Below are 72,089 nucleotides of genomic sequence, written 5' to 3'. Positions count from 1 at the left end.
ACACGTAGACGGAAGTCAACGTTGTGGGGATATTATTAAGGTGGGCAGCGTTGCTACTTTGCTTGCAGCTAGGGTTAGGCTTTGCGAGTAGAGACCTGCATTTCAGCCCCTTCGTGGCGTTGTTCAGGCTTCCAGGGGTTCCATGGAGAGGAGCACTAGTCGAAAGGTCAGTGCACATTAGTGTTGCCCCGTTTACTGGACGAGGAGCTCATTTCTGCAGCGTTCAAGAGCACCTTAACTGGTTGCCAAAGTTCCTAGCTCTGGGTTAGCAGAACAAACAGCAGTTAATTTCCACAGATGCATCTCCCTGAGAACCCCCCACCCCCATCCCAGAAGCTTGAATACACAAAGAAGTAAAGTTAGCAGGCTGCAGAATGATGGCTTATGCCCTCGGCATTCCCAGGCGAGAAGCAGTAGTTACAAGGACAGGCTTCACCATGGAGGGGTGTTCAGAGCTTGAGAACTGCAGAGGTTGGCAACATTTTTCACTAGCAGATAAAAGGCGTTGGCGCAGGTGATTGGTCGTGATGAGGGGTGGAGTTTGCTGGCCCCACTGCATGCAGGAAGGATGCCCTCTGCTGGGTGATATTGATCTATTACGATATGGCAAATAGGCTGGCGCAGGGCATATCTGGGTAGGAGCTGAATGGGATTATATCTGATGTTCAGGAATGTGCGTTATTGTATGACTGGCATTGTAGCTTTTGTTTCCAACTACTGAACCCTTCAGCCCTTTTACTCAAGGTAACACATCGTATTATGGATTGGTCCGAGAATAACTTCACAAACTAAGCAAACAGACCGTCCCAGGAAGTTGAAAAATAACACTGTTTTATTAACAATTATCTAAAACAGGCAGTACAACGGACATCAATGGACGTCGCAAAGCACGATCTCAACAACTTTTATTAAAAAATCACATCTTTAGAACAAAAACGCGTCATCATGACGTCATGCTACGTTGCAAATTAAGAAGACCTACATGGGATCGTGGTTGGTTCAAGGGGAACATCTAAATCTACTTCTATAGAGGCTGGGACTGTGATTGGGTCTCTATAGTCAGGTGGGCCACTCATGCCCTCCCGTCATGCAAGTCATCTTCAACAATATTTAGAAACACAACACCTCATTGGCTCTTAAACTATAAGGCTCTTTGTTATACGGCCCTCTATAAGTGGTTGGCACGCTTGTACCCTTCTGGAACATTCGAGACTCTAGCAGCACGTAAGCCTGTAGGATCTCTTTGATCTAGCTCCATCAAGCAGTAACATCAAACTTTGATGTGGTAGTGTTCGTTTTAATCAGTCTGCTTGGAGCTAATGGCTTAATTACAGCTGTAAATATGCTATGGGTTGAATAAAAGATGTCTTCAAGTGTCTTCAGCAAAATGATTTATAGACTGTCACACTTAAGTTCATATAAAAAAAACCTTGACAAAGCCATATATATATTTTGCTTGTGTAAAGGTAGCAGATTGCTATTTGCCAGGCACTGCCATCATATGCCCAGGTAATCTCATCGTCCAGCTTGTTGCCATAATATGGCAAGAAAATGTTATGGTTGTGCCTGGCAAACGTCCATGCCTGTGCACACAAACCAGTTGTTGGCTTTGACAATTTGCACCTCCTCAGAGGTATTGTTCCTTGTCTAACCCCCCCAGCTCACTGTCTCCAGAGGCCTAATTCTGTAAACTGGACTACTGCAACAGCCTTTATCTCCTCCACTCTGGAACTAATCCGGAACAGGACTGCAAGACTTGTCCTTGGCCTCAAGCCCAAGGATAGTATCCCTCCAGCCTTGAAATATCTCCAGTGGCTGCAAAGATCAAGCGCAAGACCCTCTGCATCATCCACAAGTTCTGGGGCCAGGGCTGCACTACATCAAACTCTCTTCCTAAACACCTTCGCTCAGCCACCTCCAACCTTCTTAGGTTCAGACGCTTCTCCAGGCAGAGAGTGGGTGGTAGATCTCTCCCCAGCAGGTGCCACCCTCTGGAATGGCCTCCCTGACCCTCTCAAACTTGAGCCAGACCACCCAAGGTTCGGGAAGCAGCTCAAGACCTTCCTTTTCACTTCTGCTTTCTCTCACTTCTGCTAACATACCTGTGTGCTGACTAGTTGCCTGGCTATCCCTCAATCTCAATGGGCACCAGGCTCCTCCACAACTTCTAGCCCCTGCACTGCCTGCGGCCCTACCACACACTTGGGGCTGTCTCTGCAACCATACAGTCCCCCCGACTCCTTGAACTTACCCAGAGCCGTGTTGCCCTGGCTGCAGTTAGTTAGAGCAACTTGCACGATCTGATTGACACATGGCCTAGTCAGATCGTTGTTTTGTCCTCCCTCTGTCTTCCCTGTCTTGTCGCGCCTAGAAACAATTGTGTACAGGTGCGTTATGAATGACTCCTCATCATATCATATGACAGTGCATTCAATCTGCTGTCAGTAATTGAGGGTGTGGTGGGGATAAGCATCCAACGATCCACTAAAGGAGAAGGGTGGTAAAACCTAGGAATAATCAGACAACTGCCTATCCATGGAACCACAAGTCAACACAATCACTACAGTGCTTCTAGCTCCTACGACTACTCAGGGGGCTGCTCCCATACATCTCCTTTTCGCACAGAACCCTCACAAACCTATCCCTGATATGAACAAGAATTGATTACGCAAACACCCTCTACATAGGAATGCCGGAAAGACTCGTCAAGCAACTCCAACGTTTCCAAAACCCTGCAGCCAGGATTCTCTTAAGATTAAATGGAAGAGACCACATTACACCAGCTTTGAGAAGCCTTAATTGGCTACCAGTAAAAGGACGCATCAAATTCAAAGCCATCTGCATTGCCCATAAATCCCTACAGACCTTCAAATAGAGACAAATAAACATGAAAAGAGGACATTTGGAGGAACAGCATTCTCACGCTTAATTGCAAAACTATGGCACATCATGCCTGAAGAAATTGTAACCAAAGAAGACTGCATCACCTTCAGGAAACAACTAAAAACCTTGTTATTCAGCAGACCGTGACAAGCGTGAAAGGACAGCGGCAGCAAAAGACAAATCGTGGACAAAATGAAACAAACAGCTACGCACCCATTTAGCAGCCAACCACACAACTGGCCACAACACAACTGCACCGACTAATCCCTGCTGAGTAACTACACACTGGGTACAACCAACCTCTCCCTCAAATCCATAGGGTAAGTCAGCCGCCACACTTGGAGAGGAGGCAGGGTTGGCCGATGAACCGCAACCAAGTATGGCAAACTACCATTGAGCAGCAACCAAAGAAGCACTTCAGAAGCACTGTCCAATCCCCCCTTCTTGCTCCTCATTAACCAACGCCACTAGCCACACCACATACACACCGAGAACTAATCTAATCCTCACACTCAACCAACTCTTGACTTAAAGTAACCTTAGAGGAACATCCTCTTGCACATAGTCCTATAAATACATTGACACTACACAAATGCACATCAATGCAAATATAATACACTTAACAGTCATCTGCGACTCTGGAAACCCCTGTGGATAAAACTAACCAGTGTTCACGACCGCAACCCCACTCTAATCTCAAATGGCCCTCCCACCCAACACAAACACTAGCACACATCCGAGTCGTTGAGTCCTACCTATATGGTTGCAACAAGTGGGGTCTCTCAAACAAGCTCCCACACACCAGACAATGCATGCAGCCAGTTCCTCCTGGTTCGGAACTTATCCTATTCTCACTAACCCACCCCCTCTTCTTTTGCAGAGCCACGTGCGTGCCTGGAGACTGCCCTGTGGTGGTAGTAGTATGCTGTATAAATCAACATAACTCTTGTGCCGAAATGCACCAATGGGCCACTAAAGAAGGGTGCATGCACAGCTTTATAGCCCTTGTTTTTTATAAACTAAAACCAAGAACTCCAACATTGGAAGAAAAGTGTCTATAAGGCACCAGCTAACTTTTGTAACCAGTATGTGACATGCTGTCAGATTTTAACAAGGCATTTAATTACCAGAACTGCCTTCCATTGCATGCAGGAAAGACACCTTTCCTACAAATCCATTCTGCCCGGTTTTGGTTTATTCACTTCGAAGTCTATTCCCAGTATTACTATTCTGTAGTTTGTTTGGTCTGAATTTAATTGCATTCCCAGACACCCAAAAGCCTCACAGGAAATTGATGCACAGAACAAGTTTGGATCTTGTCCCCACCAAGCCTGCACTGCGCTCATTTTGCGGGATGCTTGCCTTTATTTGCCTGAAATGACCAGAACCCCATCACCCGGAGCCTAGTAGCACTTATGTTCTGAAGCTATGGCTGGGCCGGTCCTCTGCACTATGCTCTCAGATCAGATGATGTCTCTAGCACGTTCAGCTCTTGCAAGGGACTTTAAGTTATAACCCACAACCCAAACCATAAACTAGTATGGGTATACCCAACCAGTCACTGTAAACCAATACCAGGACTTCAAAAAAATGGTCCCATCCGCATTAATGCTCTAGAATGAGAAATGGACTGACTTTGTATCATCGTCAAGGTTCTACAGTCAGGTGATGAATCTGGCAAGACTACCTGCTGCAAGTGATGTTGGGCTGTCTCCTGTTATCAGCCCTGTTGGACCCTTCCTTCTCTCTCCCTCTTTCCCTCTGCCCCAGGTCTGGTTTCCAACATATAGGCGGAATAGTGGCAGGATTTCATGTAGAGGCATTTGGATGCTCCTCTACACTCCCCCCTCTGGTCGATTCATCAACCACGCCTTTATCAGCTTCCACATCTCAACATACTTTCTTGAAAAAGTGCTTCTTAGGAGTGAAAATTTGTACTACTCCTTTCAGAGATCCTGCTGATTTTACGTGCTCATCAACACTCCAGGTCAAAAGGCTGGATAGGCCATTTGAGTTACAGTAAATCCATCGTCCCACATACTTCCTGCGGTTTCTTAGATGCCGGAACTTTGTTCCCTCTGGTGCTAAAATACTGGTCTTAATGTAGTCTCTGATTTCTTCATCTGTCAATTCCTTGGATACGAACCCTGATTCAACATCAATGATGATCTTCACTCCTACTGCTTTCTTTGTTGTCTTCTTGCACTGTGCAATTATCATCCTGATTATACAGAATCCAAACCTCACCATCACAAGTATGGCTCCCAAACGCTTGAAGATGTTCGCCATCCATCGTGGAACCCATGAGAAGATGGACATGAACCAGCTATCATCTGCAATATTGTCTGTCTCGTCTTCCATTGTGTTATGTAACTTTGTCAGCAACGTTATGTCCTCCGTCAAGGTCCCATTCTCATCATCATGAGAAGGTATGAACGTGCAACATGATGGCCTGATTTTGGCACAAACACCTCCATCCATTTCTGTGATCATATCAAGGACATATCTGTTCTGGAGAGTCATCAGTCTTATGGCTCTCAATTCCTCCTTGATCGCATGGAATCCCTTGATGGTGGTGTTAATCGTCTGCAAGAGTTCCCATCTAGTAATCTGTAGTCATTTAGCATTTGCCATTGCCTGGATCCCAGGCATAAAGATAGTCGTGAATATCGAGGCAGTCTTGCTGAACAGCCTGTGCTCATATGGAAAAGCATCGAAAGCTTCTATACATTTTGCTGAAAAGTAATTCTCTCTCCTCGTTCGGTTGAGGAACTCGAGTGATCCCCTTCTCCTTAAATGGGTATCTGCCTTTGGAAATTCACCAATATTCAGGTCACTTTTCAGAATCACCAAAGCTGGAGCATGGACAAGCACTAAGGAACAAGTACCTCCCAATCCTTAGGCAACTTAATGTAAGCTCTGGGTCCACATGCCCAAAACCGATCCTTTAGAACCGCTGTTCCTTCTCCCATACCGGAAACATCAACTATGGTTTTACAACCTATGTTATCTCTCATATGTCTTCTCCCTTTTAGCCGAAAACACAATGTCACATTCGTCAGTGGGATTACAAACATTGGTCTTGATTCATCTTCTACCCATGTCAGTATCTTGGCATGTTCGGCCCATGACTTTAAACAGTCGTCATTCACCTTTTGTACTTCTCGTACATATTCTTTCTTTAAAAGATGAGCTGCACAGGACATCAATGCTCCTTCCCATCCTTTTTTGGTCCTTACTTGTCCATAGACTGGCATCTGCATTCTTTCCCAGCTTCCAGGCATCCAGGCATCCAGCCCAATTCATCTTTATCGGGACAGTCCATTCTATTCATTTCTGCTATGACTACTTCATCCTGTCCCGCCCTTTGTTATGTGAGCATCTTGCTCTTCCATGCAGGCTCCTTCTCCATCTGTGTAGTCTTGATATAATCATCCTGGAAAGGAAATTACCATTTCAATCTCCATCCCAAAGTGGCTCAATGTCTTTGAAACTGTTCTCGGGTCATGCATGCCGCAAGGTGAACGAGACATCCGGCAGCATACTCTGATACTTCTCTAGGAATTAAAGTTTGGGCAGCACTCATGGCATAAGTTACAAGAGAGCAGACATAGAAACCCTCCTTAGATGTCCTTTCACCCACCTTTTTCATGTGCTGATACCATATGTTATTACCGAAGTGTGCTGTACTATCTAACTGTGTGTTAATTCCATTATCATCTTCCTCTGCATTTCTCTTGCATCTTCCCAACATAATGGTTGCAGCCCATGGAAACAACTCCAAAGCAGCCCTGCTTTGGGCAGAAAGCACTTGAGACCAAGGCTCGTCTAAAATGGACAAGTCTGGATGAGTTCCTAAAGTTTGGAGAACCAAAGGAGCTGCCACTGTTCCTGAACCAATAAAGTAAAAGGAGTGAACCAGAAGAAACAGAAAAACGAAAATAGACACTGTACATGCATATATTATACACCAGAAGATTAATCCACACAATTTGTGCCATTCCAATATTTCTTGAGTTTGCTGATTCTCTGAAATCGTGCTATTTTCAAGTTTCCTTATCATGCCTGTATACTACCTTTAAGGAAGGAAAAAACCTTTTTAATCAAGCAATTTAGGTAAGTCAGGTAACTGCAGAATCTGTTCAATTATTGCTGTAAGCAGCCCTCCTATCTCAGGGCCATTTTTAGGATCATGCAGAAAAATAGGTATGCTAACGCTACGCCCAACAATAGCAGGATAATGTTAATGTTAAAGGACATTTGTACCGTGCACTATCACCACCGGAGTGGTCCCCTGGCGCTCTGGTGGCTCTGAAAGAGGAGGGGAGGTTGAGTTAGTGGGAGGAAGCAGGAAAAGTGCAAGAGAGCAGTGATGTGCTGTTGGCAGCCTCAGCCCGGTGGGTCTGTTGGCTGGGCCTGGGGTGTTTGCGGTCGGCAGTCGTTGTGTACTGTTGTGCGAGTCTATGTGTGTTTTTGTTTTGTTGTTGCAATGTAGTGAAGTTTGTGCGGTTTGTTGTGCTCTAGGTTTTGGTTGTGTTTGGTTTGGAGTTTGAGAGGTGTATGCAGAAGGAGAAATTGTTAGTGGAGTTGGCATCTCTAACCTGAATTGAGGCGCTAGGCTTGCATAGTCTCCCCCGATGCACCTCTGCCCTAATCTGGGTCCGTCTGGCATACAAGGTTCCTTACTCCTCTGGCCCCCACCTCTATCATGCTCTCTCATAGCCCCCCTGTCCTTCCTTCATACTCCTGTGGCCAGTGCACCTGCCAATGTGAACATCTCAGGTAGTGTGGTTATATGGTCAAAGCATATATACGAAAACAGCAAGTAAGATCCTATGGGCATCGTCGTTTGTCAAAACCATATGTTCAACCAACCAGTTGCGTTGTACGTCAAGAATCGGCGTATTTGTCAGGCTTCCAATTCCTTATTAGGTGCTGCCACTTAATCATATCCACAATATGTCAACAACCTTCTAAAGGTCATTTTCAAAGAACCCTGTGGCTCAAGAAATAGATTTGCATGCCTGCTAAAATATCTATAAGGAGTGTTCAGGGGAACTGCAGTCCAAGTGCACATTTGCACCTCTCAGTCAATCCGTTGGTTTGTTGCCCTTCTTCCTCCCCATCGATCGAGTCTGCACTTGCTGAAATTCTTCTTCTTGTCTTGCTTCTGGATCGATCGTTGGGTGTGTGTCGGCCTTTCTGCTGTAAATTTTAATGTTGTTGAGATAAATCCAGGCTCTTCTGCCTTGAATCTTTACTGCAGAAGGAGTAACATTTTCCACAATGTACGGCCTCACAAACCTAGGTTCGTGCCACTTCCTAGTGCAATTTTGAATCAGCACAATGTCTCCAACAAACAATTTTGGTGCTGGTAATAGTTCACAAATTCCGGCTGCTGAATGGTCTTCATTTGTGTCCTGAGACTGACCCCTCTTGTGCTTGAGATGATCTGAAATGACAGAGATACTAGCGGTCATACATGTCAAATATTCATTTAATTCATTTCCTAACCATTTAGCAGAGCTCTGGGCATCACTTCTGCTCCTTGGTGGAGGAGTCAACGGCATTCTCATTCATCTCCCTGTCACTACTCCGTGGGGTGTGAGGAAATGGTCCGAACCAGGCTGATTCCTTAGGGCATATAAAGCTAAGGGTAAGCAATATAGCCATCTCTTCTTCAGTGTCAATTTTAGCCTAGCGACTCTCTCCTTTAGAAGGCCGTTGAGTTTCTCACACATTCCGTTTGCTTGCGGGTGATAAGCAGAAGAAAACTTGTGTTTAATATTTAATAACAATCCTATTTGTTCAAATACTTCATTAACCTCATGTCGCCCATTATCGTATCTCAGCACTTTGTTGTAATGTGTCTTGCTAGCTGAGGGGATGACATCACTGTATATGGAATGTAGTGAGGTCAGTGTGAGTGGAGTGTTGGTTTGTTGTGATCTGAAGGGGATTCTATGCTTGGCAGTTGGAGGTATGCTGACTTGGATAGGACATGCCAATGTTTTGTTCCTGGCAATTGAACTACAATAAATCTACTTAATAACTTACCTGCTGGTCCGGGTGTTCATCAGCTTCCAAGTTATTACACTGGCGACGAGGATGGGATCCTGTTGTGGAGGGGACAGTCCAGAACCAGGAAACATTGCCCTCCATTGAATCCATGTCCAGGAAGAAGCTGTCAGCAGGTTTATGGCCCAGAGTTGTTTTGACTGGGCGGAGTACTTTTTCAGCAGGCCAGGCGGTGCTGATTTGAGTAGTCCAGGCCCGTTTATTTTCTGCAGCAGGCCGGGCCGTGCTGTCTTGAAGGTCCAGTCGGTACTCAGGTCGGGGTGCAGCGCCTGTTTGGCATAGTGTGCCCTTGCAAACTGCCTTACCCAGTGACCGGGTGGTGCTGGAGGTGTCGGCGGCAGCTATTGAGCACATTGTCCGTGTGCTGTGGTGACTTGACCCAGTGACCGGGTGGTGCTGGAGGTGTCGGCGGCAGCTATTGAGCACATTGTCCGTGTGCTGTGGTGGCCAGACCCAGTAACCGGGTGGTACTGGGTGGTGCAACTCAGCACACAGGTTGGTGTGTAGTGTGAAGGCCCATCAGCCGGGTAGTGCTTGGGCCTGGCGTGAATACCACAACAGTGGAGGCAGTGGAGGTGTGGGCCTGGCGGTACCAGAAGGTTTCGGCAGTTTGGGCTGTGCTGTAGCAGTCTCGTAACACGATTACCTGCCTCGGTTTCTACGGGACAGAGGAGCGCTCAGCAAGGAGGCGGCGCTGAGGGCTCCAGCCGTCTGGGTATCGGTTTTCCTCCTATTGCGGTTGTGGAGCGCTGCGTGATGAGGAGGTGTGTTATTGGTATAAACCCTGCATGTTGGGCTGGATGCCGGGTGGTCCAGCTAGCGGGCATCGAATGAATTTCATTTGTGTGGGGCCCCAGGAGCAGCTGGTGGCACCTGAGGCCTTGGGTGCCAGCGTGCGTCCTAGAAGGATGGGCTCCCGAACCTTTCACCCTATGAATGTGCGCAGGACTTGTGGTCGGTGTGCCGCCTAGGTGAGTTGTGATGACGTAGCGTGTCATCAGGAAGTCTTCCAGAGGGAACGTTTGGAATGCGTTCTTCAGGAGCGGCTGGAACGCGGAAGTAAACACAGCCGCGTTACGTCAAGTGCGTCTGTCCACAGAACGTTGTTGGATGAGAGGACGAGGAGCGAGCGCAACGTTGTGTTTGGTGCCAGGAGTTGTGAAACACTAACTTCAGCAGAGTCTAATGGAATTTCGGGTCTGAGTAAGTTCGAGCGTGTGTCGGGCACCTTATGCAGGACAGCCTGTCCTACGATGGTGCGGACTGTTGGCCTAGGAGAATTCCATGCATGGGTCGGCGGTCCTGGGTGCTCTAGAATAGAGTTTGCATCTGAGCTGAGGTCTTCCGCTATCTTGCAGTCAGTGGCGGTATTTGTGGGAACAGTTTCCATTTTTGAAATGTTTTAATTTGTCATATATCTAGGCCTGTATGTGTGTGTGTAGCATGGGCCCGTGTGAGGGGATGACATCACTGTATATTGAATGTAGTGAGGTCAGTGTGAGTGGAGTGTTGGTGTGTTGTGATCTGAAGGGGATTCTATGCTTGGCAGTTGGAGGTATGCTGACTTGGATAGGACATGCCAATGTTTTGTTCCTGGCAATTGAACTACAATAAATCTACTCAATAACTTACCTGCTGGTCCGGGTGTTCATCAGCTTCCAAGTTATTACACACTTCACACACTGATCTTGGAAAGACTTCATGTACTAAAAACTTTGCTGCGCAAGTTGCGTCAGGGTGTATACAAGGACCTGCTTCGATCCACCTGGAGAAGGGACACACCACCACTATCAGATACCTATATCCACTACATTCTTGCAGCATGTCAACATAATTAATATGTAAATGCTTAAACGGACCATTCGGTCGAGGAATAACTCCTCCAATTGTTTGCAGTGTATTGTCAAATGAGAAATTATATAGTGCCTCCTATCACAATAAATATATGTAAATATATGTATATTGGCCTACGCCAAGCTGCTTACAAGTTGCTTGCGAAGAAATCTGTGTTGCAAGGTCCTGACCTTAAAATCAATGTAAGCCGCCATTTTAGGTCAATCCGCCATTTTAGGTTCGCTTTGTAAAGTCACCCTGTGAGTTAAAATGGTGGACAATGTCATTCCGAAATACAACATGGCTGTCTTGACCTCTGTATGTAGCTAATATGTAACTTGCCTGCAGGCCACTTGTTGAGGTCGTGAACTGAGACCTTGTCCTTCGTTGACTTGTGTGTAAAGGATTACTCGTGCAATGAAACTAATCCGCGAGCATATGTTAAGAACAATGTATTCAAATACTGAACGTAGAACACTTGTTTAACTACATTGTATTAATGTTTGTTTGAGAAGAACTGCATGGGAAATCCCAGAATACACAGATGCCGTATTGGCTTGTTGATATATGTATTAAAAGCAAACCAGTTACATGTGGATGTGCGAAACTCGGCATGAACCCTAGATGGGTGATGTATTAGCAGAATATTAACCCGAAGTAGGGCTGGACATCGTGCTCACAAAGAGTATAAAAGACCAATGCATTTTAATGCACAGCGTCTCTCACTGAACACACTGAACCACGCTGGAGTTCGTTGTGTTGCACTGAGGGCCGATAGCTATCTGATTTTGCTCTGTTCTTCTTAACTGGATTCAGTATAAAATAAAGTACTTGGTATGTTCCTTTGTAACCCGTGTTCGGTGTATTTCCTTTTGGGGTACTCATCCTCGATATTTTGATTTTGTTTTCACAGTTGGACCCCGAATAGGGACCCTCAAGATTGATGCCGGATTGTTGAAGGTTGACGCAGGCTATCGGACCGGGATCAGACGGTGTGACAAAAAGGGGCCCCACTGCACAAGACGTGACACCTCAGTAGCACTGCACGACCCAATCCTGGACGATTAGCTTGTGGTCCGAGATGGCATCTTGACGATGGTCCACTTATCGAGGCGGGCAGACTTGCCGAAATCACCATACACAAGGTAAGATTAGTTAGGTAAGATTCTCTGAAATCCAATTGGACCTCCTTAGGTTTGTTCAGGTGAGTCGTGACCCGACTCTTAATTCAACCCTGATAATTTGAATTTTGGTGCATTGTAGCTGCAGACACAATTATTGACCAGGTAACACCAATAATTTGATATGCCTGGGAAATTGTCTACCCACTTCAGGGTGTTGTTCCGCAGCAATAGACAACCTTTGGAATTTAGCCGTCCCGCACCACAGGAGGGGTCGCCGGCATGTACTATGTACTGTAAGCATGGCATTGGAAGTATAGTATTTAATGACATTTGGCACAGACAAACCAGACATGCCTCCGAACTTCAGTGGCCAATCAATGGTAGTTTTGAAATCCCTCGTATTGAGTATTTAGAGTCAATTCTATTAAAGAAAAAGGCTACACCTGCAGCATTTGATGCTTTGCAGAATTGGAAAAAAGAAGCGTTGCAGCAACTTAAAAGTAGAGAAAAACATGCGCGCCGTCATAGGACGAACGCCGAAAAGGCATTATTGTACGACCAAGATAAACATTCTGAATCGACTAGGAATATGGACAGGGCTTTCTCACTTGGAATTCAGAAAATCTATCCTTCCAAAGACCTCCATGCTTCCAATGAATTCATAGACAAATTGTTAAATGAACGAAGGCCTGGTGCCTCTGTGCCACCTCCGTATGTTCCTCTTCCTGCTGCTTTGCCTCTTCCTCCTGCTATTCCTGCTCTACCTGCTCTACCTGCTGTTGTTCCCGTTGTTCCTGCTCCTCCTAATGTTCCCCTTCCTCCAGCTCCTCTACCTCGTCTTATCGCACCAGTTACAGTACCTCCATTGAATTTGCCTGTTCCTCTCTTCCAAGTGGTCCCTAGCCGCTTGTAGTTGATCGAGGTGCAGGGTCGAAGGTTGTCACTCGCAATACTGTACCACCAGAGAAGAAACGTGATTTGATTGCATGGGCTAAGCATTGTATGGAGAGAGATGATAAAGCTAATGTTTTCGCCACACTTTTTAATATGGATAATTTTCCTGAGTAAAATGTTTTTATTGTAGGTTTAGGGATTCATTTATGTGTAATGTGGGGAAAATTAAATAATACAGATCTCCCGCAAGGGTTAAGGGATCTAAATACTTTAGCGTTTTCTAGAGACACTGTGGAGAAAGTAAATGAGCATGTCGAGAGGTTATTTGGGTATAGAAAGGAGTTGGAAAGGTTATAGAATGAGGATGACGAGGGGGAAAGTATGTATGTGCAGAAACGGTTCCTTCCTTGTCGTAAATCGATATCTGAGGAAACACGAATTTGTACGAAGGACGCGGTTAGATGGATTTAGGATATGTCGATAACTCCAGTTGAAGTATATGACACATATAGTAAGTATACGCCAGAAATGCAGAGGAAAGTGATACAGGTAATGATAGAGTACCTACAGGATGATTGTGTAAAAAGAAAGATTAGTTGTCCCACAGAGTTATTGAGTATTTATAAGAGAGCTTTTTCACTTGACACTTCTTCGACTACTTTAGCGCTCGACTTAGCTCTGTTGCTTAGTAAGCGTTCAGAGTCCCCTACTTCTCAGTTGCCTATGAGAGAGGTTCTCCGATATTTGTCCCGAAGGTTGAGGTTGCGGCCGATGTTGCACAGGGTATAGTTGCTGTGAACATTCCCGCACATTATGTATCACAGTTTGTTCATGTCCCGTTCGCAAGACAGGAAGTGAATACTATTAGGCAATCTATTCCTGATATTAGGAAAAATCTGACAGGATTCTACAAAGAAATAGAGTCCGTCTTGCAGTCCTCAGTGTTCACCTTAGGAGATATTGATCTGTTATTTCCTGTACTCCTGCCCGTAGATTTGTGGAAACAAGTTAGAACTATAGACGATGTGCCAGGGTTGGGAGATACATGGGTGAATATAACTAGACTCGATGGAGAAAGGCCAGCTGGTGAAAGACCAGGTGATAATAACTTTTCCCGATAGAATCATTGCAAAATTGAAAACTATAATTCCAGAGAAAAGAATTATTTGGGACAAACTTACGGCTTGTGACCAAGGGAAGTCTGAGGGTGCTACCAAGTTCTTTAATCGGTTCAAACAGGTATTCTCAGATTTCAGCGGACAAGACCTAGGCACAGAGTCTGGGAAAAGGTTATTTGTGGACAAATTTGTGCGTGGATTGTTGCCTGACATCCAGTCACAAATTATGTCTTCTGAGAGCGCTTGGCAGGCGAAGTCCCAATCAGAAGTAGTGCACATGGCTCAGTACTACGAGAACCGTGTCAATAATGAAAAAGATAGAGTTGAAAAACGAAAAGGTGATTTGAAGACTAAAGTGCTATTACAGCAAATTGTTAGAGGCCCCAGAGGGGGTAGTTTTCAGATTAGAGGTCAGTATGTCCCGCAAGGGAATGTGCCCTTGGGTCCTGTGAACATTAACCAGTGCGCCTATTGTCGTCAAGAGGGTCATTGGCATGCACAATGCCCCATCCTTTCCACAAAGGTCGAATAACACATTTGGGAATATGGGTAGACGATCCAGAGGTCACCCGGGTGTAGGGGGCCCTGGTAGAGGTCAGTTTACACAGGATCCTCAGCAACCTTTTTCACAGGATAATCAGACTTCGAGTGTGGACACCAGGAACATATTTGATCATCCTTCTGCTGCATATTTATTTGAAGAGCTTCCTTTTGATGATATTCTGTTTCGTTAGGATTGCCCGAAGCAGGGTTTGGAACCTACACCTATTCCCATCAATCAGAAATGTCCCTACGTTGAAATGGTGGTGGGAAATAGGAAACATCAGTTTTTGATAGACACTGGAGCACAGAAGTGTTCCATTGATCATTTGCGGGTTCCAAACATTCCACTGTCAGGGCAAACCAATGTTTCTGTAGGGTTTTCTGGCACACCAGTTGTTTGTCCAGTTTCTTCGTCGGTACCCATTTCTTTGGGTCCCTTTACGGACCACTTGTCACGGGTGGCACTCTGTTAAGAGTGGCACAGGACACCCAGGAAGGGTTTGGGTGGTTGTGCCGAAGTAAGGTGGACAGATAAGTACACACACAGCTGAAAGTAAAGAGAACGAAAAGTAGGCAAGTGTAGCAAGGAAATAAGGTACAACAGAATGGATTCCCTTTTGGGGTGTATGCAAATATAGGAAAAGAGTATTCCACGGACCTTAGGAAAAACTCTAGCCTTCTGCACAGTTTGCTATAACAGAGGCCCACGCTGTTTGCTCATGGCTGGGAACAACAGCTGTGGGTGTCTGTAACACAGAAACTAGACAAGGGAAGGGGCAGTCTCATACCAAAAAGGCACATCATGAGGCACCAAAAACTCTTTAAGTTTGCAAGGTGAGAGTCTTGAAGGACGGAGACAGTACCAATGTTCTGAACCATTGAGGTAGAATTTGGAAAAGACAAAGTCTTTGGAGCACAAAACCCAACAGTGTGTTCATGGAGAGAGGAGCTGTGAAAGACTGCTGCAGGCTCCCTGGCAAATCTTGCTTTGAAATGCAACAGTAAGATGTTGAAAGGTGGAGCCAGAGTTACAGCAGAGTTGGTTGCTCTAGGAAGATTTTCCAAGGCATCAGAAGCAGCAATGGCAAAGTCAAGATCAGCCGCAGAATATTCAGGAGTCACAGTGGCGGGTTCTCCATGATTTGTAGGAAGTTCAGAAGCCACCGCAGCAGGGAGATCATGAAAGGCTGTAGATAGTTCCGATGCTATAGCAACTGGGAGTGTGGGTGCCGTAGAAGAACCAGCGAGCAGTGATGAACCTGAGACTGATAGAGTAGAGTCTGGTAGTTTTAGTGCTGCAGAGGCACCAGCAGGAACAACCGGAGCTGTAGTCCTAAAAGAGAAGTTGTTATCTGACTTAGCAACAGGTCTGTCCTTGCAGGCAGAGAGGAAGGGGTGCTTCTACTGCAGAAAGAGTGATGTGAGATGCTGCAACAGTAGCAGATTTAGAAATATTAGCAGGAGGAGCAGCAGAGATTCGGCTAGCAGATACAGTAACAGGTAGTATGACAGATGTGGGATCAGGATAGGGTAGGCGTTCTGAAGGCTGAAATTCAAAGTCTGGTGTGCTCAGATTGCTAGGTGGGTCTGGGGTATTGACTGATGGAAAAGCTGGATTCCAGACAGGTACTGGGTACTGTTCAGAATTTGAATCGTGGTCTGGTGTACATAAACCCTTAGAAGCAGAGTATATTTCTGATTTGATCACTTCAGAAGAGGCTGTAAGTGTGAGTAAAGGACTGTAGTCAGGGGTAAGAGCGGAACAATCCTTTGACTCAGAAGGATCTCTAATCAGAAGATTACACTTGTCTTGTGGTGTAATGGCAGTGTGAGTGATGTGGCCCACCGAAGGAGTTAATTCTTAACTGTCTGTACAACAACCTGAGTTACTGTGGCTGGAAAGTGAAAGAGCTGTGCCAGACTTTAGAAGGGATGCATATGCTAAATTTAGGTCTTCCATCTGCTTGGTATAAGTCTGTATCCTTTTCTGCGTGGCAATTCCAGGCCTTATCATGTCGATCTCTAAGGACAGAATATCGGGTGTAGGACATAGTGTCAGAAGGTCTGGAATATTGTGTCCCTTCATTAAATTTTTACTATGTAAATAAACAAAGTCATCATAGAGATCTTCGGTCTGTCTTTTAATGCGTAGGAGTTGTTCTTGAGACATGTATGTTCCATTAGCCTGATCTAAAGCTTCAGAATCAGGTGTAGCAGAAAATTCAGTTGTAGCAATAGGAAGACTGACCTTAAGGTTATGATGGTTAGTAGATACTGAGGAAGTATTAAGACGACCGATGGTCAGTATTGGTCTTTTGTGCTCAGGACCAGGTGGACTAACCTCAGGATACTTAATGCCTTGTCCTGTCAAATGAGGGTTTCCAGCAGTCCGGGGAGCTTGCCAAGCTGATCTTGAGCATATCACTCTAGCAACAGCGTACTCTGGTTTAGAGTCTCCCACAATTAGTGCAATACCCTTGGCTGTAGCAGTGTTAGATGAATTGCCCAAAGACACAGGAGTGTTTTTCACTGTTTGGGCTAACAAGATCTGTAAGAATTCATTATCTTGCTGTAGCTCTTCAACAGATAAGGACTGCGGATCATAGTCGCACATGTCATAATAGTTATACATGGAAGAAGGGTCAGCAAGCCAGTGAGTGTAGTACCGTGCTTGTAAATCTTTGTTTACTAAGGCGAGACTGTTCTTTAGACTAATGTTTTTGTTTATTGTCTTTAGGGAAACTATAGATTTTTGTAAAGGTTTCTTAACACGAAAGGAAAGCATCTTTGGTCTGTGTGTGCCTTTCCTGCCAATGGAACAAGAAATGTTTGGCTCTTGCATTCTGTCACGGATGGCACTCTGTTAAGAGTGGCACAGGACGCCCAGGAAGGGTGTGGGTGGTTGTGCCGAAGTAAGGTGGACAGATAAGTACACACACAGCTGAAAGTAAAGAGAACGAAGAGTAGGCAAGTGTAGCAAGGAAATAAGGTACAACAGAATGGATTCCCTCTTGGGGTGAATGCAGGTATAGGAAAAGAGTATTCCAGGGACCTTAGGAAAAACTCTAGCCTTCTGTACAGTTTGCTATAACAGAGGCCCACGCTGTTTGCTCATGGCTGGGAACAACAGCTGTGGGTGTCTGCAACACAGAAACTAGACAAGGGAAGGGGCAGAGGTTGCTTGCTGGAAACCAACAGACAAGCCCTGTACAAAGGGTCTACAAACGATACAAGAGAAGACAATAACAGACAAATCCAGGAATAGGGAAGTCGATGAGCAAACTAGCAGAAGAAACTGAAAGGAAAGCAGTATAACTGAATTGGACAGGGATTATGAACTGAGGGTTGAAAACGAGAAAGAGAGCAAGGGAGCAGCAGTCAGGAATCAGGGGGGCTGCAATAACTGAAGGTAATAAATGCAGGTAAACTGTTGTGGATTGCAGAGGACTGTAGGGTGCAAGGTAGAGAGCTCAGAGGAGCAGGACAGCAAGGAGCAAGCCCAAAGGAGCAGGGCTCTAAGGAAGGGAGCCCAAAGGAAAAGGGCTGTAGGCAGCCGAGTGAAACAGGCTGCAAGGCAAGGAGCCCAAAGGACAAGGGCTGAAGGCAGAGGGGTGTAGCAAGCTGCAGGACGGGGGTTCCAGAGGACAAGGGCTGTAAGCAGCGGAGAGATGCAGACTGCAAGGCAGGGAGCCCAAAAGGCTAGGGCTGTAGGCAGCAGGGTGTAGCAGGCTGCAAGGCAGGACGCCCAAAGGAGCAGGGCTGAGGCAGGGAGCTCAAAAGGCTAGGGCTGTAGGCAGCAGGGTGTAGCAGGCTGCAAGGCAGGACACCCAGAGGAGCAGGGCTGAGGCAAGGAGCCCAAAGGGCTAGGGCTGTAAGCAGCAGGGTGTAGCAGGCTGCAAGGCAGGACGCCCAGAGGTGCAGGGCTGAGGCAAGGAGGCCAAAAGGCTAGGGCTGTAGGCAGCAGGGTGTAGCAGGCTGCAAGGCAGGACGCCCAGAGGAGCAGGGCTGAGGCAGGGAGCCCAGAAGGGCCAGGGCGGAAGGTAGAAGGCAGTAGAGCGTGATCGGCTGCAAGGCTGGAGCCCGGAAGGGCCAGGGCGGAAGGTAGAAGGCAGCAGAGCGTGATCGGCTGCAATGCAGAAAGCCCGGCAGGGCACTGGAACAAAAGCAGGTGTAAGCAGGAACAGCATACAAAAATACGTAGCTCGAAGCAGAAAGGTGCTGGAAAGACTCTTAATGCAAGAGACTGAGCTCCTGCAGGCAGCAGCTTTTATACCGCCCTGCTCAGCACAGAAGCAGGATAATTGGTCGCACCTGGATCAGCACACCTGCATATAATCTGCCTCCTCCCTCTCTGTTCCTGAACTGGTGGAAGCAGAGCTGATCCCTAGGGCTTCTGGGGATTGTAGTTCCGATGATGACAAATAGGAATAGCCAGGAATAGATAGTTATAGCCAAGTGCATTGTGGTAAGTGTAGTTTGTTGGGAAAAATAGAAAAGCACCAAAGTCTCGCAAATGGGAAATAAGGTGCACGAAGTGAATAGCGGTTGATCCAAGAGTTTTCTGTAGATAAATGAATAACCATTAGCCAATAGTGATCGCCAATGTATGCACCCATGGCGCAGGCATGACACCACTGTCCATTTCTGTTGACTTCGAATTGTGGAGAGAACTTGCTGGGGTTGAATCTGTTAAAAGAATTGAATGCAGTGATTTATTGTTCTTCTGACGGAGTGCGCTTGACGATTTCACCACAACAATTTTCTGTCTCGCAATTCTTGACTAGACCTTTGCCGCCAGAATTCATTAATGTACCAGAGAGCTTATGGGCTGTTCACGACAATGATGTCGGTGTTTTACAGATTGAACCTGTTAAGATAGTTTTGAAACATGAAATTGAGCTGCCACGCATTCCACAGTACAAGATTTCAGTTGAGGGCGAGCGAGCTTTGAAATGCATTGCTTCCGATTTTGTGCATCAAGGGGTGATAGAAGAAATTTCAGGAAGTTTGTGTAATAGTCCGATTTTGCACGTGTACACGAAAGGCGATAATGTAATTCCATTCTGTTTCATAATTGATTTACGTGCCATTAATAAAGTCGTTGCTCCACAATTTCCAATTGTGCCTGATGTGACGACAATCTTAACCATGATTCGAGCTACAGCTACTTACTTTAGTGTTGTGGATCTAAAGAATGCTTTCTTTAGTATTCCTATACACAAGGATAGTAGATACTTGTTCGCGTTCACCTTAGGGGGACGCTCGTTCCCATTTACTCGTGCACCTCAAGGGTACACAGAGAGTCCAAGCATCTATAGTAGGGCTTTGAAAGAACAGCTTGATACCCTTGAATTGTCCTCTACTTGTACATTGCTTCAGTACGTTGATGACTTGCTTTTAGCTGCTGACTCTGAGAACACCTGTAAGGAGGGCACTGTGTTATTGCTTATCCATCTAGCTAAGCATGGTCACAAAGCTTCGCTTAAAAAGTTTCAATATTGTTGCCAGGAGGTCGCCTATTTAGGCTATCTCCTGTCAAAGGAGGGAAGAAGATTGACACCTGAAAGAATAAAACACATTTCTGGCATTTCTGTCCCAAATACACAGAAGGAAGTTAGAGCCTTGATAGGTATGGCTTCTTACTGTAGGTTGTGGATCCCAAATTTTTCACTAGTGATCAAACCGATGTTGGATTTGACGAAGAAGAGCATTTCTTCGCCATTGCCGTGGAACGTGGAACACCAGAAATCATTTGACTTGCTAAAGACTGCATTATGCTCTGCACCAGTTTTGGGCACACCAAACTATGAAAAGGTTGTTGTGTTGTTTGTGCATGAATGTGATGGATGTGCTTTGGCTGTATTAACGCAGGAACATGGAGGGAAGAATAGGCTGTGCGGTTACTTTTCTTCTGCCCTTGATCCTGTAGCATGCGCTTTGCCAAGATGTTTGCGAGCTGTCGCTGCTGCTGCTGCGTCTGTAAAACAGAGTGAGGGAATGGTCCTAGGCCATGATCTAACCCTTATGGTGCCTCACTCTGTAGATATTCTACTGAACCAAACTCAAACGCAACACCTCACTTCTGCACGGTTGACAAGATATGAATGGATCTTGTTTGCTCCTCACATTCAAATTAAAAGGTGTTGTGTTCTTAATCCGGCTGAACTCCTGCCTTTCCCGCAAGATACTACTTGCGGCGATGAAGAGTCACATGACTGTCTGTATACTACCGAACAAGAAACAAAGGGTAGAATTGATTTGAAAGACACTCCTTTGGATAATTAGCAAGGAGAGCTGTTTTGTGATGGCTCCTGCTTCAAACTTACGGATGGTACATCCACAGCTGCTTATGCAATCACCACATTAAGCACGGTTGTGGAAACCAAGAGAATCACGCATAACTCTGCGCAGGCCGCAGAGATTATAGCATTGACCCGAGCTTGTGAATTTTCCGAAGGGCTTGCAGTAAGCATATATACTGATAGTCAGTATGCCTTTGGGGTGGTTCACAACTTTGGGAGGCTTTGGTCAGAGAGAGGGTTCCTAACGTCACATGGCACTAAAATTCAACATGGCTCCCTAATAGTACAACTACTTTCAGCGCTTGCGCTCCCTACTCAGTTAGCAGTTATGAAATGTGAAGCACATCGAAAGATTACAGATGACATAGGGAAAGGGAATGCTTTCGCTGATCAGATAGCTAGACAAACTGCTACCGATTCCCTTACGGAGACGTATGTTTCAAGGGAGACTGTAAATGTTTATGCAATGAATGAGGGTGTTGGGTCTGTACGGGATATCCAAGCTGATGCCACGTTAGAAGAATCCAAGAGGTGGGCTGAAGGCTTGGGGAAACTTGATGAAGACGGGTGTTGGGTAGACATAGCTGAAAGGAAATGTCTACTCCCTGACACGTATATAATGATGATGGTCATCATGGCCCATGGTCCTACGCATGTATGTGCCCAGAAAATTACAAAGATGTTAGAAAAAGTTTGGGCAAATGACAACATTTCAAAAATTGCCCAGCGCTATGTCCAGGATTGTATGATTTGCCTACAACACAATGTGGGAAAGGGGACAGCAACTCCAAGGGGAAGTTTTGGGCCACCCTCTGTCCCCTTTGAAGATATCCACTTTGACTTTATTGAAATGGAACGATGTAACAACAAAAAATATGTGCTGGTGGTCATCTGTGCTTTTAGTAAATGGGTTGAAGTTTTACCCGTTAAAGATGCTACAGCCATGACTACTGCAAAAACCATGTTAAAGGAGTACTTCCTGCGGTTCGGGCTACCAAGAGTTATCTGGTCGGACAATGGTCCACATTTTGTCGCTGCTGTAATTCTGCAGATATGTGCGGCATTACAGATCGACAAACAGTTCCATTCGGCCAGACATGCTCAGAGCGCCGGACTAGTAGAAAGACACAACGGTATCATCAAGAACAAGCTCACTAAGACGTGTGCCGGCACTAAATTAAAATGGCCGGACGCCTTACCGATTGTCTTATTATCCATGCGTACAACCCCTCAAACTAAGACTGGGCTCTCTCCATTTGAGGTGGTAATGGGAGACCTGCCAATATCTGGAACCTTCCTAAATGTAATTCGTTAAGAAAAGTTGAAAATGGATTACTTTCAGATTATTGCAGCCAGTTGACTAAAAACCTGTATTTGATTCATCACCAGGTACGAGAGGCTTTACCTGTGCGATACGAGGGCCTGGGCCACAGTATACAGCCTGGAAGTTGGGTGCTTATCAAGGCATTTGAGCGCTCTTCCTGCCTTGCACCTCGCTGGCGTGGGCTGTTCCAGGTCCTGTTGGTCACCCAAACAGCGGTGCAGGTCTCTGGAAGAAAGAACTGGATCCACGCATCCCATGTCAAGAAACTTCCTCACCCAGTGCCACACATTACAGAAGAAACAGAACCCCTCGCTAATGCTGCAACCAATGATCCCAAAGCAGTAAATAGCGCCGAGAGTGTGTCGGAGAATCTTTCTGAGCCCGTGAGGCTTGGGGAAGCCGCCATTTTGTCTCCACACTCTCCAAAAGTTTTGCATCCGGAAACTGCTGTTCCAAATTTGGCATTTTCACTTGTCTCTGATACGTTGCTTCCAACGGGAAGTGACGTCACATTGTTTCCGGATCAATCAGTACCAGTAAAAGCAAGGTACAATTTGCGTCCAAGAAAATAGACTTATGGCACGGTTTTCCTGTGTATCTGATAGACTTACGGCATGGTTCGGCTGTGCATTCGAAGAAGGAAAGGATCATCGAGGGCTTGTTTTTGCCCAAATTTGAGAAAGGGGATTCTGTTGGCTGGGGTTGTGGAAGGACTAAGAAGTCGCGTAGCCGGGAAGTCGCCAGCAACGAACATTGGGGGTTTCCTTTTGAAGATTACAATGCCTGCCACCGCTACCGCTCGTATGGGACTTGTAATTGATGGGGTGATCAACCGGGACAATGGACAATATGCCTGGGCCCCGAAACCGTATTGCTGTGTTTTTATAATAATATTTGGGTTTTTAATAGTCACTGTCTTAGGATTGTGGTATCTTGAGGAAATGCATCCTTTAGAATCCTTGTTGCCCACTGAAAATGTACCTACTGTTCCTACTCCCTTTGTACATTTGCATACTCTGTCCCCTAGGGACTCTCAGCATAGACAAAGGTACCACAATAATACTCTGTTACTTATCATGAATGCTACGCATGCCATTTTTAATAAGTCTAACTGTTGGGTCTGCTCACATTTACCGCAACACAGGGATAAGGGGCTAGGTTGGTATATTCATCCTTTACCTTTGACAACTGCTTGTTATGCTTCTCTTAGAGCACTGTTCTTTGGCCGTTGGAATGATAGCATCTCAGGGAACTTTGATGGCACCAATTTAAATAGTTTTGAGAAACGTGCTTTGACTCCCCAGGGATGCTTGCTTTTCGCAAACACGAGTAAACCTAATGTTGCTTCTATTAGGCCTTCTGATAGACTGTCTCGTCCTTTCCAATCTTTGATTTCCTTTAAGATGGCTCCAATAGGCAATAAGGAGGCCATGCCTCCTTCTTACACTGTTAATCATAGCCCCGATTCAGTTTCTTTTTGCATACAGAGGAATGGAACTCGGTCAATGGGAGATTTTCTAGGTTGTGCCAACGTTGCAAATTTGACTGGGGAAAACAGACCTTTGTATGTAGGCGAACCTGTCTACTTCGTCTGCGGTAATGTAGCATTCCCTTGGTTGCCCAGGGATTGGCAGGGAACCTGTTATTTAGGGATCCTGTTACCTGGGGTGTTTATAGCTAGTACAAAAGAAGTTTCAAAGGCTCGTCAACGGCGGGACGAGAATGGTGACACCCCAGCACAAATCTTGGGAGATGTAGCAAAATCAGTTGTGCCATTTTGGGGGCATATAGCGAATTCCGAAGATATCAGAAGACTAGCAAGAGCATTGGAGAGAACCATCAACCGGACCACGGACATACTCTATAATATGACATTAGAACAGAAGGCGATAAGACTAGTAGCACTTCAAAACCGGATGGCATTAGATTTCATTCTGGCTGAACGTGGTGGAGTGTGTAAATTAGTGGGGTCCACTTGCTGTGTTTTTGTACCAGATTCCTCCCCAACCATTTTCAAGGCAATACATAATCTGCACGTCCTTAGTTCAGAAGTGCATGTTCCCGAGGGAAACTGGGATCTTAGCGCTTGGTCCTGGGACTTCTTGCGATCTTGGGATTTGAAGGTACTTTCAGTCTTGCTGATTATTTTGGGAATCCTGTTGTTTCTTTGTTGCTGTATTCAGTGTCTACCTAGTATATGTTCGATGCTAGGGGGATGTTGCGCACAAGCGATAGGTACGATAGGACATAAAGTGTATGCCCCAGATAAAACTTCCAAAGAATATGTGTTGAAAGAAATTTTAGCAAATTACCTAATGGCAATCGATATCTCCGACAGTGATTCAGGGTGCATGGACAATGATGCCTGGAGCTATTTGCAAGAAGATCAGAAGTAGTTTAGCACTTGGCATAGGCCAAAAGGAGGGTTTGTCAAATGAGAAATTATATTGTGCCTCCTATCGCAATAAATATATGTATATCGGCCTACGCCAAGCTGCTTACAAGTCGCTTGTGAAGAAATCTGTGTTGCAAGGTCCTGACCTTAAAATCAATGTAAGCCGCCATTTTAGGTCAATCTGCCATTTCCAGTTCGCTTTGTAAAGTCACCCTGTGAGTTAAAATGGTGGACGATGTCATTCCGAAATACAACATGGCTGTCTTGACCTCTGTATGTAGCTAATATGTAACTTGCCTGCAGGCCACTTGTTGAGGTCGTGAACTGAGACCTTGTCTTTCGTTGACCTGTGTGTAAAGCATTATTCGTGCAATGAAACTAACCCGCGAGCATAAGTTAAGAACAATGTATTCAAATACTGAACGTAGAACACTTGTTTAACTACATTGTATTAATGTTTGAGAAGACCTGCATGGGAAATCCCAGAATACACAGTTGCCGTATAGGCTTGTTGATATATGTATTAAAAGCAAACCATATACATTTGGATGTGCGAAACTCGGCATGAACCCTAGATCGGTGATTTATTAGCGGAATATTAACCCGAAGTAGGGCTGGACATCGTGCTCACGAAGAGTATAAAAGACCAATGCATTTTAATGTACAGCGTTTCTCACTGAACGCACTGAACCACGCTGGAGTTTGTTGTTTTGCACTGAGGGCCGATAGCTATCTGATTTTGCTCTGTTCTTCATAACTGGATTCAGTATAAAATAAAGTACTTTGTATGTTCCTTTTAAACCGTGTTCGGTATATCTCCTTTTGGGGTACTCAGCCTCGATATTTTGATTTTGTTTTCACGGTATGTCCAGCAGTAAGCTTTTGACAAACGATGCAATTTACTACACAAAATGCAACATTCTCTAACAGGTTCAGTACTAACCAGTCTTCTGCAATAGCTGCAGCGATACTCTCCCTAGTTACATGCGGCGGGTAGTGCAGCTGTTCAAGCACTACCTTTAATGATGCTACTGGAATCAACTGCTTTGCGGTACTGTCCTGCTGCCATAATGCTTCTGTGGGGGATAAAGAACACCCCCTTCCCTTCCAAAATGATTGCTCTTACTGTAGCGCACTGCCTTGAATTTCCATGAACTGGGCCCTCAGTAAATGGTTAAACCCTTCGTTCACCACCATCATTTTTACCACCTTTTCTTTAACATTTGGAGCATCAAAACTTGAAATATCTTGTACGTACACAACTTTTTTCACTTCTGCATCTGCGGCTTAGTTTCCGTGAGGGATAAAGTCAGCTTGCTTAGTATGCGCTGCACATTTAACGACCGCTATGGCTACTGGGAGTTGTAGCGCCTTAATAAGCCTATCCAATAAAGATGCGTGTTGCACTGGAGTGACGTCCGCTCAGAGCTAGCCCCTCCTTTTCCAATGCGCTAGCCCTCCATGTACAGTCGACGTCACATAGGCGGAGTGACTGTATATCGTCACTTCCTGTCCTTCGTGTTTTTCAAGCACTGCAATAAGCGCTACCAATTCTGCTGCTTGTGCTGAAAAGTGAGATGGTAGTAGTCTTGCACTTGCCACAATCTCGATTTCACTGTTTGCTCTATGCCTCACTACAGCTGCGCCAGAATGCCTTTCCCCACTTGTCTGATACATTTTTGAAGAACCATCAATAAAGGGAATCTCCCCTCCTGGCAGCGCATTTTACTTATCGCGTGCTACGCTATCGTAGAACTCCTCTTTTTTCACATGCATACATTGTTCATACAAGGCAATTATTGGCATTACTCTGTATACAATTCAAAGTGTATTCTCTCCATAGAATTAACAAATATCACATATGTACTAAAATGACTTTCTTCGTAAATCATACAAATTTACAAGCTGTAATTGATTTAGGTATTGTTAATCCTGATTAACAATCCTGGTTTGTTTGTATGGACATATGTCCCCTATGTGCTTCTACGCTTTCCGGGCTCTCTAGCCCTTCTTCTAGTATAGATATCTGGAGTGGTACTAATCTGTAAATATAAATAAAAGAAATAACTGTTTAGGTATATTACGGTATGGTTCACTTTTATATTGCTTTATTAAAAGGATCACTGGGATTTTCTGCACTAACCTTGAATAACGGGCCAATCGGGTGATGATGCCCTTCATTTTTGTGACTGTACTCAAATGCCAATTCTTTGGGTAAAAGCATTCAAATTACTATGGTATAATTATTTACAATACAATGGTCTCCAGTGTGACAAGTCGCTGATGAAAGTGCTGTGTCCCACTAGGAGGCCAACTAAATTCAGGTAAACTCTACTTGTCTTCATTCTTGAACTTGTATTGACTCACCTAGATTTCACCTAGTGCGTTGTGCGCAATCAATTTTCTGTTCCCTTGTTGCATTGGGAAGATCATTCACATGTGCAATGGTTCAGTTCAGATTACTGAAATAGTATATCTTTCATTAGACACTGTGTGTGATTATTAGATATACCATACTCATATATCACTGATTGTGAACTGAATATACAATATGTCATACATCTGAGTGGTGGGTAGCTCGTAAGTTCTTTAATTGAATAGCCGGGAAGTTTCTCCACAGAATCATAGTTGTCCTTGTAATTGTGCATTACCTTATCACAGATTGCATTCCTGTGTGTATAAGTATGCAGCAGTGTTCACCACTTTGCATCTGACAATTTGAATTGCTGGATTAGATATAATACCTTCATACACTGAAGCCCTCTGGGATGTCAATGTACCCTTACAATGCTTGCAGACTTCTCAATCGCGAACGCGGCGGGCTGCCAATGATTGTTCGCACAGAAAATGCCCTTTAATTACTGGGTGTAACATCCCACTGTAATATGCCAGAAGTTTATACCCTAACATAGTTCTCTGTGTTAGCACTGCTGTCATGAATGTCCCATCAGTAAGGGAAAATAAGAAGAATTTCTCCGTATAGTTGGGAATTCCTAAAACAGGAGATGTACAAATAGCTTTTTTAAACTTTTCAAATCCTTCCTCTTCCTTATCAGCCCATTCTATTTTTTCCTTATTCACCTGTGCTTTCTTTAAAGCCTGCAAAAGGGGTCATGTATATGAGCTGTCGTCAAATACCCATGCTCTTACATAATTGCACAATCCCAAGAATTGTTGCATCTGCTTTGTCGTTTGAAATTTTGCAGTTTTCATGATCCTTTCAGGTGTCACCTTTTTACCCTCATGTGAGATCAACTGACCTATGTAAAACACTTCTTGACAATACTGCAACTTCTTATCTACTTTGTATCCCTTGTCTGCAAGGATAGTCATTAATTGAATCAAGTCTTGTCTACACTCATCTTCTGTCAGGCTACAAATCAGAATATCATCCATGTACTGTATCGCAGTAATTTTCAAATCAATATTGCAAAGGTCCATCTGCAGAACTCTGTTAAAGATCGATGGGGACTCACAGTACCCCAGGGGCAGCCTTGTATGTTTCAGTCCAATTTGGCAAAACAAAAAGGAAGTTAAGTCTTGTGAGTCTTTGTGCAATGGAATTGAGAAAAACGCATTTTCAAGTCAATCAACATAAAATATGATTCCATTGGTATACTACATAGTATCATCGCCGGGTTTGGAACTAAAGGAAACTCGGCCTCTACAATCTGGTTAATCAGTCCCATGTCTCGTATGAATCTCCACATACCACCCTTTAATTTCTTCACAGGGTACACTGCAGTATTACACAATGACTCTGACGGTACCAGAATACCTTGCTTCATCAATGCTGCAATAGTTGCAAAAATGCCCTCATCTGCCTCTCGAGACATTGGACAATGCCTCATTGGAGGTAAAATGCTCCTGGTTTCAGCTTTATTTTGACCTCTCCAACTCCTTGTAAGAGGCCTACATCATATGGGCCTGTAGTCCATAAAACACCTGGCACTTTCTCCAAGTCTTCATCACTGCGAACATCTCACAGTCAAATTTCAAACATCCCCCAAAAGTACAATTACCATACACCTAATATGCAGACCTCCAGGTCCTCCTGGATCATTTGAAGAAGAAATCACCTCACTAGTAGCCAAGAGTTCCAAACCCGCAGCACAAATTATCATCCTTGGGGATTTCAACCATGGGTACAATGACCCTAATGACCGCACAGCTACTTCCCTAGCTAATGCACTAGCCAAGCATGGCTTCTTACAACTCAGTTCTCAACCCACTCACTCGAAAGGTAGGACTCTCAATTGGGTAGCCGCTCTTAATTGCAACATCACCCTCAAGGACTCCTCACCTCTTGTTTGGACGGACCATCATCTCCTATCGCTAGATATCAACATCAATAGCTTAGAGCCCAAAAAAACCTCAATGCACCAGCTTGCCTAACCAGGAATAAGTGTAACATTACAGCTGAAGCTTTAATACCCCTGGTAGTCCCTACTCTCAATGCACTACCGGTCTCAGCTGACCTGAACCTGTTAGTCAACACCTACAACGAGTCCATGACTAAAGCTATCGACACCATTGCCCATTAAAAATGTGCAAAGGGAAATCCTTAGCACATTTGAACTCATGGTACACACCTGAACTCAAACTACTCAGACAAAAAAAAAAGTAAACTTGAAACAATGTGGAAAACCTCACTAATATCACTGTTTTATACAAAAAGGAAATATTACGCACCAAAAAAGAAACCTTCAAATCGAGAATAAACCAGGCAGGCTCTAGCACGAGAGAACTATTCAATATTCTAAAGGAACTAGAAAACCCTAATCCGCCTATTGACACCTGCACGAAGGACAAACCCTGGTGCACTAGCATTCAGAATGCCCTTGCTAACAAAATTACTGGGCTCCAAACTAAAATAGAAAACAAACAACAACAACTTGCTAATGGCACAACTTCCAGCCCCTCCACATCACCGCCTATCGACACCAACTCAGGCTTTACATTCAATAACGTAACTTTACCTGAAGTTCAAAAAATTATAGCCTCCCTTAAACCATCTAACTGTAAAGGGTATAGTTGCCCTGCACAAATTATAAAAGACGCAGCTAGGGATCTATCCCCCTTCATCACTAAACGTATAAACTTATCATTCTCCAGCAACTCAGTCCCTAGCAATCTGAAACAATCATGGGTCCTCCCACTGTTAAAAAAACAAACACTTGACTCGTCTATACCTACTAATTATGGACCTATCACCACTGTCCCGTTCCTACTGAAAATCTTAGATAGAGTTGCCTACCTACAAATTCAAAACTATTTAGAGACAAACTAACTATTAGGAATCCGTCAATCTGGTTTTAGACCTTAACATGGCACAGAAACAGCCATTGTTGACCTCAAAAGCCAGATCGGTGAACTCAAAGATAAGGGTAGTGCTGCCATCCTTCTTCTTTTAGACCTCTCGGCAGCCTACGACTTGGTTGATCATAAAATCCTATGCAACCACCTCTCATCAGCAGCACATTTCTCCCACTCGGCTGTCATGTGGATTCAATCCTTCCTCGCCAACAGAACCATGTGAGTCTTCTCACCTATAGCGGCGGCTGACCCCATCCCCATCACTTGTGGTGTCCCAGAGGGCTCCTTCGTTTTGCCTACTTTGTATAATATATTTACAAAGCCACTATTCAATAAATTGGACCATCTGGGTGTCACCTACACCAACTATGCTGATGACACCCAGATACTCCTAACCCTGTCAAGTAACTACAGCATTGATGTCGGCCGGATCAACAAAGTCTTCTCCATCATTCAGGCATGGATGGCCTCACATGGCCTCTGCCTGAATGATGATAAGACTGAACTGCTCCTTGTCGGCTCCCCCAACAACCTCTCGAAACTTTGCCCCAACTACAACAATATTATCATTGATGGAAATATCATACCTATTGCCAAAAGTGTAAAAACTCTCTGTTTCTACCTAGATGCCAACACCAACCTCTCTAAACAAATCAAAATGACCTCCTGAGCCACTGCCTACACAGATGAGCTGATCAGGGCCTGCAGACCACTGCTGTCCTCTAATAGCTGCCTCATACTAGCTAGAGCACTTATACAGTCCAAACTGGACTACTGCAACTGATTATATCTAGGCACTAACAAATCCATAATCAACAAACTGCAGGCCCTTCAAAACAATGCACTCCGAGCTGCACTAAATATTCCCAGTAGAGACCATATTTGCACCATCTGAAAATCTTGTAAATGGCTCTCTAGACAACAAAAAATCGACCTTAAAACCATTTGTCTCACCTACAAAGCTTTAAATCACCTTGCCCCTCCTTATCTCACCAGTAAATTCACCATGAAATCTCCCACCAGAATCACCAGCTCTACCAACACCCTATGCTTGGTGGTGCCCAGATACACCCTAAAAAGAGCCGGCGGAACCAGCTTCCCGGTTCTAGCCTCCCAACTGTGGAATACACTTCCACTGGATATCAAATCCATCTCACCCTTTCAATCTTTCAGACGCCATGCTATTACCTGGATACTGAACAAAAACTAAACACTACCCATGTCCCTCCGGACATCACTTACACTTTCACCAGTATTCACTCTCTCCTACCTTTGTGCTTGATGGTTCTTTCTGTATTACTCCTGTGCACATATCATATAAAATGTATAATCACTATGATATAATCTGTATAATTATTGTACTATTCTAAATTGCATATCTTTGCACATACTGCCTAAATGTATTAATTGTATCCTGTAACCACTTCCTAAGCGCCCATTTACCCCTGGGTCAGGCGTGCTATATAAATAAAATAAACAAACAAACAAACAAAATGCCCGACCCTGCAGAATTATTGCAATGCACCGTGGAATCTCCCTTTTCTCTATTCTGATCCAATACGTAATGCTCATGAAGAACACCACTTCATCATCTGATGGATCAGCTCTAAACATGTCATCGTCAGTGACGTCAGCCAATCTGCACCCTTCCCCAATGGCAAGTACTGTTCTTCATGGTTTACCCTCGTCATCTGTGCCTTCAAGCATTGCCATTTCCCCTCGTACTATGGCTGCATCTAATTCTAAGGGGATCGTCTGCCCCCCCCCTCTTCGTCCATAGGTACCTGTGGTCTAAACAGGAATTCATTAGGTATCCTTATAGTTTTCCAACTAAACCAGTTAGCCACGTTAACAGACTGCTCACCCCGTAAAGGAAAACTGTTGGTTCTATCGGCACACCTCGCAGAACCATCTGCCCTGTAAATGCCAATATAAATTCACCGACATTCATAGTGTATCCCAGGAGTGGAGCACACTATACCTTCATCAGTAAAGGAAATCATCATGTTAAGTTTTGTTAAAAAGTCTCTTCCCAAAATATTAACTGGTGTCTGCTGTGAATACAATAATGGAGCAGACATATCACATTCTCCTCTGGAGACTGGCAATTCATCAGTAAAAGGAACTCTGCTTGTAGCTCCAGAGAATCCTTAAGCATTCATGGCATTTCCCGACATTGGGTATTTTCCCTCTCATCTACACGAACGAGTAGCCCCAGTGTCAACTAAAAATTAAAAGGAATTGCCTCCTATCATCACATCAACCCTTGGTTCCTCTTGGGGTCTGGTGTCACTGATAGTACTGAACACATCAAGTCGCCCTATGACCTGTCCTATTGGGGATAAATGCATACCCCTGTTCCTGTGAAAGGATTCCCTCCTACCACTGTGACACCCCCTATTCTAGGTGTCAATAACTGTTCTGTGTTTATGTTCTGCTGTATCTGCATGGGGGCGTACTGTGACTGCCCTTGCGGTGGCTTCAATGGTGCTTGCTGTGATCGCTGCGGTTGCTGTATTTGCTGCGCTTGTGGTGCTTGTGCCTGATATACTGTCTGATCCTGGGCTAATCCATCCCTACCCTGTGAGCTATATTTTGGAGGGTGCGCTGTCCCCCCTCTTGAGTATTGACCGTTCTGTATATACCCTTGGCTCCCACATGTGCACACAATCTGTCCTGTCATTCCACACGTCCAACATATAGGAGGGTAACGTCTAATTAGCCCTCCTTGATTAAATCCTCCTTGCACATACTGATTCTCATTCACCCACTCTGAAACCGACTTTGAGTATTCTGAAATCCACCCCTTCCTCTCTAACCCATGCCTCTACCACGGGGTGTAAACCCACTTTCTCCTTGATTCATCGTGTGCTGACTATTCGCCTGTGATGTGTCTACTGCTTGCTGTACTTCTAGCCATTCTCCGCTAGTCAATACCGCTCCCTCTATGGTGTATTTATTTTTTGAACATCAAAATGTATTGGCATTTTAGGTTATAACATTCTGCATTATATATCAACAGTCGTCTCCTTGGAGCAATTATAACAATAGCCCTCTCCCAACCCACCCCCCACCCATGGCCATGGTCGAGTACAGGTATCTAGTTCGTCTAAAGAGCTCATGGAGCACATTTCAAGGTACAATCAGAACCTTATTTCCTTGCACACTGGAGTCTTGGGCTCGACTCTGTTTCCCCTGTGACACATATCTCGTGTAGCACATCATCTATTCACTGTACAATTCCTGGTGATCCTTCATGTTTGGGGTGGTCCCCAAGTGTGATGTTGTCACTTCAGGCCAGGCGACCATACTTTTTGAAAAAGGGGAGCCACAGTTCTTCAATGTTCGATTTGGATTCATCAATAAGGTGTGTTAAGAACTCAATATCATAAATAGCCCGGACTTTAGTGACCCATTTTTATTCTCCTGGCATGCGTGGACTTTTCCACTTCTGGGCCAGACAACACCTAGCCACCACCAGCATGACCTGCAACATATGACCTTGGGTTTCCTCGTGGTCATCCCCCACATCAATTCCGAAGACGAGGAGCCAAGGGCACAGGGTCCTCCCCACTCCATCCACCCCTTTAATCCAGGAGTAGCTAATAATCAACCCCTTTAATCCAGGATAAGACCTCTCCCCAGTATGTCTGCACCACCGGGCACCTCCACCACATATGTATGTAGTCACCTTTTTCCGTTCGACACTTCCAACAGTGTGGGTCATATCCCACCCTCATCATAGCGATCCTCTGGGGAGGGTAGTGCCACCTGTGTAGTACCTTCAGAGCCTGATGTCGGAATTGGAGCGAGGCCGTTGAGCGGTTAGCTCGTCTGCACATTTTGGACCATCTTTTATCATCAATTACCCCCCCTAGGTCCTTCTCCCATTGTATCCGCGCTGGCGGAGGATCCCTTGGAGCCGACAGAAGGAGGAGTTTGTAGAGACGGGATATTATTCCCTTGGAACCCTGGGTTGAGATGAGCAGTCTCTCAAAGTCGGTCAGGTCCCTCCTGAGGGTTTCCCCCCATGAGGGTTTCGGTGAGAACTCCCTTGAGCTGGAGATAACAGAACAGAGAAAGGCTGCCCAACCCCAGGGCCTCCTCCAGTTCTTTCAGGGGTATTAAGGAGCCCCCCACCCACAGCTGGCCTGCCCTACTGAGACCGGCTTTGTACCATTGTTGAAATGTGGCTGGCTCAGCTACCTTATCTATGAACGGGGGGCCCAAATACAACTCAGTGGAGAAGGCCAGGTTGTAAGCCATCTATAGTAAGCCCTTCCCTCCACACTGACCACAAGACCCCCAGCACTGGGTGATGCAGGACACCTCTCGAGATTCGCACTCTAGGGACCCATAGCCACTTGTCTAGTGTAGAGATCCTATGTTTCTTGCCTGCCCAGAGAAATCACAGGAGGACTTGTTTTATTTCCGTTAGGAATGCCTTGGGCACCTGCACCGGGAGCATTTGGATCAAGAATAGGAACTTGGGGAAAATCACCATTTTCACCAAATTGAGACGCGCCATCCATGAGAGTCCTGATCTCGCCCATCTTTCCATATCCCTCTTGACTTCTGACCAGAGCGGGAGAAAATTATTGGGGAAAAGGTCATCAGGGCTGCATGTCACTTGAACACCCAGGTATCGAAACCCGTCCCGCTGGAGCTGGAAGGGGAGCCCTCCCACATAGTCCACTTCTGCATCTGTCAGATTTCCCCCTATGAACGCCACTGACTTCCCAAAGTTCACTTTCAACCCAGAGAGCTCTCCGTAGTGGGCTAGACTTTGTAGTACCAAAAGGACTGTCTGGGATGGTTTTGTGATATAGAGCAGTGTGTCATCGGCAAACAGGCTGACCTTGCAATGTGAGTCTCCTATCCGTACCCCATTGATTGCCTCATCTTTTCGGACCGAAATCGCCCATGGCTCCATGACCAGCGCATATATTATGGGGGATAGAGGACATCCCTGCCTTGTGCCCCTCCCCAGGTAGAATGCCTTTGATTCCATCCCGTTTACAACCACCTTAGCTGAGGGAGTGGAGTATAAAGCCGACATCCAGCCTAGCCACCTCGGTGCCATCCCCAGCGAAGAGAAGACCTCCCCCATAATGGCCCAGCTGACCCTATCGAAGGCCTTCTCGGCATCAAGAGCCAACAACAGGGCCCCCTCTTCAAGGACCACATGAAGGGTCTTACGCCTGTTGTCGGAGCCTTGTCTGTCCAGCACAAATCCCACCTGATCTGGGTGGATCAGGCGGGGGAGGCATCTCTCTAATCGGCTCGCCAGGATTCTGGCAAAGATCTTAGCATCTAGGTTCAGAAGGGAGATATTCCTGTATGAGCCACAATCAGCCTGGTCCTTGCCCGGTTTGGGTATCACAGTAATAAGGGCCTGTAAGAACGTTGGTGGGATTGAATCTTGATTTCTCATTTGGTTGAACAATTTGCCCAGTGGTTTCGCCAGAATGGATTGACACTGTTTATAAAAATCTGCCGTATACCCGTCCACTCACGGGGCTTTTCCTGCTTTTAACCTCTTAATGGCACAGTTCAGCTTTTCTTCTGATATTTCCACCTCAAGACCCTCACGCTCTGGATCGGTCAGTCGGGGTAGAGGATGTTCAGCCAGGTACGCCCGAATCCCTTCCATCGACTCGCCCCCTTGTTTGGTGTACAGTACTCTGTAGAAGTCTGTGAAGCATTCCACTATTTCCTCCCTTTTCTTACACCCCCCCTTGTCCCTAATGAGTCCCACCCTCCTTTCCGTTCTACATCCCCTCGCTCTGCTTGCCAAGAGAGTCCCCACTCTATCCCCCCGTTCATAGTATCTTTGTCGCGTGTACTTCAATTTCTTAATCACTTCCCCTATGAGGACCGTATGTAAGGCCTGCCTCTTCTCTCGCATTTCCCCCAGGAGGGCTTCCCAGTTCTCCCCATCGAGACTGAGTCTGGCCCGCAGAGCTCTCAATTCTACTCGGATCCTGTTTTCAATAAGACCCCTTTCCCGCTTGCGCCTGGAGCCCTCGGCTATCAGGAGACCCCGAAAAGTGGCTTTCGCAGCCTCCCACACCATCACCATGTCGGTATCCCCATTGTCATTTGTTTCAAAGTAGGCTATCATTTCCTTCCTTAGGAAATCCCTGAAGACCGGGTCCCTTAAGAGCATATCATTACAATGCCATCGAGAAGACCTCGGGCCACGGGCAGCGACCAGTTTGCCATCAGGAGCTCGTGATCAGACCACGTTATTGCTTCCATCCTTGGTACCTCAGCCACACCTCCACCTTCCTCCGAGATCAATAGCAGGTCAATTCTTGTGTATGTATGGTGTGGGGGGGGGGGAAATAAGGTATATCCCCGGACCTGGCCATGCTCTGTGCCATACATCCACCCAGCAATGTTCCCTTAAAAGAGTCTGCAGGGCTAAATTGTCCTTGGTGCCCCCCTTTCTCCCCGCACCCTTCGCTGACCACCAGTCCAATTAGGGGTCCATTATGAGGTTAAAATCACTGCCCAGTATCATGGCCCCCTCCGCCCATTCATCCATTACCCTGTAAATCTGGGCCAAAAACCGTATCTGGCCTGTGTTGGGTGCATATAGGGTGGCCAATGTAATCAGTTCACCCTCACAGGTGCCCTTAAACCCCATAAACCGCCCTCCAATAACCCTCTTGGTTTCAACTTCTGTGAGGTGGAGTGCTTTGCTCAGGAGAATGCCTACCCCCTCCTTCTTAGTACTCCTATGGGAGGCCCAAAAATTACACCCAATTTTCTTTCCCTTTATCATCGATTCCTTCCCTTGTTTGTAGTGGGTTTCTTGTAAGAAAAGGACCATTAACTGTTGTTTGTGATACATGTTGCTAGTCAAAGATCTCTTGTTCTGAGAGTTTAAGCCTTTAACCGTGTGCCTATCCTTCCTTCAACCATTGTTGTCCTTGATCTCATCCTCTATGTACGCCTCTGTGTTTTCCCGATACGGAGCCCATTGTGAAGCATAAGGCCATGGCTCGATCCGGCTGTTCCCATTCCACTCCTCCCCAACCGGTGCCTCCCCTTGCCCCCACCCTCCTACCCTTCCCCTTCCCCACCCCCTCCCTTGTTCCCTCCCTCCCTTCCCCCTTTTCAAGGCGTTCATCTCATCCCCCAGCACTTGTTGGGGTTAATCAACGAACCACCAGGGACTCGTCCCTTGCCCCGAGTTATTCTGTGAACGAGGTTCCCATACCAAGCTTCTTGCTGGGACCATTCCAAATCCACATGTGTCAGGGAGCCCAAATCGGGGTCTCTCAATTCTCCCCCTCTCCCTTCGCCCGCATTATTAAGATTCCAACCACGCTGTGAGCCCATTAACACCTTGGTAACCATTAAGAATCAACAACTGGCTCCTCAACCTTAGGAATAAACATGGCGCCAACATGGCATTCGCCCATAGTGCCCAGGCGCTTCGGCCCCCTGTGTCTTCGATGCCCTCGCATAGGGCTACCAAACCAAAAGCAACTTGCCCAATTCTTGGAAAACAATTTCAGAGTCACTTTAAGTGTCCCTCGGAGGCCGAGGAGGGGTGTCTAGTTTTTTTAAACTTACGGGCCCCTTTCAGCTTGGTTTTACCTCTGAACATGTCCGGGCCACTGGGACCCCGGGCGGGGTCCCGGTCATCTCCTTCCCGGACACTGAAGAGCTGGCCCGATCACTTACCAGATCCTCCGTGACCCTCTGAATGTCTTCCTCAGACACAAGATGGTGCTTCTCCCCCTTCCATTTGAATGCCAGGTAGAAGGGATGACCCCAATGGTACCTGACCCCCTTCTCCTGGAGCCATTTGTTGAGATTGCCACACTTTTTTCTCATTAACAGAGTGAGGACCGAGAGGTCCTGAAGGATGGCCACCTTGGAGTCCCCATACTGTATGCTCCTAAAACTCTTGGCCTTTTCCATGATCTTAGCCTTGTCCCTGTAGTAGTCTAGCCATGCCAACACAGAATGAGGGCCCTTGCCTCCCCCTCCGGCACGGTGAACTCTGTCCAATTTGTTCTCCTCTCCAGCATCTGCCCCCAAAACAATCTGTATGATGTCGTGCACCTTGCCTTCCAGGCCAAGAGGGCTCTAACCATCAGATTCCGCCAGGTCAAAGATGCGTAAGTCATTTCTCCTCTCCCTGTTTTCCATGTCGTCAAGCTTGAATCGTAGTTCCTCCTCGTGACTTTGTGCCTCCATGAACCTTGCCTCCATCTGGGTTTCCAGGAGTGCCATGGAGAGCTGGTTGTTTTCGACTCCCTCCATGCGATCCTCTAGCGTGGTTCCTTTCGTCGTGAGGTCTGCCAGCTTGGCTCCCATATCTGTTCTTATCCCCCGGATTTCCTCTAGGATCATCTGGATATTGTTTTGGATAGCACCCAGATCGGGGGCCAGGGTGGAAAGGCCCCCAGAGGCCATCTCGCCATCACCGGCGTGGAACTGGTATTTAGACAGGGCTTCCTTCCAACTCATGGGAGTCGTGCCAAGGTCGGATATAAGAAATTCCCTGTGTCCAGTACGTGATGGCGAGAGCGCCGCTCCCAAGCTTGTGGTTGTCTCCTCGAAGGTGCTCCAGTAGCGCCAGTGGATAGGACGCCATGTCTGTGGGTGTCAGCTCAAAGGGAGGGTTGAATCCGTGGGGAGTTACAGGGTACACCTAGGACGCCTGATTCCAGGTCCCCGCACGGGGTCCCCAATCGCTTTTTGGGTCTGACGTGACGTCCCCCCCTCCGGCAGCTTGGGGTCGGGAGGGTTCTTGAGTGAAGGTATGCAAGCCCAGTCCAAGGCGGGAAGTGGCGTCGTCCGCAGTGCGCCTTGGGGCAGGGCGGTCCCCAGTCCTCAGACCAAATAGCACTCCCTTATGGACCTGCCCGGAGAAGTTGCTTTGTCAAGTGTCGGCCTTCTTTGCCCGTGTTAGCAAGCCCCCTCCTGGTTAGTGTGTATGGAATAGTTCTGGGTTCCGTGCTAGGAGGCCCGACACTGGGGTGGGCATCTCTCAGGTTTAGCTGCTGGGAAGAGGCCTCAGTCACAGGGCCTCATCACGAGTCTGGCGGTAACCCTTAAATGCGGCGGTAGCGCTATTACCACTGCATTTAAGGGTCCACCAGATCATGGCCTTCGCGTATTTTTCCCCAGCTATCAGCTGGGGGAAATCTGCAGCAAATTTGCCGATTTTCGGTGCTATTACCGCCGGCTGGAAATTTGCCAGCAATAATAGCGCAATTTTAGCGGTGGGGGGTTTGGCGGTAGGGCTATTACCACCGGTGTTACCGCCCAACTCGTGATGAGGACCACAGAGTCTCTGAAGTGGTCCTGTTGTTTGTTAACTTTGTTTGGAAGTACCCTTAAGGAGCCCGATATCCCTTCCCCCGAGGGGCCTCTGGACGGTGTGGGTATGTGTCCCCCCTCATTCCGATTCCTCTAGGTGCTCACTGACCCCTTGCTTGGACTGTCTGCTCCACTCCCCCTGCGTGCCAGTAAAAGTCACTTACCACTGGGTTTGGGGGGTGCCCCTTAGGGGCAGGAAGTGGGGGGCTGAGGTGCAGCTCCAGGGTCAGCTGTAGTTCCAATAGGGGCATTGCACACCTCCAGGAGTCGTCTGTGTGCCCTATAGTTCAACACCTATTCCTTCAAGCTGGGCCCACTGCAGGTTGGGGGTGCACCGAGGTGTGTAGTTCCTCCCCCCCAAGTATTAGCCTCCCACAGTCTTTTATTCCGGGGCCCCATGGGTGTTGTAAGGGCCACGGGATCCCCAGTCTCTCCCCTTGCACGGATGGGGGGCCCTTCCCACTGACCTCCTCACCTGTAGTGTGGCTCTAATCGTGTTCTCCCAGCCAGCGTTGGTAAGGGCACGCTCCTGCGACGGCTCAGGCTGGGAGAACCTTGCAGGAAATGCAGGACAGACTGCTAATGTCGCGTGGCCTGTGTAACTGCCCTGCGGCCAGTGAGAAGCAGGAAAAGCGGTCTCCTGAATGGTAGAGAAGCAGCGATTCAGTGCCCCCTGGTTCTCCTCTTACCTCCGGGGGAGTAGCCGGTGCATCCTCTCTCTCCACTGCGTGTAGCACAGCCGGCAGGGAGGAGGTGCTTGCAGTGTTCGGATCGCTCTGCCAGCCTCTAGAGCCTTCTCCTGGAGTATGTAGTACACCGTGGCAGGAGGTCTCCAAATCGCTGACGTGTGGACAACGTGGCCCTCCGCAGTGGCGTTCCCGCAAACTCGGATTGGGTCACCTCGCACTCTCCCGCTGCCGCGTGCAACCTAGGGGGAGGGGTGCCTCCAAGTAGCTGAGCCGTTCCCGGGTCAGGAAGCACTGTTGAACCCTGGGATTTCGCCCCTCTGTGGATCACCGGTTCAGCCAATGATTTGATCACCTCTGGAGCATGATGGGACACTTGCACCTCGTTTTCTCCTCAGGTTTCCCGGGGCTAGAGATGGAGCGTACAGCTCAGGCTGCCATCTTGCCTGCACTCCCTGGTGGCCTCCTATGGTGTATTTTGACATTTTTTTCTAAACTAACTTGGCTACCTCAATTTTTCTAGCATCGTCCTTTTTTTATTCTTCTCTTGTAGTAACAGTTGACAGTGATCCACTATAGTCAACTGTATTTCAGGCTATGGTTTTGCTTTCATTCCCACTAATTTCTTGATCTGCCTTTGTACTGGCTCAGGCAGCCCCCAACACAAAATGTATTGAAATACTGCCAGTTTTACTCCACGGCTCGTGCGTTTCAAGAGACCAGCGTTCTTGAATGTCCTGAATGTAAGCAAGCGGATCTTCATCTTCTTTCATTTTTCATGTCATAATCGCACCCACATCTGACACATCAGGATATTGTACTCTATGGGCTCTCCAAACATCTGCCCTACAGTTATTAAATGGCGCTCCATCATGTGCCGTGTTTTGTGCCATGACACTCGAATAGCCTGCTCCTGTCCAAATGTCATCTGCTCTTTCCCCAAGAATAGCTGCTAAAAGACCCTTAATATCCCCTATTGCTAAGGTGTTTCATCAGGTCCTTTTCTCTAACTCATAAATCAATTTTCCTGCACCCGTCGTTAAGCTTTGAAGTTTACACCTTAAATTATCCTTGTCCATCTGTGGCCATGGAATATACTGTGGGCTGGGCCCCATTTTTCTTACAGGGGGCATTGCGTAAATCCTATTCCGCAATCCGCTCCCATTGTCTGTCTATCCATGGTAGAAACAATAGTTCCTGATCGCTTTCTTCCTGGCAGAGACTTTAACCGATTTTCATAAGGTGGCGATTCTCCCTTTTCGCTATTTGATCGTACGTTAGGGTGCTCTGGGCATGCTATAGGATCTGGTGTCCTATCCTTAGGTAATTCTAAATCAGACCATCTTACTCCCTCGTCTGCCTGTAAGCCTCCTCCGAGGGTGCACATACTCCTTCCCTCCCCACTGAAAGATTCTCTCTCTTCATCGGACATGTCTTGTCCCCAATTAGTATGGCTTTCTTCTCCTTCACCCTTGTCTAAAGTTAGCCCGCTTAAAGACAGGGCTCTATGCTCAAACCCGAGTGAGCTTCCCTCTTCACCTTGTGATTGGGAGATTATAGATCGATCTCCCTTTCCTCACCTCTTTATCTTAAATCCTTATTGGCCTTATCAACAACTTCCTCCTTACACTGAGTAAGAAGCATCCAATCCTCAGATGGCAGATCCTCTCTCTGTTCCTGATACATTTTCCAAATCTCTAAAATAGTTAGCCTCCTTTCTAATTTCTTTCCTGTGTACGCAGAGTGCAAGTATGTGGTCATGTGTTGCAATACCACCTTTGCCAAAGATCCCCCTTCTGGCCACGGCATGAACCTCTTATCTGCTGTGCCTTTCACCCATTACGCACTATGCTGTTTGAGCTTGGGCATGTGTTTTGCACACATGCATTAAATGAGTAACATCTTCCATTGTGACAAGTCTCAATTGACTGTCAATATTTACCAGTGCTTTATAACAAATACAAATCACTGCTCAAAACCTCCGAATTCTCAATGTCCTCAGACTAGCTTATAAGTCGGTACCGACAACATTTCTAGGGCCTCATTACGAGTTTGGGGGTAGCTATGGTGCTATTAGCGCCATGGCTGCCTCCAAAATCGGCCCGGATCCGGGTTCCTTGAATGAGGAATTACCGGGCTATTCCAACCTTGGAGGACCCGGTAATTCCTCATTCAAAAAACCCACTCCCATTCCCATTTGAGCCCCCATAGGGCTCAATGGGAATGGGGAGGGAGCTAATAACGGGCCCGTTAATAACGGGCCCGTTCTTAGCTCCCTAGTCCTTTAGCGGCTCCCGCTAAGGGACCTTGTGTAATGCGGCGGTAAGGGGTTAACAGCACCGGCATCCTTACTGGTGCCGTTAACCCCTTACCGCCGCATTTGTAATGAGGCCCTATATTTCTGACTTTTTCAACCTTTTTTACAAAATCGTCGCTCTTCGACATATCAAATCAGACAAATAAACAGACGGACAGACTAGTGGACTTTTCACATTAATCCTCAGAACTCTTTTCCTTATTCTTGCCCCTAACCATACCCTGATAGGGGTTTAAGTCGTTATCTTACAGGCATCGCCTAGTTTACTTCGACTGAAGGTTATAACAACTTCTTCTGTAATTCTCTTGAACCAGGACTCTTGGGCTTATCTCTTCATCTCTTATCTATATATGCAAAACAAATATCACTCATAACTGTTTCTTTACTATTTTCTAAATCCCCCATTACTTTTAAAACTTTACCACAATGCCATTCCCTCAATATGCCATTCCCCTTAGTCTACTCACCATTTGCTTTTTCAGCTCGAGGCCTTCGGTATAGACTCCCTCTCCAATCGACCACTTTCTCCATCCGTCCGCTCAGCGTCTGTGGAAACCAGGAGGGATTTTGTGAAAGAGGGGCCCACCTATATCGATTTTCTTGCAAGAATTTCTATATCGGCTGCTCTCCACAGGAAACCTTGTGATCTTCTGTCTAGATGGCGAAGGGCACTAGATTATACGAAGCACTAGAGTTTGCTAGGTCGATTAGTCTTTGGAACCATCCGACATGCTACCGCGTGAACCCTTCGGCCATTTTATTCAAGGTAACATGTTGTATTATGGATGGGACCGAGAATAACTTCTCAAACTATGCAAAAAGACCGACCCAGGAAGTTGGCAAATAACACTGTTTTATTAACAATTATCTAAAACAGAGAGTACAAAGGACATCAACGGACGTCACAAAGCATGAGCTCAACAACTTTTATAAAAAAGCACATCTTTATAGCAAAAACGTGTCGTTCATGACATCATCCTACATTGCAAATTAAGAAAACCTACATGGGATCGTAGTTGGCTCAAGGGGAACATCTAAATAAACTTCTATAGAGGCTGGGACTGTGATTGGGTCTCTATAGTCAGGTGGGCCACTCATGCCCTCCCTTCGTGCAAGTCATCTTCAACAATATTTAGAAATACAACATCTCATTGGCTCTTAAACTATAAGGCTCTTTGTTAGATGGCCCTCTATAATTGGTTGGCACGCTTGTACCTTTCTGGAACATTCAAGACTCTAGCAGCACGTAAGCTGGTAACCCAGGTGCTGGTGGGTGGACTCGACCTTATCTTCCCACCCAATTAGCCTACCATCTCTCATCACTCATGCCGTCTACCATTCACATTGGGCCTCGTTACACAGAAGGCGGTGAACCATGGCGCTATTAGCGCCATGGTTCATGCCGGTAAAATACCGGCACTGCCTTGGTGGAAACAGGAATTACCGCCCCATTCCAAGGTTGGCGGGGCGGTAATTCCCCCTTCCACCATTGCCCTTCCTCATTCCCATTTTTGCCCCATAGGGCTCTATGGGAATGGGGAAGGTGCTAATTACGGTACTGCAAATTGCGGTACTGTAATTAGCTCCACTGGTCCCTTTGCGGGTTGGTTTTTAACACCTGCAAAAAGCAGGCGTTTAATTCCCCAACCCGCAAAGGGACCTCGTAGTAAGGCAGTAAGGATTTACCGGTACCGGTAAAATACCGGTACCGGTAAACCCTTACCGCCTACCGTGTAATGAGGCCCATTGTCTTTGAACTTGGCCTTACAGTAGCTCCTCGTCTCTGGAAATATATGGGAGTGCAAGCACTTGCTATCTTCAGTCCGGTGCACAATACTCTTCATCTGTTTTCATCCTCAACTCATGTGATCAGAGATGGTAAATTTGCTCGTAATATAGCATTTATTAGTCTTTAATGAAGAAACTTGGCATCCCTGGTGTTCCTTCTTTGCAAATTTAATAAGGAATGCCTTGGCTTCTCACGTTGCACGCTGATGACCAATTCTTGGCTGCTTCCAGTCTTTGACATCCAGCCAGACAGCCTTTCTGATTTTGCTACGAATGTAAGCCTATTCTTTGCTGCGACACACATAGCTTCAAATCCATCTTCCTTCATGGAGACTTGCTTAATAAAATATATCATTGAATGTCCAGATCTTTATATAAATATATGTTGGCGGCACTGCCTGCAGTCTATATACTACATATAGCCAACCTTATGAATACTTTGACTACTTGCGTTACAGCGTCTGTACAGTTATTGAACGGCTTACATTTTCTTCAGTGTTCTTCACACAATCGTGCAATCTTCATTCTGCACATGAAAGTCTTCTTGATTCTTTAATTCACCATCAGATTCTACATCACCTATGCATTCTCTTCTCTGGTCATCCTTCTCAGTGCGTCACACTCATTGTTCATGACGTCACCAGCTTCTCCTTTTCACATCTTCACACTTCTTCAGGCGCTTTTCTAGGAGATCATCAGCCTTTCAGGGGTATTTCTCATGGGGTCTTCTTAACGGATACCTTGTCTCAAAGAGTCTTCGCAGTATAGGTATCATTACTGGCATTGCATGTGTCTCATTTTCCAGTTTCCAACATAGTCCTCACACCCACAGGCCACCAGAAGCCCCAAGAAGCACATCTGGCCCACAAATCACGACTATCAGTCCACCAACACTCACTGGCTCACCTGAACTGCACAATTAGCATGCCAGCAGAGTAAAAACACTGTCACAACAGTACTTTTGGAGCATGGACAGCCCACAAGCCAACAGCCACTGACAGTGCTGCGGCCAGCCACACACCACATCAGTGGCCAGGCCCAACACCCACCCAACATGGACGTCAGAGGCAGCGCTCTGCCCAGTATGTGGCATACACAGACTAACGCTGCAAAGAACAGCCTCAGGCACACCCAGAAGGACCTCCCTGAGCACCACACACCCCGATCCCTGCCTGACTCCACATCATGGCAGAAGATTCAATGTCACCACCTGGGAAGCAATACCAGAACCCAGACACTAGCATGTGGTTAGATACCACGCAAGGCACTTTCATGAAGCCGTTTGAGCCTTTTGGTCCCTGCGCAAGGCTCCGCTGGGAGCTATGGGGCCAGAAATTGGACCTGAGCCTAAAGGCACGTGACATCACAGCCGGTGTGAAGAAGAGAACATTCCTCATGCTCAACCTCAGCATGATGGCGCTGAGACTATTTAACGCACTCCCAAATAGAGGCACAGAGGACGACTGTGAGACAGCAAAGGCTGTCCTCCTCATGAGGAAATTCAAGCCCCAGATAAGTGTGGATTTTGAATGTTTCAAAATGAGCCAGGCCAGACAATGCCCACAGGAAAGCATCGATGACTTCCATGGTCTGCTGAGAGAGATGGCCATCGGCTGCGACTTTTTGGACAATGAAATTGCAGTCACACAGCAAGTCACACATGGCCTCTCCTCCAAGAAGCTCCGGAGATCCACCCTATCAAAGTGGAACCTCCCATTAGACACCATCCTGACCATGGGGCGACAACGGGAGAGAACAGACGAGCATGTGGCGGAAAGGGAACAGATGATTAGTCGCCTACCACTAGACACGCAAACACCCCGCAACAGCTTGACCACCATTAATGCTCTACGGCATAACAAACCCCAAAAAGGGCAGACAGCAAGCAAACCCAAAAGAATGCACAAAGGGGAACCTAGCTCAGCATACCGCACCACATACTACAAGTGTGGAAAAGTTAACCACTATGGGTCGGTGTGCCTAAACTCCCAGAGAACAAAAGAACACTCACACCAGAGGCGATCCCAAGACTGGAGGAATGACACGAGGTCCAAGAACGCACAAGAACGCACAAAGAATCCACAAGAACGCACAAAGAACGCACAAACATTGTGCCCAAGGCAACCTGACCACCGCCAGAGGAGACAGCCTGCCCGAGCCTGTGACAAATGAAGAGGACGGGTCCGGCAATTGAAGGAGAGGACACAGACAGCAGCAGCGGCAATGACGATCAACCAAGCAGAGAACAGTCCTCAAGCCACACAAACCGTTACCGCAGACCAAGGCATGAAAAAGCCCACATTATCTCAGCGATCAAGCTGGCCCACGGCAGACACACCAGTCATAACAGATCACATGGCAGCTGCACTGTCACTGTAGGAGACATCCCAGTGACGATGATGAGCAACAGTGAATGTCATGCCGACCACGTGTTTCAACAAGCTGGACCCCAGGCTACACCTGCTGCAAAAAACTGTGCAACTATTCGCGTATGGATGCAAAAAGCCCCACCCAGTCATGGGGTACTTCAAGACCATGCTCACAAACAATGAGAAGTGCTGCAGAACCTGTATCTATGTAGTTGATGCAGGAATCGAAATGCTACTTCGCTGCCCAACCACTGAAAGGTTAGAATTAATACTGTTCACCTTCGCAATTCACTCCAGAGAAATTGACCACCTGCTAACCAAGCACAGGAATCTATTCCAAGCCATTGGATGCCTGAAAGGGAGAACAGTAAAGCTCCACATTGACCCCACAGTTGATCCAAGGGCAGTCCGACACTGAAGGGTCCCCTTCCACATGAGGGCAGCAGTGGAGGCAGAGATGAACAAGCTTGAGGATATTCGAATAATCGAAAAGACCACTGGCCCCACACCCTGTGTATCCCACGCCCCATGGACACGACTGCAAAACCCAAGCAGCCCCAAGCGGTGCGGATATGCATAGAAATGCGCCTGCCAAATGTGGCAATTGGGGCGGAAGAGACACATAACACCAACAGTAGATGAACTGATTGTGGACCTGACAGGCACAACCGTCTTCAGCAAGCTGGACTTAAGGTCGGGGTACCACCAGATCTGTCTGGCAAAAGACTTAAGATACATCACAACGTTCTCGTCACACCTGGGGCTGAGGAGATACCATCGGCTTAATTTTGGAATTTCATCCGCAGCGGAAGTATTCCAACAGGAAATACAAAAAGTACTACAGGAACTCCTTGGGGTCACGAATGTCAGCAATGACATCCTTGTGTATGGCAAAACAGAAAAAGAGCACAACAGCCGACTGGCTGCCACTCTACAGCGACTAGAAGAGTCATGGCTAATGCTCCACGAAGAAAAATGTGAATTTGGAAGTCCACACAGAGTTTTTTTTGGGTATGTCTTCAATGAGAAAGGCGTATCCCGGGACCCCGGAAAAGTAGAAGGCATCAAGAATGCCCGACCCCCCACCAGCGCCACCGAGGTCCTCAACTTCCCAGGCATGGCAACATACTGCGGACAGTTCATCCCGACCTGGCCACCATTGACACCCCCCTGCAGGAGCTCACAAAAGCAAAGATGGCATGGGAGTGGGTAGCGACCTAAGAGCCAGCCTTCAAAAAAGATCAAGGACTCACTGTCCAGTGACGCCACCCTGGCGTTCTTCGACACATCACGAAAGATAGAACTATTAGTGGACGTCAGTCCTTTTGGCCTCGGAGCAGTCCTCATCCAGACTGGCCAAGACAGGACTGTTGTCTCCATTGCATTCGTCAGCCCAGTCCTTATCCCATGGAGAGAAACTACGAGCACATAGAAAAAGAGGCCCTTGCCATAATATATGGGGGGTGCAGAGACTTTCACGTATACATCCTGGGCCACCCTGTGACAGTGCTAACGGACCACAAACCCCTGGTACCAATATTCAAAGGGTCAGCACGACACCCCACAGCCAGGATCGAACGCTGGATGCTGTAATTACAGCAATTCGACCTTGAAGTACAATACCGAGCTCGAGCAGACAACCCCGCAGATTTCTTATCATGACACCCCGACCAGCCACTGCAATGGAATGCGTAGCGGCCAAGGAGACAGAGGAGCACGTATGCCAGATCATCGCCTGTGCCAAAACAAAGGCGACAAAGCTAAATGAAATCGCAGAAGAAACAGACAGGGGCCCCTGCCTCCAAAAGACCAAAGAAGCGATACTCACTGGGAAGTGGAAAACGTTCCTCTCAGCTGTCGCCCACCGGACACCCCAAGCTCAGGAAATGATGCAATCCCTGTTCGAAATATGACACGAGCTGTCTGTGTCTCTGGAACGCCTAATCCTCAAAGGACGCTGCATTGTATAGCCCACTAACCTTCAGGAGAGAGTGCTCCAGCTCATGCACGAGGGGCACCAGGGCATCGTAAAGACACAGGCTTTCCCCAAATCATGAGTGTGGATGCCGCAAATACAACAGAAAGTCATGAGTCTTGTCGAGGCCCGTACAGCGTATCTAGCCACCTGCAGACCAGGACTGCCAGAGCCCATGGCCTGTCCCCTAAGAAGTGAGTGTCGCTGGGACGCAGTGAGTGTAGACTTTTGCACTATCACCAACGAGGCCTACGTCCTGGTAGCAGTAGCCGAGTACACAAGATACCCGGAAGTCGAGTCGGTCAACTCCACTGACACAGCCTCTATCACAACAGCGCTGGAGAAGATGTTCGCCGTCCACGGCATATCATCGTAGATAAAGAGAGACAATGGTCTTCCATTCACAAGCAAAGAGTTCAAACGGTTTATCGACGACATGGGTATCCATCACGACCATGTCACACCATATTGGCCCCAGGCGAACTGCGACGCAGAACGATTTATGGCATCTGTCAACAAGTGTGTGAGGATCGCCAAGGACAAAAGACGACTGTGGCTACTGGAACTATACCGGTTTCTTCAATCGTATCGGCAAACTCCTCACTCAGCCACCCAGGCCAGCCCAGCAGCCCTGATGCTCGGGGCACCCATTCAAGCAGACTCCCCCTCCACCCCTTGTGGCGACCCCCACAAGTGGAGCTGGAGCAATTAGAATGGAGGAGACAAGAACAAAATGCAAGGGAAGACTACTCAAGAAGAGCGACACCGAATCACCTCCAAGTAGGAGACGCAGTACTTGTCAAGAACCACACGCCAAGGGGAAAGATGGCCCTCCCCTATGAGTCTCTCCCCTGAACCATTACCCACCGAGAAAATGGGCTAGCTACAGCCATGCAAGGATCCGAGACAGTCACCAGGAACGTGTCCCATTTCAGGCAGACGCCACCTACCCTGTGGGAAGATTTCCAACAGGACAGAACCCCTGTGAGCACCCCCTCCCTGCTGATTGAACAAACGCCACTGGTAGAGGACCAGAGAGAAATGCCAGCCCCAGAGACTCCGGCACCCAGAGACAGAGAAAGGAGTCCACCCAGATCGGCAACCCCACGTAGGGAAGACGGAGGGCGATACTCACTCTGGAGACGGCTGATACCCTCCACTGCACTCCAAGGGTACGTCATGAATATCATCTACAAACGCACGTGACCCGCAGCACACAAGACTGGCCCCCGGGTGAACACCACCAGCCATTACCATAATGTTTGAAAAGTTCAAGTGTTGATTTGTTTGTTTGTCCAAGTTGGAGACGGATGTGATGTTCATATGACATGTGACTGACAGGGTCAGGACAGATCACGTGAGGAGGAGGAAATAAAAGAGAGCGAGAAAACCTGCCAAGGAAGTCTCCGCTCTGACACCCAAGCAGAGTGTGTGTGTGTCCTTCACTTCAATTCACTGCGCAGCGCGCCCAGCCCTCAGACCCCGCCTGTCCTTCTGCTGTTCCTTATCACAGGCTTGACCCTAGAACGGTGCCAGAAACCTATTTGCAGAATGTTTTGGGGCTTTTTAATCGCCAGTGTTGCTGCCTACTGCCATTGGCCATACTCTCTGCACCCTACAGATGAGGAAAGATTCCTGTCCATATCGTGCAATGATATAATCACTCCTACACTTAAATCCAATGGGTGCAGGGATTCCCTGGCCTTCATGGAGGCAGGACTCAGAGAGGGAAAGGCTAAACAACTTCCCTCCAATCCTCCTCCTGTGGCCTGGCTTGGGAGGATAGCTCAGGGGCAATGGGCTCACCTACGACGCAACACAACGCAGGTTCGATTCCCGGGTCCGCGCTTAGAAACCTCTGGGTATTAAGGCCCTGATTCCCAGAAGCATTTCATAATGGCGCAATCCCGTAGGGAAAAGCTCTGTGAACCAGGCCCTAAGTGTGTTAGAAATAACCAATTAAAATGGCCTCAAAAAGAGGACTCAAAGCTGAGAAGGGCAGGTGGGCACTGGCATTCACAATCCATAGGTAAGGTCCTGCGGGATTCCTGGGAGAACGTGTGTGTACGATTGTACATGGTGTGGGCATGCAGGAGGCAGGGGTGGGGTGAAGTGCCTGCAGTGTCTGTGGTTTCTGTGCGTATGGGCTGCCTGGGAGGGGAGAAGGAGGGTGGCGATGAGGTGAAATGTTTGCCGTGTATGTTTTTGTGTGCGTGGTGGGGTTGGCGTACAATGTTACATAGTCTAAATAGCAAACAGGAAGGTTCTTACATGGCAAGTACATGGCAAGTACTGGCATTTTGGGGCAAAACTATCACAGTTGTGTTCTTACTTTGGCAACTTTTGGCATTTTGGGGCAAAGCCATCGCAGATGTGGTCTTACATTGGCAAGTACTGGACTTCTGGGGCAAATCGATTGCAAATGTGTGCTTACTGGGGGAAACAGTGACATTTTGGGCCAAAGCCGTTGCAGGTTTGTTCGCACAGGGTCACATGCTGGCATGTAGGGGCAAAGCCATCACAGGTGTACTATTACTGGGGCAAATATTGGTACGTTGGGGAAAAGCCATCACAGGTGTGCTCTTTGAGGGGCAAATACTGGCATTGTTGTGGCAAGCCACCCCAGGTGTGCTCTAACCGGGGCAGATACTGGCATGGTTGGTTGGGGCAAAGCCATCACATGTGTTTTCTGATAGGGGCAAATACTGGCATTGCTGGGACAAAGCCAATTCAGATGTCTCTTTACATGCCTTTCTAACACGTTATGGCCATCAGAAGTAGGGGTATACCGAAATTCAGCTTTGAATAGTATATTATAAACATACCCCACCCGAAAAAGAAAGAAAAATACTATCTATTAATGAAAAGGCATTTTTCACATGCCTCATCCCCTCTCAGTATCAGAAAGGTTTGCATTCTGCAGCACTTCAGCAGTCAGGACAATGCTAATTGATGTCATCACTCCTTTTGTGTTTCAGTGCCTTGCTGGAGCCAGAAGGCTAAAGAGGGGCGGGCCCAGAAGGAACATTTTGAAAGTAGAAGTAGACACGTCACAGTGATTGCATACATAGATACTATACTTATGGGCTAGTCTTAGTGACTTGGGCCCTACCCAACAAGCAACACCTATGAATGCATACAAATACAAACTGTGCCGTTATTGAACAGGTTATTTTTTGATAATGTATTCCTTTAAGGGTTTATACAAACATCTTTTGTAGACAACAAAGAAAATAAAGGAATAAAGAATAGAAATACTTATGTTAAAGTGTGTTTTTAATTTACTAAGTGTTTTATTGTCTACAAAACTTTAATTATTAAAAAGACAATTATTCGGCTCCCGGTGAATACTTGTCCAAGTATTCAGTATTGGTCAAATACTTAAAACTACTATACGGTACAGCACTAATCACAAGTGTTCTTACAGAGGCAAATACTGGCATTATGGGGCAAAATCATCAGAGCTGTGTTCTTACAGGGGGCAAAGCACTCTCAGGAGTGTTCTTAGAGGAGCAAACACTGGCAGTTTTGGAAAAAGCTTTCACTGGTGTGTTCTTATAGAGAAAAATGTTAGCATGTTGGAGCAAAGGCATCATGAGTGTGTTCTTACAGGGGAAACACTGGCATGCGTGTGCTTGCTCTACTGTAGATCTACAAAACATTCCAAGTCACCGCTTTCTGCATGCGTGCTTATTCCTGTGTAGAGTTACCGGTTTACTTTCATTCTGAGGGGCCCGCCAGTGGATGACGTTGGGCCGAAATAATACACAAGTTATGTCTAAAGACTCCGACTTGCTCTTCACCTACTGTAAAAACGCGACTGAATGGTGAGTAGGAGCTGCTATTAATAACTTATTTGCAACTCAAACGTGGTTTTGCAAGTTTGGGTCGAGACTAAATCCGACGGACTACTGCCAACACGAACCACAAATATTAATTAATTCATGGGACCGTTTGGTGGTTGACAGCGGTGCTCTGGCTGTGCCTCAAAGGTAGGCCGGCCTCTAGGCGCCGCTGCCAAAAGTATCACTTAACACAACCTTTTTCTACACAGAGGGTGCTGTTTAAACAAAGTACAATGCACCCTTTGTTTTAAAATCCCCGCCCTCCTGCCTTCACATCCACCGGTTTCTCCCCCTGCCCCCTATGTGCCAGGACTGTTTTATAAAATCCTGGCTCCGCCACGGAGTAGACTGCAGACCTCCAGGTACCATTGCACCACTCAGCTTGGAGTGACCCGGGCAGGGCCTGCACGTGGGCCCTTTCCCCTGCTGTTCCCTCTCTCTCTCTCTCTCTCTCTGTGTCTCTCCCTCCCTCCCCCCTCTCTCTCTCTCTCTCTCCCTCTCTCCCTCTCTCTCTCTCTCTCCCTCCCCCCCTCTCTCTCCTCCCTCTCTCTCTCTCTCTCTCTCTCTCCCTCCCTCCCCCTCTCCCTCCTCCCTCTCTCCCTCTCTCCCTCTCTCTCTCTCTCTCTCCCTCCCCCCCTCTCTCTCCTCCCTCTCTCTCTCTCTCTCTCTCTCTCTCTCTCTTTTTGATTTCGCAATATTCCACATCACGTATCACTCACATTGCTCACCGCCCCATCTTTTGATGCCCCCTTGCCCCCTCATTGTGTGTGTTCCCACAGCCTTCTCCTGTGTTCCCACTAATTCAGTTTTTAAGTCTGCACGTGAGAAAACTCCTCCTTTTTTGCTTGTTTTCAGTAGCAAGAGGCACGCACAGAGGATACACTACATATGGGGGAGGCAGGCCCTGTGCACGCTAGTACAGTTATTATATGGTTGAGCGAAAACCAGGCGGTTCATTTATCTATATTTATTTATTTATTTATTGCATTTGTTATTCGGCCAAATCTGGAGGTATCCCGGCGTAGGTTGCAGGAAGCTTACTTGTCTGGTTACAGTTAGATTACATGCACCTTATGGTTTGGTTACAATACAGTACATGCATTCCCAGTACAGGAGGGTAACGACAGGAGGTACAATCATTTCATAATTAAGGCGAAGGCATGTATATGAACAGAGCAACATAGGCATGCGACATGTTGGAGGGCGTAAGGCAGTGCGGCATGGGGGCTGTTGACTAGAGACAAGAGCATACTGTAGGCATTTGGGGGCTACAGAGAGTAATGACACAATGTACACACATATGTATAACTTCTGGGAAGGGTTGGCCGGGAGGTCAGTTGTATACGAATGTAGGGTGGGAGGGGGGTGAATACATCCTTCTCCTCTGACCTAACCCCTTTAGTCATTCCCACAGTGGAATGCTGGCTAGAAGTGGGAACGCCCATCAGTTCACATGTTGCCTGAGCCAATCCAGTCCCTAGCACCACAAAACCAAAACATCCAGTCCCTAACACCAGAAAACCAAAACATCCAGTCCCTAACACCAGAAAACCAAAACATCCAGTCCCTAGCACCACAAAACCAAAACATCCAGTCCCTATCACCAGAAAACCAAAACATCCAGTCCCTAACACCAGAAAACCAAAACATCCAGTCCCTAACACCAGAAAACCAAAACATCCAGTCCCTATCACCAGAAAACCAAAACATCCAGTCCCTAGCACCACAAAACCAAAACACCCAGTCCCTATCATCAGACACCAAAACATCCAGTCCCTATCACCAGAAAACCAAAACATCCAGTCCCTAACACCAGAAAACCAAAACATCCAGTCCCTAACACCAGAAAACCAAAACATCCAGTCCCTAACACCAGAAAACCAAAACATCCAGTCCCTATCATCAGACGCCAAAACATCCAGTCCCTATCACCAGAAAACCAAAACACCCAGTCCCTATCACCAGAAAACCAAAACACCCAGTCCCTATCATCAGACGCCAAAACATCCAGTCCCTATCACCAGAAAACCAAAACACCCAGTCCCTATCACCAGAAAACCAAAACACCCAGTCCCTATCATCAGACGCCAAAACATCCAGTCCCTATCATCAGACGCCAAAACATCCAGTCCCTATCACCAGAAAACCAAAACATCCAGTCCCTATCACCAGAAAACCAAAACACCCAGTCCCTATCATCAGACGCCAAAACATCCAGTCCCTATCACCAGAAAACCAAAACACCCAGTCCCTATCATCAGACGCCAAAACATCCAGTCCCTATCATCAGACGCCAAAACATCCAGTCCCTATCACGAGAAAACCAAAACATCCAGTCCCTATCACCAGAAAACCAAAACACCCAGTCCCTATCATCAGACGCCAAAACATCCAGTCCCTATCATCAGACGCCAAAACATCCAGTCCCTATCATCAGATGCCAAAACATCCATCCCCTATCACCAGAAAACCAAAACATCTAGTCCCTATCACCAGAAAACAAAACATCAATTCCCTATTACCAGATGCCAAAACATCAGTCCCTATCACCAGAAAACCAAAACAACTTGCCCCTATCACCAGATGCCAAAACATCCAGTCCCTATCGCCAGACTACCAAAACATCCAGTCACTACCAAAACATCCAGTCCCTATCACCAGATGCCAAAACATCCAGTCCCTAACACCAGAAAACCAAACATCCATTCCCTATCATCAGACGCCAAAACATCCAGTACCTATCACCAGAAAACCAAAACATCCATTCCCTATCATCAGACGCCAAAACAACCAGTACCTATCACCTGAAAACCAAAACATCCAGTCCCTATCACCAGAAAACCAAAACACCCATTCCCTATCATCAGACGCCAAAACATCCAGTCCCTATCACCAGAAAACCAAAACATCCATTCCCTATCATCAGATGCCAAAACATCCAGTCCCTATCACCAGAAAACCAAAACACCCAGCCCCTATCATCAGACGCCAAAACATCCAGTCCCTATCATCAGACGCCAAAACATCCAGTCCCTATCACCAGAAAACCAAAACATCCAGTCCCTATCACCAGAAAACCAAAACACCCAGTCCCTATCATCAGACGCCAAAACATCCAGTCCCTATCATCAGACGCCAAAACATCCAGTCCCTATCACCAGAAAACCAAACCATCCACCGGCTATCACCAGAAAACCAGGACAGGAGGGTAAAGACAGGAGGTACAATCATTTCATAATTAAGGCGAAGGCATGTATATGAACAGAGCAACATAGGCATGCAACATGTTGGAGGGCGTAAGGCAGTGCGGCATGGGGGCTGTTGACTAGAGACAAGAACATAATGTAGACATTTGGGAACTACAGAGAGTAATGACACAATGTACACACATATGTATAACTTCTGGGAAGGGTTGGCCGGGAGGTCAGTTGTATACGAATGTAGGGTGGGAGGGGGGTGAATACATCCTTCTCCTCTGACCTAACCCCTTTAGTCATTCCCACAGTGGAATGCTGGCTAGAAGTGGGAACGCCCATCAGTTCACATGTTGCCTGAGCCAATCCAGTCCCTAGCACCACAAAACCAAAACATCCAGTCCCTAACACCAGAAAACCAAAACATCCAGTCCCTAGCACCAGAAAACCAAAACATCCAGTCCCTATCACCAGACGCCAAAACATCCAGTCCCTATGACCAGAAAACCAAAACATCCAGTCCCTATCACCAGACGCCAAAACATCCAGTCCCTATGACCAGAAAACCAAAACATCCAGTCCCTATCACCAGACGCCAAAACATCCAGTCCCTATGACCAGAAAACCAAAACATCCATTCCCTATCACCAGACGCCAAAACATCCAGTCCCTATCACCAGAAAACCAAAACATCCAGATGCCAAAACATCCAGTCCCTATCACCAGACTTCCAAAACATCCAGTCACTACCAAATCATCCAGTCCCCATCGCCAGACTACCGTGAAATCCAGTGTGACGAATCAACTTCCGGGGCACCATGGCCAGGGATGAATATCGGTTTCTAAACCATCAATCAACCCCACACCTTTAGTACACCAGAAGGGGTCCAAACAGATTGGATACACAAGTCAGTTATAAACCTACTTGTCCAATTTTGGTAACGTGGACTTAACAGCAGGCTTATCTCTGAAAGGTTGTGGATCATTGGTTAGTTGCAGCACAGCAAAAAATAAAATTATTACCCAATGATAAAAGGGACTGTCCAGTCAAGGTTGTATACAAATATCTACTTCATTATTATCACAATAGTCAGTTCTAGCACACTACAAACTACAACCCACCCTGTAAAGGAACACAGAGGACAGACAGTTTCAAAGAAGTAAAAGGGATGCACTCTGGATACTGACAGGAGGGTAGTCGGTATGTTTCAAATCAGTGTTTAGGGTGCAAAGCAAAATTTCACATTCATCCCCATTCATTTTAAATCAGAATGACAGACATTGCATCTCATCTGTATGGGTGTTGCAAAACGAAATTTCCCCTTTGTTCCCATTTTTCTCTGACCCAAATCATAAACGCCTGCATTTCATGTTCATGTGTGTTGAAAAATGATTTCACTTTGAGTTCCTTTTCCCAACTGAGCCTTTCAAATGAAAGCCTAAACACAAAATCTCCCATTGATGCCCTTGCCTCCCAAACCAGAAGTTGTGACTGCATGTTTCAAAATTGTACCTGTTTTGCTTTAATAACCGAGTCATTGTTGTGATATTGGGTGTCACCACAGCATTGATGGCTGATATTGGCTGCTAGTTTTCTTTGTCAAACCTTAAATAAATGAATATTCCTACTATACACCGACCTGCTTCCTAGTCCTTTGATGACACAGGGTATTCGTTGGGGTTCGGTGCGAGAAGGATTGGAGGCCTCACCAAAGTGAATCTGAAATCAAAAGCTCTTTATTGTGCGGCACCTTGCTTGGAGGGGAGGGGAAGGAACTCCCTGAGTGTGACCGCCTAATAAACTGCAACACTAGTGCCTATCACCACACTACCGAAACATCCAGTCCTTATTGTCAGACTACCGAAACATCTAGACTCTATCTCCAGACTACCAAAACATTCAGTTTCTGTTGCAAGACTAATGAAATATCCAGTCCCTTTCGTCAAATATCGAAATATCCAGTCCCTATCACCAGTCTAACAAAACATCAAGTCATATCGCCAGACTATCGAAGCATCCATTCCCTATCACCAGAATGCCAAAACACCCAGTCCCTATCGCCAGACTACCAAAACACCCATCTCTATCCTTTGCCGGACTACCAAATCATCCAGTTCCTATTGCCAGACTACCAAATCACCAATTTATATCACCAGACGACCGAAACATTCAGTCCCTATCGTCAAATGACCAAAGCAGCCAATTCTTATTGCCAGACTACCAAAACATCCAGTCCCTACTTCCAAACTAGTCCCTATCATCACACTACCGAAACATCCAGTCCCTATCGTCAGACTACCGAAACATCTAGACTCTATCTCCAGACTACCAAAACATTCAGTTTCTGTTGCAAGACTAATTAAATATCCAGTCCCTTTCGTCAAATATCGAAATATCCAGTCCCTATCACCAGTCTAGCAAAACATCAAGTCATATCACCAGACTATCGAAGCATCCAGTCCCTATCACCAGAATGCCAAAACACCCAGTCCCTATCGCCAGACTACCAAATCACCAATTTATATCACCAGACCACCGAAACATTCAGTCCCTATCGTCAAATGACCAAAGCAGCCAATTCTTATTGCCAGACTACCAAAACATCCAGTCCCTACTTCCAAACTACCAAAAGATCCATTCCCTATTGCCAGACTATCGAATGATCCAGTCCCTATCACCATCCAACCGCAACATCCATTCCTATCGCCAGACAACCGGAACAGCCCGTCCCTAATGCCAGATTACCAAAACATCCAGTCCCTAGTGCCAGACCACCGAAACATCCAGCCCCTATCGCCAGACTACCGAAAAATCAAGTCCCTGTTATCAGACCACTGAAACATTGAGTCCCCATTGCCAGACTACCATATCGCCAGAGTACCAAAACATCCAGTCCCTATCGCCAGACTACAAACAAATCCAGACCCTATCACCAGACTACCAATAGATCTAGTCCCTATGGCCAGACTACCGAACACATCCAGTCCCTATCATAGACTACCAAACAATCTAGTCCCTATCACCAGACTAACGAAACATGCAGCGCCTATTGCCAGACTACTGAAAACATCCAGTCCGTATCGCCAGAAAAACATTCAGTCCCTATCACCAGACTACTAAAACATCTAGTCCCTATCATTAGACTTGTCGTGCTCCATTGATTCCGCTGGTGGTCCGAGCGACCAAGCCGACCTCACGCCTCTGAAGAAAAATAGACTTTCTTCCCGAGAGCACCGCCTGCAGGGTAGTACAACCTGTCAGGCCGAGGGCTCGGGCAAAAAGGCAGGACAAACAGCAGAGCTAAAAGGGAGAAAAACAAGGCAACTGTTACACACTGTTGTCTGGCACGTATGCCGATCCTCCACCCCCCAATTCCCCAAGCTTACCTGTGCGTGTCCCTGGATTGCTGGTATACCTACTTGTATTATGACACAAGCTGGAATCATGGATGATACTGGTAAGAGTCTCAAAAGTAATGCAGTTGGTGTTGATGGTACACAGTAATCCCTGACCCGGGGGGAACAAGGACGCAACTGAAGGAAAGATGAGGAGTCCACAGTGGCCTTATCAAAGCGCTCTTGTTGGAGAGTCAAAACCCTTGAGGATATCCCTGACCCAGGCAGAACCGGGACGCAGCTAAGGGGGGTAGCAATCACAATCCACAGGGAATCAGGAGAGCGTCCTTTACCTTACTACCTACACCATCAGAGCGTCCAAGGTAGGATCCGAACATGAGAATCAGACCACAACCTTCACTCAAGCAGCAGAGCGTCCAGTGGAGTGAGGGGCGGGCAAGCAGTAATCCAATGGTAAGTGTGTATAAGGTAAGTAACACGGTTCCCAGCTGATCGCAGAGTACCAAGAATCTAGAGCGCAGAGATTGACATGGAGTGATGTCACTCCATGAGAGCTGGGGTGAAGGAGTGAAGAGGGCAAAGCAAAGCTCCTAGACAATGAACTGGAGAAGGGAGGGAAGCCGGCAAACAGACTTGAAAAGTGGCGTGCAGAGAGAGGTCACAAGCAGTCCAAGTTTGTTTACCGTGTGAAGCACAAAAACGTCTAATGCACAGAATGTAATCCAGAAGCAGGGTCAAACGACACGCACGAGTCGAAATACCAGGAATCAAGCAGGCAGGGAAAAACAGACCAAGGAACAAAACGCTGCTACTGTAAGGAGACGGTTTAGGAACAGCGAGGTCTGAGGGGGTGTGGCCTAATTAGGAAGACTCCTCAAACGAGGCTTGGAATGCTTGAGGTAGGCGCTCGGGGCAAGGACAGAGCGCAAGGCCAGCTGGATCCCGTAGTGCCCTATCAGCGCTGGCGCTGATGACCCAAGCGCCAGGGCAAACGCCAGGTCCTGATGCCGGTTCGACGGCGTAGTAATCTCGGGGTCATGACAAGACTACCGAAACATCTAGTCCCTATCTCCAGAATACCAAAACATCCAGCCCCCTTGTGACGAATCAACTTCCAGGGCACCAGTGGTCCAGTGATGAATATCAGTTTCTAAACCACCAATCAACGTCACACCTCTAGTACACCAGAAGGGATCCCAACAGATTGGAATACAAGTAAATCATAAAACATCCATGTCCAATTTTGGTAACATGGACGGAACGGCAGGCATGTCTCCGCAAGGTTGTGGATCGTTGGTTAGTTGCAACACAGCGAAAATACAATTATTACCCAGTGATAAAAGGGACTGTCCAGTCAAGTTTGTATACAAATATCTACTGTATTATTACTACAACAGACAGTTATAGCACACTACAATTATAACCCACACTGTAAAGGAACACAGAGGACAGACACTTTCACAAAGGAAATTGGTGCACTTTGAATACTGACAGGAGGATAGTTGGTAAAGTAATCAGTCTTACTGTTCAAGGTTATTCAGTTCCAGCACCAAGGGGGCAAAGGGTTGTAACTGTCTCTAGGGGCATTTGGAGAAGGACTAGGGGGGCAGAACAACAATGTACCTGGTGCTGAAGAAGTTCTTGGTGCTCGACAGCATTGAGGCAGTTCCAGGATGCTTTGCAGCCCTTGAGACAGAGTTATGGCGGGTGACAGCTGCGGGAAACAGGCAGCAGGCAGTTCGGCAAGTGAGGCTGGACGGACATCTTCAGGCTGTCCGGCGCGGCTGCTTGGGGCTAAGAATCGTTGCCTCTGTGCTGGTTGGTGGATCTGGAATGCAGGTCGAGGCGGCTCGGACGGCTCTTGTGACTCCGGCATGACAACAATCAGCAGTGCAGCCGGATGTGGTTCAAAGGCTCAAATGCCTCGAAAATGTCCTTAAAAGATGGACGCTGGTTGATGCTTGTGTGGCACTCTCCCTAGCTTCTTCGCAAGGCTTGTGGCGTCCTTTCAAGGCGGACGGCCCAAAGCTGAGGAGAATGTCTACAGGCAATGGCCTTTTCTTTTGTTCAGAGACTCTGGCAGTTCCCACCTAGAAAGCTTGCTGGCAGAACCTAGCCGGGCATGCTGTGTGCTGGCTGGGTACTGGTTCTGGAGCTGCTTAACGAGTCTGTATCTCCCTCTGTTCCCTGGGAGAGGTTTAGAGGAGGGACCTTGCTTCCCTCTTGGAACTCCTTGCTTTCCTTCACAGGTGAAAGATGTAATGCACACACAGGTGCATTACATCAGACGCCCCACCCTATCTCTCAGAAAGAATTTCCCTCAACACCTCAAACAGACCTACCAGAGCACACCGTGCCAACCAGATGTATGTTCCCACATTCAAAAGAACTAGAGCAGGAGGGTCCAGCTTCCAATACCTAGCGCCCAAAAATTGGAATTCCCTGCCAACCTCACTAAGGAATGAAAAATCATACACCACCTTTCGAAAAAATCTAAAAACCTTCCTATTTCGTAAAAGTCTCGGAACTAACTTGCACAGTTATGCTTGCACTGTAACCTTAGCAAGTATAACTTTATTGATTACCATTGTCATCGTACAACTGCTAGCGACTGTTACATCCTATGCTATGTTTGTTCTCAAGTCTTCTGTAACAGCGCCACAATGCCTCAGGGCAGCTCTGTGCGGTTTATAAATGCAAATAAATAAATAAAATAAATAAATAAGTAAGGTAGACTGTACCTTTAGCCCGGTTCCAAATGAGTCCTTCTTCTTACTCCTTCTGAATTCATTGGATGATCTGCCAAGTGAGGGGTTCAGCCCTCTCTTAAACCCAAATGGGGCCCAGTGATTGGTGCAGGCTAAGCCTACCTTAATGAACCAATCCTGGGTCCCCACCAACAATCTTCTGTTATGGATGAGGTCAGGACCACAGTGCTCTGCAACAGGACAGACAAGGGGTGACAACATATACCTAAGTCCCACCCATCTCCCTGTCTGTTGTAAATCAAAGTGTCTCTCTGGTTAACTGACTCTTCTGTGACTCTTGATTAAAACGCAAGTCTCCCTTGAAGTTTGTGATGGGAGCAGACTTCCTGTCTCCCCCAAATTACATACTTCTCCCCTCTGAAAGTGGTCCATGAACTATGACAAGTAGCCACAGAACAGTAAGTACCAGCTTTATTCTTCAGGTAAAGAGCATGCAATCATAGCAGCTCTCTCTTCCAACCGCCACCCTCAGAACCTTCCTACGTACTCCATTCCACGTTACATACTAACATTCCATGCTATTCTTTTGTGTGCAACAAGTACAGTCCTATATATTAATCACTAGATACTACAGTATGCTCCTCAGGGACACCTGTTGTAACTGATGGCGCCAGACAGGCCATTCACTGCCTTTCATACAGAGGGGTGGGAATTAGCCTTCAAGTTGACACATTGCATACCAAAGGGGTGTTAGCCCCACCTTTCCTGTTGTCTGTCCAGCAACCAAGCCCCATCAGGCATGTCTCAATTCTCTCGTTAGTATGCACTGCCACCAGCCAGATTAGACAAAGGGAAAGCAGATCCATGGAGCCTTTGATATTTAAATTAGGCTGCTCATGGCTGGAGGAAGGTGTGTTTTCCCCCTTCTTGAAATGCTTTGATGTATCCATGGCTGTCACATTCCAGCTGAATATGACAAGGGAAGATGCCGTAGGTAGGCTGTGTCTTCCCAGAGTACACGTGACTATGCATTTTGTGCAGGAAGCAGATGAAATGGGTCTGAAATGGCAGTACACATTTCTCAGAAGCTGATCTCCCATCATTAATTTTCCTTATCAAAAAATCAAAAAAGCCCAGGTGAGCACACTCTCCCCGTGCGGATGGTCAAATTCCTCACATGCCCCGCAGCCTCAACATGTGTACCACCACCCTGCTGTGGGTCGAGTTTGTCATCAAGGTGAAAGTACCGGCTGAGACCATCTGTATTTGCATGCTGGGAGCCTGGCTTGTGCTGGATGTCCATATCTAATCCCTGTAGGGATATGGCCCAACGCAAAAGCTTAGGATTTTCCCCTTGCATGGACATTAACCATCACAGAGGCTTGTGGTCCATCTGGATCGTAAGGTGAGACCCAAATATGTAGGGTTTCAGCTTCTTTACGACCCACACAAACGCATACACCTCTTTTTCTTTGACAGCCTAGTTCCTTTCCCTTTTTGTCAACCGCCTGCTAGTGTAGGCGACAGGTTGCTCTACCCTTCAGAGTTCACAAGTCCAACAGAGGAGTGACACAGAAAGGAATAGGGCCACACGGCCCAAAGCTGGGGGAATTCTCCAGTGAGTCAGGGCGGGATGCCAGCGCTTATTGTGAAAATTTACCAGAGGAGGAAAATGTGATTGAGCAAGTTGTCCTAGATCACTCATTTGAACGTCTATGTAGTGACATAGATGGGATCATGCAATGACCCTATCGAGCACTAAATAAAGAAAGTGATACATTGAGACAACCTTCTCATGGATCTCCGAGCGAGTGGGAACATCACATAAGCACCTCAATTAGCCTAATACAAGAGCAGGCTTGTTTGACACCACCTCACAGACAAAAACAAACATTAAGTGACAACTACTTCACACCTAAAAACATGGCTATGAGAAGAGAGTCGAACATCATGCAACAAATGGACACATTGGGACCAGCTTCATTTCAGCGTTGCATTTGGTGTTGGAAGCACTCCTGCGTTTGTACGACAATATCAAAGAGGTTGTACAGGGAAACACATTAAAATGAGACACCGTAGAGCAGGGACTGAAAAGCCTGCTAACACAGAAAAAGGATTTGGGAACCAACGATGCATGTCTTCATGAAGAGGAGGAGGGGTACAAAAAGAGATGAGACGAGGAACAGTGAAACCCCGGAAACCAGAATTATCACACATACACCTAGGTTTATGGGTTGAGACAAGTACCGGATGGTGTGAACCGGACTTGGAAGAGCGAGATACAGTCACGAAATGGAGTCTGCGGATTCACCAACACCTCTTTGCGATCATGAACATGGAGAAGATGAACAGGAGGAGGTGAAGCAGGATCCCCTACCAGGTGCAGTATTGGAAACCTCAGTGCCAAACCAGGAACCAGATGGATGGGTAAAATCAAGCAGGCAGAAGAGGAGAGCGAAAACTCAAAAAAGGAAAAAGAAAATCAAGAATTTACCAGCCCCGAACACAAATAAACAAAATAACTCAAGACAGTTCGTGGATGCCCTCTCACTGGCAGGAAGGTAAACAGGTAATCTACCCAAAAAAAGTGCCAAAAACCAGCAAAAGTGCCCTAACAAATGAATTAAAAGGGCAATCTAAGAAAAAGCAGTCTACAATCACCACCTACTTGGGACGTCAAGATACTGGCACGGGAAAGACAGACACTATGGGAAATGAGAAAAATGAGTCCTTGCTGGAGGTGATACTCATGCAAGAAACCTCTCAAATAGAGCAGGGGTCAGGGGAAACCCCTGAACGTTAACCACCACTAGCCTTTACTCCGTAAAAAGCTAATGTGGACGTCCCAGAAAAGATCGACGGGATGGTTCATGGGGGAGGAGCCCTGAGGCCTCCGCATGACTTGGGAAACTAAAGTCCAATACTAAAAAGGACAAAGATACTTCCAAGGTACGGAAATGGGGTGGAAATCTGGTCTAAAGGAAAACATGAATAGAGGGAACGTAATTAGAGCGTCTCAGGCCGTCCCTCAGTTGAGAGCCCTACGATCAGATGACATTCTCAGAGTGGCCTTGCCAAAAAAAGGCCCGGAAAGATCAGTCTATTTCTTCGCCTCAAACTTGATTGCTGAAATGGTCTGAAGCAATTGTGATGCCCTCAAGACTTTGGGGTTCTGTTTGGAGGAATTATCATCTCAGGAAGAAATAGACACCTTCCTAAATCCGGCCCCACATTGGAAATGGTAGGAGGCACAATGGGTGCAACTGGGAATGGAGATAAATGGGCCTGGCTGGAAGGGGCGATCCAAATGTTCAAAAAGGTGCAACTAAGTCAGCAGCACCTTTCAAAAGTCTGACTTACGCATAACATCATGGAACATGTGCAGCTTTCAGAAATTCACAGGAAGCAGCATGGCGCCTCTTAAGTTAGCAAACGTCATCACATTACAGGCAGCCATGGCTGTGGGTAACTTTGAATTAGTGGGGTTCTCAGCGTATTGTAAGCCATCTGCATGGGGTGTAAAGGGACGACCAAAAGGTGGGGTGGCAGTGGCAGTAGACTTAGGCTGGGATTGTACACAGTGTGAGGTCGAGGTTGTCTCACCTGATTTGATGGCTACTCTACGGCCCAAGCTCCGCCTCCTGATTGTAAATGTTTATAGAAAGCAATTCACAGCACAGGGATTGGTTGGGGAGACACGGAAATGCAAGTGTAGTAGGGGCAGGAGACTTTAATGCGGCCTGTGTCTGTGGGAAGACTCAGTCACCGCAGCTAAATCATCGAGGAGGGGAGATTAGATCCATGAGTGAACAAACAGGTCAGCTTTGGAGGTCCTTTGTGGCTGACTGGGACCTTTTACCCTCTATCCCGAGAAGAAAACATTAAGGACGTTCACACATAGAAGAGAGGAAACAGGACTTCCTGGATTGATCCCATCTTCCTGTCCCCGGAACTGAGTGGGAAAAGTGACTGTGTAACCAGGGGAGAGGCCATGGGGAGCGACCACTTTCCTATAATGCTTAAGCTACATATGCGATTGGTTTATCAGTACCTTGAACTCGCCTTGGCCTTCACTACTGTAGCTGGGGGGGGAAGGGGTGCTATCAGATGGAACCTCAGGGCGTGTAGACCCCTTATGCACAAATGGAAGAATGAACTGGCTATCATGGCAGAGCTGGGAGAAAAACTAACAGCTTGGAACTACAACAGCAAGTTGTCGACCTGCATGAAGTTACTTTCAAATAAGGGGCAATTGCAGGGAAATGCCTCCCACACAAACCCATACGACATGAGAGTTCAGAAGGCCAGAGCCGCTAAGAGGCGGATCTTAGAGCATGCCTCGTAAAGACTACCTATTACCACCAGTTGTGCGAAGGAAAGAGGTAGATTTTGGCAGGGCATAAACGGGCATTGAAGCTAATCAGGAGGCACACCTCAATAAAGAGAAACCGGGAGATGGTAGGGTCACTAGTCAGAAAGGACGCAGTCAAGTTCTGGAACCTTATGGGAGGAGTTATGGGAAAAACATCCACTACAATAGGGGATTGTCACATAACAGCACAGGCTTGGGAAAAATACTTACAGGGAAAATATTCTATACCTGTAAATGAACCTGCATAGGACCCAGAAGGAGAGGGGAAACCCTTAGACAATGCATGGCCATGGAACTGGAGGACGCCTTATGTGCAATTAGTGAAGCCAAACCTTCAAGAGCTCCAGGCCCTTACAATATCCCGCCCATTATTATTAAAGAGAATCGAGAAACATGGGCTCCACCCCCCTTTGGGAACTATCTTAACATGTGTGCTCAACACATGTGGCGCCTGATACTTGCAAACAATCTTTGGTCGTTCCAATACATAAGAAGGGGAGAAGCTCAATCTGCTAAACTTCAGACCTATAGCATTGCTGGATTCATCCAGCAACAGTTTGGAACCTTGCCGTTGAGAGACCTTAAAGCCCAGATTATCAAAGACAAACTCTTGTCCGACTACCAAATAGGCTTCCGCGCAGGGATGGGTCCCCCACTAAACGCATTCACGCTGGCACGCATGAGGGCAGCAGTTAAAAAGAAAACAGTGGGTACCGCCTACATGGCTTCAATAGACATGACAAGCGCATTCGACACAGTTAGCTGAGGACGGTTGTGTCACAAGCTCTTGTTGGATGGGTCCCATCTAGGTTGGTTAAATTGTTGGCTGTGCTGCATGCAGACACAACAGTAAGAGTATGCCTGGACAGGGGTGGGGCTATGACAGTGCCGGTTAAGACCTTTGGGGGGGGTTGAGGCAGGGCTGTGTGGTGGCTCCCATACTCTATAACTTGTATAGTACGGATATGGATAGAGTGTGAGACCCGGTTAGGTTGGGCTCGATAACACTGGACTGAATCGCTTTCACGGACGACATAGTCCTGTTCTACCTCAGTGCTGCTAAAACTTGCACTGTTCCAATGTGTATTTTCGACCAAGAGAAGTCCTAAGATGAGGACATGGAGGGTAGGTGATGAGCCGCTTGAGCAGGTGACAGCTCTTACCTATCCGGGCTGTGAAGTTTTGAATTCCATCTCAAAACAAGGAAGAATACTATACTTAAACTCTAAAGATGGAAATGGCCCAAAATGTCACCCTCACAATTGCATATAAATGTAATGTGGGGGGGGTATGGGACATTATATTAGTATGGGGGGTTTACGGGGCATATCTATGTGGTGTAAAGGGGGTTTAAAAAAAGAAGAAGAAAACAAGTCTGCTTTTTCGAGTCATTGCAATTGTGTGTGGTTGCAGTGATCACATAGATCCCTAAAAATGGACCCCAGTTAATAAAAATGAAACGGGTGTATGCACAGTTATGCTTCTTTTCTTTGACCCCACTGATTCAATTCTATTTGATGCAAGTCGAACCAACAATTCTCTATGGGCTTGACATTAACCTCACTGATTTGGGGGACAGCCTTAATCCGATCCAGTGCATGCTCTGGAAAAACACTCTAAGGTTGGCAAGCTCCGTTCCAAATGGGGTGAAGTGCAAACACGCACCTCAGGGGTGTCAATCACTAACCTGAAGGAACAAATGAATGCCTTACTGACCGAAATAGGATCTTCCAGAGAGGAGCCTGCCCTAAATCCATCTAAGACAAAAAAAGGCTCTTCCAACACGATTGGGGGAAAACAGCGGATGAGTTGGCAAAATATTCCCTCTATAGGGAATATGCTAAGATAGTCTATAAACAGGAGCAAGTGTCTAAATACATACTCATCTTCTCGTACTCAAGAAGGAGAATACTGTATCTCGGTCTGTATGTGGTCGTCCTCGTCATTTACCCACTCCGGAAGGTCTTGTCTGTTCGAGTACACAGGGCTTAGCCTCTCCCCGGGGGTCTTCTTGCCAATCGCCCTGGCTTCTACCCAAGCTTGGAGGCTGGTCAGAAACTCAGGTTTATTAACCTTAGTGCTGTGGGGAAGTCCCTTCTCTTGAAATAAGACGCGCAGGACATCCTTGGTCATGCCTTTTATAGTCTCCATGTCAAGCTCCATGAGTAATACTAATACTTAGCAGTGACTACACATTGCCTCTAACAGTACTTTTATCGTTGGGTGACTAAGTTGTATGCAAGGCTCCAACCAATCCTACCGCTCGCCACCACTGTGACGAAGCAACTACCGTGGAACCAGGGGTCCAGGTATGAATATTGGTTTCTAAACCATCAATCAGCCCCACACCTCTAGTACACCAGAAGACCTCCTTGTTCAATGTTGGTAACATGGACGGAATGGAAGGCTCGTGGATCGTTGGTTAGTTGCAACACAGCGAAAATACTATTTTTACCCAATAATAAAAGGGACTGTCCAGTCATGGTTGTCTAAACATATCTACTTTATTATTACTACAACAGACAGTTTTAGCACACTACAAACTACAACCCACCCTGTAAAGGAACACAGAGGACAGACAGTTTCACGAAGGAAAGGGATGCACTCTGGATACTGACAGGAGGGTAGTTGGTAAAGTAATCAGACTTACTGTTCAAGGTTATTCAGTTCCAGCACCAAGGGAGCAAACTGTTGTAACTAGGGGCCTTCGGAGAAGGGCCAGGGGGGCAGAACCACAATGTACCTGATGCTGAAGAAGTTCCTGGTGCTCGACAGCTTTGAGGTGGTTCCAGGGCGCTTTGCAGCCCTTTAGACAGAGTTAGTGGTGGGAGACAGCTGCGGGTACGAGGCGGCAGGCAGTTTGCCAAGTGAGGCTGGATGGATGTCTGCAGGCTGTCCGGCGTGGCCGCTCGGGGCCAAGAATCGTTGTCTCTGTGCTGGTTGGCGGATCTGGAATGCTGGTTGAGGCGGTTCGGACGGATCTTGTGACTGTGGCATGACAACAGTCAGCAGTGCAGCCGGATGGCGTTCCGAGGACTCGACTGTCTTGAAAATGTCCTTAGAAAATGAACTCTTGGTGATGCTTGTGTGGCACTCCTCCTAGCTTCTTCACAGGGCTTGTATCAATCTTTTAAGGTGGATGGTCCAAAGCTCAGGAGAGTGATTGCAGGAAATGGCTTGTCCTTTGTCCAGAAACTCTCCAGTACTTCTCACCTGGGAAGCTTGCTGACAGACCCTACCAGGGTACGCTGTGTGCTGGCCGGGTACCAGTTCTGCAGCTGCTGGATGGGTCCTTTGAGTCCGGTATCCCCCTCTGTTTCCTGGGAGATGTTTAGGGGAGGGACCTTGCTTCCCTCTTGGGACCCCTGGCCTTCCTTCACTCACAGAAGATGCAAGGTAGACTGCACCTCCAGTCCGGGTCCAAAAGAGTCCTTCTTACTCCTTTCAAAGTCGTGAGATGATCTGCCAAATGAGGGCTTCAGCCCTTTCTTTTTTTTATGGTTAAAAAATATCAACCTTTACAAAATTATGTTTCCAAATAATTACACAATAACATAACCTAACAACCATCAAAAAATGAAAGCACTTTTTCATAACATACCATAGAATAAACAAATTAAAATCAGGTCTCTAAAACAATACAAGCCGCTTAGTTCATATTCTTTACTTGCTCAGATGCACAATGTATGCAACACCTATCGATGCTATACCTCATCGCTACATTTCACAATTCATGTAACAGAAGTAATTAATCTTCAATCACCTTTATAAATGCCACAAGGGCAAGAATTAGTGTTTCCCTTTCCCCAGCATTAGACGATTCCGCAAGCTTTCCATACAATCAATGTCATAAATAATATTCACAAATCTCATTAGATGTGTTCTTCGGGCATTTTTAAAATACTGACATTCCAGTACTAGGTGTTTTTTAAAGTCTCTTCATTTTCAGTACAATCTGGAAAACAGCATTTGGTTTTCAAACTACCCTCCATTGGTGGTCCCCAATGCTTAATCCTTTCCAGAGTTTGGATTTGATTCAGCTCAAATCTCATATAATACCTTCTTGCATTATTACAAGGAAATATTGATAGGTACGGACAGCATCCGTCCCGTTTCCGCAAATACTTCGCATATTCCTTGTATGTTGTGTACATTTTGAGTTCATCAATAGTAACCATCCAGTCTTGTTTGAATAATTTGTACTTTACATAACTGGGTCTCCTATGCAAATCCATTTGGTCAACTCCCAAAGAATCTAGAATTGATTTCATTCTTTTGCCAAAGGCCATTCCTGAGCTTGGACTGCAACCCCCAATCATGGTGTTCAAGTCTTGATAGAGAGAATTCAATGGAGGATTCGTGATTTTACTATAGGCGGCTAAGACGTGCCATTCGCATCTGCATCCTAAAGAAATGAGGCCACACTCATGCCGAATCATGGATTTGGGAATGGAGCTGGATAGTTGTAGTGCTGTTTTTAGCACATTACCTTGTAAGGTATCTAGTTGAGTTTTTAAGTTATACAAACATATGTCCAATGAATATAATAGGACAGGTTCCACTTTCAGCGTTAAGAATTCTAGTACTGGTTTAATAGAAAATGTACAATATTTTTGAAATATAACTTTCATTTGGCTTTTCAGTGGTCTAGCTTTAGAGTGCAGAATTTCTGTTCAAGCTTTTTGAGTTGATTCGTTACTCATACAATATCACAAAAAAGTAAATTCAACAGGCTGATTAATGATCATATCATCAATTTTCCACGCAAGTTTTTGCATTTTCGTACTTGCTTTTAATATCATGAGGTTTGTTTTCGATGCATTTAGATGCATACTCAGAAAACATTTCAGCCCTTCCATAAACCCAAATGGGCACCAGTGATTGGTGCAGGCTAGGCCTACCCTAATGAACCAATCCTAGGTCCCCACAAACAATCTTCTGCTATGCATGAGGTCAGGACCGGAGTACTCTGCAACAGGACCGACAAGGAGTGACAACATATACCTAAGTACCACCCATTTTCCTGTCTGTTGTAGATCAAAGTGTCACTCTGGTTAACTGAGTCCTCTGTGACTCTTGACTAAAGCGCAGGTCTCCCTTGAAGTTTGTGATGGGAGCAGGCTTCCTGTCCCCCCAATATCACATACTTCTCCCCTCTGAAAGGGGTCTGCTCTGCAGGGTCACCTACGGTAACTGATGTACCCAGACAGGCCATTTACTGCCTTTCATACAGAGAGGTGGGAACTAGCATCAAGCTGACACATTGCATACCAAAGGGGTGTTAGCTCCGCCTTTCTTGTTGTCTCTCCGGCAACCAAGCTCCTTCAGGCTTTTCTCAATTCTCTCGTTAGTATGCACTGCCAACAGCCGGATTAGACAAAGGGAAAGCAGATCCATGGAGCCTTTGATATTTAAGTTAAGGCTGCTTATGGCTGGAGGAAGGTGTGCCTTCATCCTTCTTGAGATGCTTTGACGTACCCGTGGCTATCACATTCCAGCTGAATATGACAGGAGAAGAAGGAACCTGTATGCTGTGTCTTCCTGGAGTACACATGACTATGCATATTGTGCAGGAAGCAGATGAAATGGGTGCGGAATGGCCGTACACATTTCTTGGAGGCTGATCTCCCATCATTCATTTTCCTAATCAAAAAAATCAAAAAAGCCCAGGCAAGTGCACTGTCCCAGTACAGATGGTCAAAATCTTAATATCCCCATAGGCAGAGTACCAAAACATCCAGTACATAGCTGCACATAGACTAAAATGGTTGCTCTAAACTGGGGCCATTGAAGACACTCTAGGACTATCTCTGGCCCTAAAGGAGAGGCTAGGAAATATTCAAGCAGAATAATATATTTCACTGGACCCCATCCCGGACCTCCACCGCACCTACTTATTTATTTATTTATTTATATTTATATAGCGCGCAAGCAGCCCAGCGGCATTGAGGCGCTGTTACTTGCAATAACTTAGTTACATGGTACAGGCATGATAGCGATTGTTGACACATTATGAATACTACAGGAAATCATACTGTTGTTACAGATATTGCATTTGGTCATATATTACAACATATATGATAAGTATTCGTGCTGATGTGTCGGGCCTTATGTGAAGAGGGTAGTTTTCAGAGCTTTGCGGAAGGTGGTGAGGAGGGCCTCACCTCGGATAGTGGGAGGTAGGGCATTCCAGTGAGTGGGTGTGAGATAAGGGAAGCTGGATCCGCCCGCTCTGACTCTTTTTACTAGTGGCACAGAGAGCATGTTGGTGTATGGTGATCTGATTGGCCTGGTAGTGGAGACGGGGTGGATCCTTTGTGAGA

Source organism: Ambystoma mexicanum, chromosome 8 (assembly GCF_040938575.1).
Source record: "Ambystoma mexicanum isolate Mex_15411 chromosome 8, UKY_AmexF1_1, whole genome shotgun sequence".
Classification (NCBI taxonomy): Eukaryota; Metazoa; Chordata; class Amphibia; order Caudata; family Ambystomatidae; genus Ambystoma; species Ambystoma mexicanum.
This window is presented reverse-complemented; position numbering follows the sequence as displayed.